This window comes from Aplidium turbinatum, chromosome 4 (genome assembly GCF_918807975.1).
Source record: "Aplidium turbinatum chromosome 4, kaAplTurb1.1, whole genome shotgun sequence".
Classification (NCBI taxonomy): Eukaryota; Metazoa; Chordata; class Ascidiacea; order Aplousobranchia; family Polyclinidae; genus Aplidium; species Aplidium turbinatum.
Genome location: NC_137475.1, coordinates 39,231,369 through 39,302,516, shown reverse-complemented (window position 1 = coordinate 39,302,516; position 71,148 = coordinate 39,231,369). Strand labels below are relative to the sequence as shown.

Here is a 71,148-nt window from a genome sequence, read left to right as displayed (position 1 = left end):
AATCTAAATTAGAATCTAAAATAAAATGTATTGAACTTATATATTATAACAATATTCAAAATAAAAATTTATAAAACCTTTGTAGCGGACGCGGTAGTTAGCACGCACGCTCATATGCAGCCGTCCGTGCTGACGGCGACATTCCTGGGCAGAACCGAGATCAGAACTGGCGAGGAATGACCAGGACACGATAGTCTTCTTCACTGCCTATTTTATTGACTAGTTGACAGAATAATACTTGACCACAAGATAGAATCCTTTAAGACTGCGTTGTTTACTAACTTGACTGCTAGTTTCAGAAGAACAGAATCCAAACGTAGCAAAAAGAGAACACCGAACTATTGACAATCCCACTACCGAAATACTAGCATGCTGGCGTACTACATTACAAACTTCATCACAACAAAAAGAACTTCAACTTTGGGGAAAAGAAACTTCGTTTACGACTGCATCTTCCAGAGAACAGAATTCTGCATACTACATTTTACCATTTAACATTCTTGATTACAAACAGAATAATAGCGAGTCTGAGTTGCAAAGGTGAGTTGCAACAGTATAGTATAGTTGAATAGCAGTCTAGTAAGTGAAGGATCATAGTTGCAGTTTCTTAAGAGGAACTCTAGTTTAAATTGGAGAGGCGCATCCACAGGCATTGCCAATTCTACATGCGATCATCTAACGCAGGGGTGACAAACCTTTTTGCATTCGTGGGCCACTTTGTCAATTACACATGAGTTATCGGGCCACACAACTTTTTAATCGCAACCTACCTGTAGCCTACTATGAAATGCTTTAGAAGCGACTCAAGATATTATTCATGAAAAGTAACAATTTTACGGCAAATGAAAGTAATAAAACCCACACAGTTGAAACTATCTTACGCAGAATCGAAACATACAACAGCAAAAATAAAACAAATCAACTTGAGCAAAAAGGATAGAGCAACAGTACTTGCACTGAAGACAGTTTAATTTTCTAAGTTTAATTTTTCAGTTAAGCGTTTGCTTTCATATGAGTATAATTTCTTCTTTTTTTGGCTCTATCCTCTTTGCTCAATTTGAGGAAATGTTTCGACCATTATGCTCCGAAACAACAAATCAGTTAATGAAATTTCTTTTTCAAACAACAAACAAAAGCCCATGCGAATCATACAGCTGAAGCTATCTACTGTAATGCAGCAATGAAGCATAAAATATTAAAAAATAACATTGAAGCATTGAATTTTTTTACTTAGTTTGATTTTTGGAAAGTTCTTTGCTTGACTAAGCGTTCGATATTAGGTCGAACAGACGATGTGGCAACTCTCAACTGCATAGCCTACTAAGATTTTCATCTGTCAGCCTCGACCTGTAGCAAAGGAAGGTGTACCAGTGAAGGCATAAAACAGCTTTGAGATGTCTTTTGTCTTAATGCATGAGCGATTGTCAAATTGTTTTGTGGGCCGCACAAAATTCTTTGATGGGCCGCATGCGGCCTGCGGGCCGCAAGTTTGTCACCTCTGATCTAACGTAATACAACGGTGGATTCACTAGTCGATGAAATACAGTGGTACTGCGATTCAGGCACAATGCAAAGATTGATTAATTACAAGACTGCATTCCGAAAGTACGCGGTATTTGTTGATTGGAAAGGAAGATTCTAGAATTCAACATGACGTCACAGTGACGCACGTTGCGTCAGAGAAAATTAGCTCTCTGGCGCCACACTTTACACATACCTGTACAGTGTACACTGTACAGTAATTATTAATTGAAATATAACATGTTATGTTATAGCAGAGTTTGTTAGCCTGGTGTTTGCAAACCCTCAGGGTTCACAAGAAGGTTTTCAGGGGGCATTTAATGTGAAGCATGATTTACTCATGTGCCTGTTTATTACCAATCCTGGAATTGAGAAACTTATTTGCTACAAACTGGCACAATCTTTACACTAAATTTTAGTATATTACAGCTAGAATACTGTAACTGTTGTTATAAAGTGCAGATTATAGACTAGTTGTCATCCTGTTATAATGTGAAGTCATTGAGCTTTTAAATCACATGTTCATATCCTTTGCAATATCACTTTTATCGAGTCAATGTACTACCACTTTATTTGATGTCAGGTTAGTTACTGGGGGTTTGCCGATGGTTTTGTAACTCAGAGGTACTTAACAGTAGTGAGGTTGACAAGCCCTATGTTAGATTCTGTTAGAAGTACTGATTACTGACTTAATTCTAAATTATGTGAGCAGTACAGTTAATCAACCTTGCTTGTAACTTTAAGTTTCATGTTATAAATTTATTGCAGTTTTGCGGTAAAACTAATTTTTCTTGTTACAGAAAAAGTGAAGCCCAAAAGTAAAAAAAGAAAACATGCACACAAAGCTTCGAGCAAAGAAATTCCACGAAGAAAATTCCTCGACCTAACTTTTTTATTGGTGTTCGAATCAATGTATCAGCTATCTTAGGTGAGATAATTTGTGATGCATTGAAAGTTATATATGTTGATTTTAGAAATTCCTTATGCTGCTAGAAATTGACTGATTGAAAAATGTTTTATAACGTTAATGTTACACTGAAAAATGGTTAATAATGATAATGTTACACTAGGAAAAATTCATGCTTTGCAAGAATACATCAAGGAGAATGATACACGATTGAGCAAGGCTGTTGTTCCAATAACAACAACCCATGTGACACTCGCTGTTATGCATTTAAATGAAGGTGAAGGGGATATTGAAAAGTAAGAGTCTTAGCTTCAGCTTATTGGTGATGTTACTTTTTGAAGACAGCATTTGGTCAATATGTGTTTACGATTGTATTTGATGTATTGTATACATATGGTTTCTATCAGATTTCGCAGCACGCAGGCAAGAATGTCTGGAAGAAAAAATACAGTGGTAGGTTAAGCCTAGCTGAGGATTGTCTTTCATCTCACACTACTTCCCTCAATTTAGAGCTCTAACGTGGTCAATGGTCATGCTGATTTTTTATTGGCCTTTGTTGGAACCAATAAGCGGATAATTTGGGCCCGGTACCAATGAGATTCTAGGGCTCCAAATCGAGACACTTCTATCAAAAATGTACTACAATGACTATGCAGTATGCAGTGGTTTCTTCAAGTTTGCTTAGAAAAGTCACCGGTCCTTAATTTCATCCCGGGTCAAAAAGTAACCCCTGGACTCTCCAGTCAACAGTACGGCCAATAAAACATTGTTGAACATGAAGCTCTCTACTTTTTTGTTCACTAACTACGTCAAGCGTATGGATAAGAATTACTATAACTGGTCACTCACTTTTCACTGGTGTGTGTATTTGATAAGAATTTCTATGCATGGATTTAAATTGTATTTTTATGGAAATTTTTCTAATACAACAAAGAAATGTTGACTTTTATTTGTACTCTGCAGAATGTGCAATATATTGAAAGAGCAAAATTCTGCAATTGAAGAAATTATTGGAAACTCTGGCTTTGAAATTTTGTTGAAAGGAATTGGAAATTTTCGACAAGAAGTTGTGTTTGTAGAAATTTCTTCTGGGAAAGATCTTAATAAGTTATCTGACTTGTCTGGTAATCTATAACTTGGATAATTTAGTTTCATTTCTACAAAGCTATTTTTGCTAAGAATACATACTTTGCGCATTACAGTTTCCGACACTAAATGGGAAGGTTTTTGTTCAATGTTAATGTCTTTTTTTGTCGTATTGAGGCTTACGCCTGGTTATTAAAGATTTAGTTAAAGTGGACGGAAAGTCAAGGAAGCCAATCTTCGTGACCACCTTCAGGCACGCCTTTAAGTGTTTTACCAAAGACACAGCCACGTGCTCTTGAGCGGTGTCGAACCGGCCCTTTTTCGAACGTCGTTTCAGTGCTCTCACCACTTAACAATGCAGCTGACAATGCCTTAGTGATTCTTGTTAAGAAGAACATTTTTGTGCAAAAACTGCAATCTTTATGAACTAATGTCCTTAATTTATTATTTCTTTTAATTTAGAATTACTTGTGAAGTCTTGCGGCGATTTCTGCGATACAGAACAAAGGACATTCAAGCCTCACGTTACAGTAATGAAGTTGTCAAAAATGCACGGGCCCCGAAAAAATAAAGTAGGCTATATCTTGTAGTAAGTTTAATTAGTTCATGTTAGCTGCTATTTTCAATTTTCTCTGCATTATTTTCATCAACTTCCAACGCAATGTTAGACCTAAATGGTCATGTGATAATAGACCTGTAGGCCTATAGATAATAGACCGGTAAATAAACTTGTGATAGGTCAATAGCTGAGACACCTTTTTTTCTAAAGTATTCTTGAATGCTTTTTGTCTTTATTGAAAACTACGGTTTTTAGCGTATTTATGAGTAGGCCTACTGTAATTTGGCTTAGTTCAAGCTAATCTCACATAGCTTTGACCAGGCTTACCGACGCTCATGTCAACTTGAACATTTGCTTAAGAATTTCAATGAGTTTGCAACAGATATTTTCGAATACCACCATAGATTTATATTATAAATTACTATTGTTTTGGTAATCATTGTTTTTTGCATAATTAAACCATGTTTGTTTCTGCAGTTAAAAAAAATCCCAGGCTATCTTTATAAACCGTTTGTGAACATGTCGTTTGGGAAGCAAAAGGTTACCTGCTTTGAACTTCTTTCCATGCTAAAGAAGAAGCAAGCCAACGGCTATTATCACAGCGAATATCGGTTGCCTTTGGGTAGGAAAACGGAAACCTAACACCTTTATTTAAAATTGAAGATGCCTCTTTGATTTCTGTTTGTGGTTTATTACTTGGATATTAAATGTTAAATTTCAAAGTATTTTTCATTGCAGCTTCGCAGCAGCTTGTGTTCTCTTAGCTAGTAAAAGTTGCCCTTTTTGCTGGCTGATGGAACAGTAGGCTCAACGCTCAATCATCTCGTTTTGGTAGTTTAATAGTTTTAAAAGTGAACGTTTTCTCTAGTGAGCAGATAAACATCCAATTTTGTTTGTTGGAACAATTTTCGTGGCTGGGTCTTTGGCAAGACACTTAAAGGCACGCCGTCGATTGTGGCGTGGCGCCCCTTCGACTATAGCCCTTGATTTCTCTCTTGTATGAACAGTACGCTGCTCCTGATACCTTGTTATTAGCCTATTGTTTTGGATATGTTTCAAAGGTAGTTAGTCCCGTTAGCTTAGTGGTTATGCGCCCGGCACAAGATCACGCGGTGCTGGTTCGACTCTCGGGGTGTGCGCTGGAGCAACGCATTTCAGGACTGCTCTCCATTCAGCGGCACCTAGTGAATGAAATAATTCCCCGGCAACAACACTCCAACAATCGGAAAACTTCACTCTGCCAATCTCGGTAACCGGCCCTGCGTCAAGAGCCTCTACAAGTATGCAAAACTACCAGGAATAACCTATCAAGGCTTTGTCAGTCCGAGGATAAAGATTCAAAAACCAACCAATACGAGAATGTTTGATAAGTTTGCTGACGTTAAGGCTGTGTTTAACTTTTCAATACAGAGAACGTGAAACAGCAAAATGGCAGCAACAGTGATTGGTCGTTTCGTAATCTCGCAGATTGCATGGTGGTGTCGTCTATTACCCTAGCCATGCTGACAGTTGATAAAGCTAGAGGATTCGCTGACGACTTATCCGACAACATTATGCATGATGTAATGGAACGGTTTAAAGGTATGTGATCAACCCACGTTGAGAGAAAAGAGATATGGTATCCACCGTTTTGTATTATATTGTCTTGTGCACGGCCTACTACTCTTCTAGTAGGTCGTGTCTTGTGTTTTTTTGCTTATTCATGATAAAGTTATCTTTTAACTTACGCTTGAGTACACTCCTTATGGAATATCAATTTCAGCACCAATTTCATTTAAATTGGTCGAAAAATGTGGTTAACTTGTAGAAAACCCAACACATTATACATCTTTGGATTTGGAAAGGGTATGAAAATTGCAATCAAACTGTGGCACTTAAATCGATGAAAAACGTTTCTGTGAAAAAAAATGTCAAAAAATACAAAGTTTTTCCTTTTCTTTAAATGTTTACCACCGGTAAAAAATTTAATAAGTCTCAAGGGAGAACTTTTATCATTCCTAAGTTTTTACTGGCATTGTCGCCATCTTTTACCCATGAGAGATTTTCTTCCACAGGTGTATATTAAAAAAATGAATAAACTTTGAATTTCTGTACGAGAAAAACTTGATGTTTTTGCAATTGTTTTTTAATTTTAAGTGAAACAACACAGAAATAGCAAAAAATCTTCTCATAGATTACTTCTCTAGTATATATTGATTATGCCTGCAAAGTTTCATGCCATTCTGACAAGAAATAATTAAATAAATGAATAGCTGAAAACATTAAAAAATGACTTTCGAAGAAAACAGCATTTGAAAAACACCCATTAAAACACAAGCTACATTACTCACATTTATCATGGTAAGTTTCGACACACAAAGACATTGAATAGATTCAAAACTTTACCATGTTCAGAATCCTGATGAAATTTACTGCTCTTTAGATACAAAATAAAATAATAAAAAAGTTATTTTTATCACAAGTGTCCCTCTTGTAGACTTTTATTTGTGCCATTGATGTGACTGTTTTTTAATTCTTTAATTGCAGCGGTGGGATGGCGCAGCGGGTAAGGCGCTCGCTTTCCAATCACGCAATCCTGGTTCGACTCCCAGCTTATGCTGGTTGTTGACAAACACCGCTCACCTCTACCCGTGTGGGCGTAATTGCTGAAGTAAAGGCGGCCGAGAGAAAGGAACTGGCCACCCTTGTTAGTGTCGATGGCTTAGTATAATGAGAACCTAACCTTCTCATCCCTTGATGCTTGGATTTAAGTATGGGACTCACCTTTGCCTTGAATTGCAGAAAAATCTTTTCAACATCAAAAGAGTTTTAATGAAGCGGACCAATGTATTGAAGGGCTTTGAAATGCAAACGATTCGGTAGCCTATAAGTCGAACCTCGCCTCATGCAAGTGGAAGATAGTTGGGTGCTGGATAGAGAACATGAAGAGAAGCATAGTTGGTTTAGTCTATGTAGTCCACTGTGTTGCTCTTACGTAGAACACGTTGCAGAATGAATATCAAGTGGAAATTTAGTTTACTTGTTGTGCCCCGTGGTGCTACACTATAGACAGTGCGGTGTGAGCACCATCTCAGGCCCTCTACTGGTGGGCACTATTCTTTAGGGACTGCGCCTAAACTGTTTAATTTTGGATTGTGTTCACAAACCATGGACTGTTCGATAGTGGAAAATGGAAGCATTAGGTTTGAGCCGTAAGCTCTTTCAATGCAGATTACCGCAATCGAAATAAAAAATATGCCTTCGTCATTGTAGTAAAGAATGCACTCTTTCATATTTAATGGGAAAGAGTAGTTATTATGCAGACAATGCCGTAATATGCATTAGAGTCTGCCAACCATAAACTGCTTTGCTTTAGTGCGATGCTATTTGAGCAGCCTATCGCTAGGGCAAACACTTTTTTTTTTTATTTGCCGATGCTTGATAGCCTATTTGTCACAGGAAGCAGCTGACTCGGTGACAATGGTATAAACTATCGCTGCCTTCTGTCCTGAAAATTAGTATTTCATGGTGTTAATTTTGTCGTATTGATTGTTGGCGTAGCTTACTAATTTTACCGTACCGTAGGTTGCTATTAAAACAAAGAAATAAAAGTTTTTTCTCTTGTGCTTCAATTTGTTTTAGCCTATTCATGCCTCTTAGACTATATGACTTTGCGCGTGGGATGTGAGTTCGGACCAAAAACAACCAAATTTTACCCCACAAATTTTAAAAATAGCATCGCCGAAGTTTATCTAAAAATTTAAAAGACCCAGGTGCGATAATTCTACTATGAACACGGAAAAGGTTTTTTGACTCGACAGCTGTATTAGAGGCAATACCGCGCGTTCCAAACAGAACGTTAGACAAGACCCGGGACAAGACACACACACAGTTCAGCAGGTCAATGCCCTAGGACCAGAGGTGTACGTATACGCCGCAGACTTGCGGGGTAGACTTTTTGTTTACGCTAACGCTTGCCACATTTTTTTGGATAGTTTGCGCTTGAGGCTACGCCGTAAAGTTTTTGCGGTTTTTTAGCGCATAGCGTCAACGCATACTTTTAAATGTATTTTTTTCGCTACAACACGCCAATACCTTCCAGCGCTGCAGTTGAAAGAATGTTTTTAATGGGCAAAGACATATTGGAACCAAAACACAGCAAAATGTCAGATGAACACTTTCAAATGCATGTGTTTCTTCGTGAAAATTCAAAATAAAACTTGTTTGTTTCGAGTGGTTTATACCGTGTGAATGTTTGGCACCTAGCAAACAAAATGAGTTCACGCTAGTGTATGCGCTGACGCCGCCAACTTTTTTTACAATTTACGTTGATGCATACGGGGTATGGTTTTACGAACGTTTGCGCTGACGGCGTCAATATTTTTTGTATACGCGTACATCACTGCCTAGGACTAGTCGTAGGCATCTCTCGTGCAGCGTAGGCTATTGTTATAATCATGAGAGAAATCAAGGGAGGTCTTCAAGTGTCTTGCCAAAGGCACATACTCTTGAGCCAGGGCTATCACCACTCAGTTTTGCAACCGACATGCACGATTAATAACTTAAGTACCGTACGGTATTCATTTTCATCTTTTTTATGTGCTTATAGGCTTCTGCAAGCTTCTTTGTTGTTTGCAGTACCGGTACCCTAGTTTATATTATTTAATTGTAATAAAAACACTAAAAGTGATGAAAACCCTCAAACGAAACCTGTAGGCCTAATTAACAAACCAACTATAATAGAACAAAAAAAGCCCAGTGAGATTAATTATCAACTAACTTCAACCATCTTCGCAATATTGTAACAACAATCGATGCCAAAACAAGTTTGACATGCCCAAAACTGATAGTGTGGACACTTGAGCCAGTTTTCTTTTGTAAAACTTGCAGCAAAATAACCATCACACACAACACAAACAGGCTCTTTTCTTTTGTGGTTTGATCTTTTCAAAACTGTTTATGTTTTAATAACCCACGTTAACGACAATGGAGATAGCATCACTATTGGTGGTGTTGAAAGGTTGAAATTAAAACTAACCTTGAAGTTTTTTTTTCCTTTTTTTGAAGTTTCTGGAGTTGGATGCGGTAGGTGAGTTTGCGCGTGTTTTTAGGTTAGTTTTCTTTCGAGGTAGGGATGGTAGAAGTAGGAGATTGCTCACTCAAAAAGAAAGTGGACAACTGGAGGGTCATAGTGTTATTTGGCGCAAACTACAGCTTGGCGCAAACTACAAAATTTGGCGCAACTACAGCTTGAGGTCTACCGCCATATGTCGCATACCCACGTGCAGCGTATGTGACCTGGCTGCGTGTGCACAAAGTGTGTAGCCTATTGCCAAAATAAATGCATGAAAATATGTGATATCATGCTTAGGATGTACTGTAATGCTATGCTAGTCATAATAATGCAGCAATAGATTTCACGCTACAGTGGTAGGTAACAGTAGTTAACCTCGCACTGCTGTAGCAAGGTTCTGTCGATATTCTAGCATCCTAAACCTCGCGCAAAATATAGCATTTCGTTTGTTAAAAATGTATTTACGTAAATGCAAACAAAACTTTTTGCAGTTTTGCTAATTTCTAAATTTCGCAGTGACCCTCGAGCTGTCAATTTCGCACGAAAAATCAATAAAGCGAGTCGTCCCGGTATTCCACTGCCCCTATTTCGAGAAAAACAGTCAGTATGATCGTGTTTGTTTGGACTGAATGAGTGAGATATGCCAAATTTTTTGTTGAAAATGCTCTCAGAAGGCACCAAATTCAAAATAACCCAGACTCCCACCGCTGGGTGTCGCTTTTTTCCGCCGGCCGTCAACTTCTCTTTCAAAATTCTTCGTTACGCTACTGGGTGTTACACAGCGCAACAACAGCAGCAACTTACTAAAAGTTGCTAGGTGGTACGCAATCAATAAAAGGATGAGAAACACGTCTTGACTAGAATGATACCGATGATACCAAACCATCAAGAACTAAACCAGTGTTTCCCAAACTTTTTTTTAATAGCGTTTTCCTGGACAATGAACAGAGTATCAAACGCCCCCTCGACAAAAAAAAGTAAAACCAAAGTTGTTTTCCATTCATTACAACTTAAAGTCCAACTCCAATGAGACAGATAAAGTTGGTGCAATGCCATCAGCCTCTTGATATCGGGTTCCAGTTTGGATAGGAACAATTTTAAGTCTCCACGTCTAACTTTGTCAAGACGGTTTATTTTGTTATCCAGAAGCATTGTCATGGCACTGCAAGCACGCTCCACCAAGTATAGGTTGAGAAAGGCTATGATAAAAACTTTTACCCGATTCCACTCCACACGTGAGAGTATTTCTCTTTGATTTGATTCTGCAGCCATAACGATTGATGCGAGATATTGAACTTCGGTTTGAGTGCAAAATCGCTTTGCAGTGTTATCAGTTCCTTCTCAAAAATTCCATGTTTGGAAATATTACAGAATGGGTCGATTATCCAGTCAGGGATTTCTAACTGGAATACATCCTGAAATCGAACTCCCATGTCTTTGTGTACTTCTTGAAGATGATTGCTGTAGCCTACGTATCAAGTTAATTGATGCAAGCTTGGGATTTGAAAAAAGTCTCGTCTATCTAAATTTCGCTGATACAACACGAGCTAATTACTGAAACCAGACAGTGCCGATTTCACTTTAATTAGATTTATTTCGTTACCCTGAAGGGATGCATTTAATTCATTAAATTTGGAAAATATGTAGCCTAGCTCGAAACAGGTTAATCCGCTTTCAGGATTTTGCTCTATTTCGGTACTACCACAAACCTAAGGTGTTTCTGGTAGAACACAAGGGTCGACTTGCCTTCGCTGAGCAACCAAACATCGGGAGCTCCCACTCTCGCACAGGCAACGCCGACCAAAAGGTGTGAGCCTGTAAGGACTAGTCACCCTCCCCCGCACTGGTAACCCCCGATGTTCAGAACAACGCAAGGCACTCTACCTTTGTGTGTCTCGGGCAAACCCAACTCTCAGACACTAGTGGGGTGTTATGTGGCATGAAACAGCTTAATCCGATTTCGGGATTTTGCTCTATTTTGTTACCACAAACCTAAGTTGTTTCTGGTAGAACACAACGGTCGACTTGCCTTCGCTGAGAAACCCAACATAGGGAGCTCCCACTTTCGCACGTAAGGCAACGTCGACTAAAAGGCGTGATGACTAGTCACCCTCTCCAGGAAATATGTCTGACAAGCAGGCGATTATCATTTCTCACAACCAGAAGGTCATTAGCAAGATCAGCTCTCCATTCAGCGGCATCTAATGGATGGAATAGTTCCCCGGCAACAAGACTTCAACAATCGGAAACTTCACTCTGTCAATCTCGGTGACCGGGCCTGCATCAGTGATTCAAAGCCTCTACAAGTATGCGAAACTGCCAGGATCAAGCTCTGCAAGAAGCTTTCCCAGTCCGAGGATAAAGATTCAATCAATCAATCAGGGTGACAACTCTGTAGAAATTCCACATACAGTTTCAAACAGCGAATAAAATCGTTCAAGGCAATTTCCCTTGAAAAGCCATCGTATTGATAGCCATTGCATGATAACAAAATGCTTTGCAATCCTCTTGTAAATGCCACGATTTACTCTCAGCGCCCCCCAATCGCCCACTTTATAGCCAGCGTCCCCTTCATGGTTGCAAACGCCCCCAGGGGAGCGCTGGCGCCCACTTTGGGAACCACTGAACTAAACTAATCAGTAACCATGTGAAAACTCCAACCATTGCTGAAATTGAGCTAACTGACTCGATAGATGATGTAGGCCTATTCTTTCACTGCTTCCTGTCTGTTGTGGAATCTAAATTGTTATTGTGCTATTTTATTCGTATTGTTTATAATTGTACCGTGTCCGTATTATTCTCGCAACAAACAAAATAAAAGTTTTTCTCAAGTTTTGACAAGGTTCGTGATAGTTTTCTGTTTACAAAAAAGGCAACACTGATGCCCAATCCTAGTTACAGTTTTGCACCAAACAATGTACGGTAAGTAGGATCTGCGTTTAAGTTAAGTTTTAACATTAAATCTGTTTAGGTGGGGGTTGCATAATTCGCCGATATGTGTCTGCGGAGCGGTAGAACAAACAATGCAACACATACTCCACGAATGTTCCATCTTACGACCCCCAAGTGGAATCACTGGTATTCGACAACTGGACCCAACTACCGTATCTTGGCTGCACGAGGAGGCATTGCCAATCTAAGCTGCTACAAGTCAAACGAGAGAAGAAGAAGAAGAATTAAAAACTTATAAAAGTAGTACTTATGTGTAATATACGTATTTCATTTTTCATTGGTAACTGCAAATGCTTCAGTTGGTTAAGTGCTCTTCTCAGTGAAGAAATTGCAAGATCAGTAAAGTATAGTTACGGTATACCTACTTGAGATGTGTGCTTGAGTACCGGTATCACACTTCAACTTTTATGCAAGGCTCTCGATTCAGCTGCACCAAATGGATGAAACAGTTTGCTCATAAATAAATAACGTTTCAACTAGAGCAGGGGTGGACAAACTATGGCCTGCAGTACAGGTCAAGCCCTTGAGGTTTATGATATCTACCTAGCCTAGGGTAATAATGAGCTTGTGTCATTAATATGATCCAAACAGAAAAAAGTGCAGCATATAAACTATATTATTGGTATTGTAGAATTTTGACGCGAATTCTACGTTAAAGAATATCTTTCTCACTGGCGCCAAACAGTGGATTGGATTATTATATGCATCGCTCAGTTAATACGGTTATGCGCCTACAACAGACAGAAAAACAAGTCAATTAGATTGAATCTGAACACGGTCTTGAGTTCTGTTAGTTTATTGTGGCAGATAGGTTGCAAGATCACAAGTCAGAAGATCACAAGGTCACAAGATCACAAGTTGCAGGTCGAAGGTTCAGCCACAAGGTTGCAGGTCGCAAGGTTGTTTAACAAACTTAGTGGGCAGATATAGGCTACTTCAATTCTAGATAGAGCTGGTGATTACAGTTCAGACTCACCGAGACAGCAATCAGGGCTTGAAGTGATAATCCGTACAAATAATAATCCAAATAATAATAGTCGTAACAGTCATACAGCAATTGATTCTACTAGTGCATCTTATTCAAATAGAATACAAAATGTACAATTAGTAAATGGTCAAGAAATATTTCACATAAAGTTTCTCAATTTATGCTTAAGAGTTAAGATTTAAACATCTCGTTTTACCAAATGCAGCTAATACAAAACTCAACGGAATTTCTGGTCTATGCTCTCAAACATTCGCTTTGCTAAGCCTTTTATGCTGATATTGCAAAACACAAAGAAGATGCGCTATATAAAGACAACGATAAGAAAAAATAGCTTCAGTAATATGCCTTGGTTGAAGAAAGCAAGCGGATAACAATCGTTCGCTAACGTTCATACAACATCTTTCAAGATGCGGCAAAAGCTTCGAAGAAATATTGTGCTACACCAAGTATTTACATTCACATACAGACAAACGACATTTAGACGTTGAATTACCGTTGGCCGTGCTATGCCAACATTTAAATGGATGATGAAAAACAACGATTAATTTTCAGCCCACAAGATGACATAAAATTGTTTTTTAGAGCATTAGAGTTAAAAATAGCATTTTAAAACAACACACTAAAGATACTCTGGTGCCGTTTTATGAGTCACAATCCCTTGCAAGCCCAGTCTCTTGTCTAGAAACTGACAGCAATTATTTAAACTTGTGTTTCGGGAAGAATAAGGAATTGCTAAAAATGTAAATTGTTTTTGTACAATTCGATAGACTACTAACTCCGTGGAGAGAGATATATGGATTTAAGTAAACACAAGCTTTATGTCTGTAAAAGTAACGTAATAATTCTATCAGCACAAAGACGCGATTGACGTTTCAGAGGTTATCTTAAAACAACAAAGAATGGCTTGTTCGGCTGATATACATAGACTGCTTCATAGAGTGGCTGCTACTTGACATGTTATTCAAGTCGATTATAAAATTAACAGGTATTACTAACACGGAAGCATCTGATCACAGGTATGCTGCTCATGCATGATCTACAACACAACTGTTATGACAAAATGAAAAAAATGACTGATTACAGCTCAGCGAAAGCGAGTAGGCTATCTGTGGTTTAAGATTGTTGAAAACTTCTTAATATCTAATAAAAATGTTTCCTGGCAAGCTAAGGGTGTTTAAGATAAATAGATAACAAATTTTATGAAAAATATTAAAGTAAGCATCTGTGGTTTAAGAATGTTTAAGGTTTTTCTTAAATTTTGTAACCTATTTAATTTAGACACCCTTAGCATATGAAATGGACGACTGGACGTGGTTACTATTTAGAGCTAGATTATGATATAATTACTCTCTGTTTTTTTTAAGAATTTTTATTTTAATAGTTAAACCTATAGAAAGCAATTCGGTTGAAAAATAACTTGTTTTCTTGTAGGTGTGTTGCAGGTAAACCAACTTTGTAAGAATGCTGACTTTTAATCAGTGTATGATTTTTGTAAACAACTTTTAAGTCTGTCAGTCTAAAGTCTGTCAGTCTAATTTTTAGTATAATACATTAGTTAAAACATCAACAATTAATTCTGAAAAACATACCATAGAACTATTGTTGAAATATGCTGCCACTATAAAGAATGAGACCACTGTGGTTTAACATTGTCTTTATATTTGTTTACAGAGCCAGGTCTTTATCAAACGAGTATATATGCCTTATTGGCTTTTTAATGCTAGAAATAATCATGAATAATGAAATACCTGCTCATCATGTGAAACAAGAGTATTGTGAGACAAGGCCAAAATATCGACGTGGGAAAAAAAAAACTGCTGTTCGTGTTTTCACTGTCAATGCAGAATCCAAATACTTGATTGTGTCTGGTATTCCATCAACAGGATTAGAAAAAGAACTGATTAAATTATTTGTTGTTTATGGGACAATTCTTCAGTGTAAAGAATTAACAGGTTATCCATCTGAAGAATTTACTCAAGTGTTTTTGATTGTATTTAAGGATATTCAGCCTGCTAAAGTTGCCAAAAAAAATCTTGATGAACGATACTTCTTTGGTGGGATGTTGCACATTTGTTATGCACCTGAACTGGAAACTTTATCTGACACGCGTGAAAAAATTACCAATCGTCGACATTCTGTTGTATCTCGTGTTAAATATCTTGTAAAAGAAGACAAGCAGAAGGTAAAAAAAAACAATAAAAAAATTCCAAAATTCCAACCCAAGTTAAAAGCTGGTGAAACGTCAAAAGGCCAAATGCACCAAGAAAATGCTAAGGTAGAAATCGTGCAAAAATCTGTTCAACTTTCAGTGTCTCCCAGTGATGTTAGATTAAATACTCCTTGTTCTGAACAACCTCATTCATTAATTTGCAGTTATCATACCCCTTGCAATATTTTGGGCATGCCGGTTATGCTACCTCCACCCTTGTCTATGAATGTTCGACCTTTCTTGTATCCAAGCCAACAGAACGTTTATGATGCGGTTGGATTGCCAAGTGCATCCTGCAACAAAATAGAAATGTCTTCAAAAAAGGAAGGTATGGCTGCTAAACCGATCGAAAAGAAAGTATCTAAAAAACCTAAATTCACACAAAAAAGTGGGTACTTTTATGAAAAGGTTTTGCACACTTTGAAAACAAGTCAGTTACATCTAGGTCAAGAAACAAATGAACAAGATTTGACCTCTGGTAAGGATGGAGTCTTAAAATCAAACGCATGTGTATCAACATCATCAGCAATTTCATCACCAATATTCTTGCCACGCCACGTAGAGTTAAAAAGACTTGATATGATTAATGAAGTAGAGACTGATGAGGATGGTAATGTTTATATGTTTGGTGCTCATATTCATAAAAAACATTTGGAAAAAGATTAATAAAGTGTTGGAATGTAAGCCTGTGTTTCAAAATCTCAGTATTCCTTCTTGGATATGATGCAAACTTGCTGAATGTATACACAGTTACACACTACAACAAAAACATAAATAAGGAAACAGTGAAATGATCTTGATCGAGCTAACAAAATTGGTCATTTTTACATTGATTCAACGTCATCAAATGTCAGTGAATCATTGTTAAAGTACCAATTCTGCTGGCTGGGATATCAATGAAACCAATTAAATTGAAAATTAAATGATTTGTTCATGCATTTCTGTTCATTATCTTACTAATGGTAATTGTTTGGAATAGCTAAAAATATACGGTAATTGTATTTGTCTTGATGTTTAAACCACATTATATGCATGCTTATCAATTTAAGGGTGCATTAAAAGTGGAGGTCATTGTTCAAGTTATACGATATAGGTATATATATACTGTAGCTTTTCATCCACTTTGTAATGTGTTGCCATTTGTAGAACGTCTGAAGTGACTGATCATAGTTAAGATGTTCTTGCTAAAACACAATCATTATATTTTTAAACCAATGACGATGATGCTTTTGTTTTTCTCTTGAGCAAATGCTGTCACTGTATCTCCTTTCACTGTTTTCATTTTTTGTTTTTCTAACTACTACAGCAAAAACAACGCATAGCAGAGGTTTAAGAAAGATGGAAGTAACTAAACACTAAGATTAAGATGCATGCCTAAAACTTAGATAAGACTAAAAAACGATTTGATACAGTTGTAACACTTTTTCCTGGACTTGTCATATTTCCTATTGATCACAAATAAGTATTGAACAAGCTGGGTACTTTTTGTGCTGCATTTCTTTATTTTAATGCTTGACAAACACACAATATTTTCATGGATGTTTTGACCATGTTATGATTTAATTATTGATGTTGTTTGGAGTTGGACTTACCTCCGATAAGTGTGGTTATTTTTAATCTTTTAATGCCAAACCTTTTACAAGATTCTAGGTGGTATGTAACAAAATGGCTAAGAAAGGTGGAAAAAAGAAAGGAAAAGGTGGAAAGGGAAAAAAGAAAGGTGGTAAAGGGGAAGATGAAATGACATTGAAGGAAGCAATGCTGGCGTTTCAGTAAGAATAATTATAAGTTTTGCAGCAGTGGATATAATATAAACATTAAACAATAAAATAAAAAACGATATAATTTTAATTATTTGATGTGTTTTTACTGACACTTTTAGTTAATGCTTTGCATCAAGCGTCAAAAATTGTTCTGTAGTTGTGTTTCCTAGAAGAAAGCGAAAAAATGTTTTATGTTTTGCAAGCAATCTACGGCTGTTTGTTTCAATGCTTATATAATTTTAACTAATTTGGTGTATTTCGTGAAGATGTAATACTGAATGATACCGATCTTAAGACATCTCAACATAATTTATTTTTCCTTTTAAAGCACTTTTTTCTATCATTTTTATAATATATTTTGCAAGAAAATTAATTTTGAAATATTTTTAGAATCCAAGTCAAGGAGAAAACTGTGGGAGAACTTCGGTATGAAATTGAGGGCCTGACAGAGAAAAACAGAAGATGCAGAAAGAGGGTAAACTTGTATATTCAAACTTCTTATACATTTTGAGCCGTTTTTAGCTCATCATACACCTACTGTAGGACACAGTAGAACCGTGTTTGCCACATGTGAGATCAAATGTTTTTCATTTGTGTATGACTGTATGTCAACATAAAACTTTGGCCTATTAAAGCTCAAATACCCATGTTCAAATAAAATGTAAAAATATCTTTATTAATACTATGAAAAGTGCTCAATGCCAAGCAAAAATGCCGAACAGAGCAAAGTACATCAAATTATATATATATAGTTATTACTTTCTGAAACCTCCACACTCTGTTTCACCCTAAAAGAAAGATCATCAGAAGGTCCTTATTCAAATAAAAATTTATGTTGGTAAGGTTAATTTAGACATCAGCTTAATTCACTTGTGTGTCACTGGGCTATTAGTATTAATAAGTAATTGTGAGGAAGTTTGCGTGTAGAGATTCTACACAGAAATACCATTGTTTCTCTGTATTTCTGTTCTTTCCAATTTCAACTTTAATTATCTTTTTTCAGAATGAAAGGTTAAAGGATGAGCAGCTGATCCACATCAAAACTCTACTGAGGCAAGCCAAGGACCAAGAACAAGAGTTGGCCCAACATGAAGTTTACAACAGCGAGCATGTTGAACAGGCCTTAAAAGAAAAGTGGAACTTAGCTCGGGATGAAGAGAAACAACTTGATGGTTAGTGTTGAAATCATTTTTCTTAAAATATTTGTGCACAGGGCATAGGATGGAGGGCGTTTTATTCATCTTTCATTCCTAGATTTTATTTCATTTCATCTCAAAAATTTCTTCCATTTCCTCTTCCATCTGCAAACTCTGACTTTTTTTGAAATTCTCGACTTCTCGAACAACCGTCTGGCCAGCGTTTTTATAATACGTAGGTCGTTGCAGCAGATGGAGTGTTACATGCACGTGATGAAGTGAGCGTTCTTCTCGAAACATTTCTGATAAAAAGTAAACTAAGTTAATGTTTCGCCGTCGGCAGCGTGGCGCAGCGATTTGAGAGTTAGGGTTAGAAAAGTAGTCATTTCGATGATGAGGGTTCGATTCTCACCCCTGCTATTACTCATTTTTCTTCAATTAACAAACAAAGTTCAAAGCAAGAATCAACTTTGTGGCTGATTGCTAAAAAGGTCGCAAGGACTGCAGTCAGCTGGTTTATAGGGAAAATTGTCCTATGTTAAAGTGTTTAACGGTTAAAACACTCTATCTGCTGCAGCGACCTACAAATTACAAATATATGCTCGTCTGGGAAACAATCGCGTTGGTTCAATACGAACGGAGTTATTTCAATATAAGAAACGTAATCAAACGGAAACTTGTACTCTTTACAAGTTTTGTATATATGTCCTTATACGGTGTTAGAAAGCTCATTATGGGAGACTGTCTTCAATCCCTTTCCATCCTTAACATACGAAGTAGTGTTTTTTTGTATTCAACAAAACTATGTAAAAGCACCGGAGCTTGCAGTAATACCAATGTTGGTGCAGCTTGAAATTCAACCGAACTGCCTAACTTTTACGAATTCTGTTTGTGCATTTATTTTTATATAGAGCTTCGGTAGAGAGTTTGTTTTGTTGAACAATAGGCATACGAAGCCGAGTAACGTGATCAAGTTTAACATCTTAAAGTTTATTACATATTATTTTTATATGTCACGACAGTACTCATACACTCCTCGATTTTCCCAATTGGCGTTAAATATTTCCATATGTGTTCGCTACGTTTCTGAATCGTATTTGAATGTTTTCTTAAGTATGGTGGCCACTTTGCACTTAGGCTACACTCTTACAGTATGAAGGTTTTCACTCTAAAATTTTGAACTGTACCTAGAAAATAACGAAGTGTTTCTTTTTGCAGACCTTGGATTGATAATAGAAGAAAAAGACAATAAATACGCGAAGGCAAAGAGCCAGGTTGATTTTTGGACAACTTATCGTGATAAGGGGGCACAAGAACACAAGATGCAGGTTAGTTTTATTGAATGTACAACAGTTATAGCACTGAATATGAAGACTATATAGTTTCCGAAACGTTTGTTTGCTGAACATGAGTGAGTATCTACATTTTGAGTTCTTTATTTTTTGATTAATGTACATCATTATTGTTGAAAATAAAACATTATATCAGTGAAGAATATCCATTGTCTATGCTGAATATACCGCTGATTAGCCGCACTTGCTGTACCCAGAATGCCTTTTTCCTAGATCTAGACCTTGAAAATCTTTTCTAATGTTTCCAGTGTTGCCCAAGGTTTATCGTTTATTTCAGATTCATCTGCTAGAGACTGAACTGGAAGACATGCAGAACAACTTTGATGACATGTGTTGTACGTACAAATGGTTATGCAGTATTACATGCTTTAAGAATGGCTATATGTAGGCTACATATGTAGGATCTGATTTAGAGGTTTCTATATAATAGTGCATTTGGACGAATAAGAGTTGCCCTTCTCTTTGACCCAACCAACAAACACAGTTGGTTATAAAAAAAAAAAAAAAAAAACTGCAACAAAAGTCTAATGAGCGATCCTCAACCAATTTTTTAGGTTATTTCGCGCTGTTTTCTTTTAATGATCAAACTTTTTGCATGAATGTTCAATCATGACTTGTACAAGTAGTTTACAGTGGATAGTCACTGGATACTTACAATTATTATACACGGTTTTAGCTCACCTCAAACGACAGCTGGATGCCGCGAAGTTTGAAGTGAAGGCGCGGATGGATGACTGCATGGCTGAACAGAAGCATCTTGCCTCCGAGAAAGCCATGGAGCGTCTTGACCCAGCAAGTGTGCAGGAGGTTCACGAAAACGAATGGCTGAAAAAGGAAGCTGAAGTTCACAGGTTACAATGTTTGCTTAGAGCTTGCTGCATGTACCAATAGCAAACCATCCACAAATGAAGCAAATTAGACGATTAAGGAGCTTAATGCGCGGATTAACTTTTTTTATTTGCACCATCTTGCGCTAAGTCATATAAATTTCTTTTGAAATGAAATCCAAACAGTTTTTCATGCTAGAAGAGGCTTTGAATTACAAATACAAGGGTACCCTCTAAAGTGAAAAGATTAGTTTCCGATTGTTGTAGTGTGCCTGAGAAACTACATCTTCGTAACGGTTAAATATAGAGTATGTTTGAGTCAAGCCTAAAGCATGTTTTTACTAGCAGATTTTCTATACTTTTGTTTTATTTTTATTTCTGCAGAGCTGAAATAAAAGCATTATTGGTGGCTTTGGAATCGCTAGAGCGAGAAAATTTGGAGGTTATCAGTGGTTTGCTTGATTGCCGGCAAGAGGATCTGAAGATTTCGAGGTTACGACCTAATTATTGCACCATTCACGTTTGCCATCATTACCAATTGTAATTATTACAATTGGTAATGTAATAATTACAGTCGAAGAAACATTACCACAGTCGAAGAAACGGAAGTCTCCATCTTCCAGCAATCTAAGTAGTCATACTTGGAATTTCTCAATGTAGAGAGAAAAAAGTTTTCTCTGCCTATAAAACGTTGAATGGTAGTTTTATTAAATATTACCAATTGTTGTTGTGGATTTTTCACTTAGTTCAGTCGCTGGAAGGGCGTAATCCACGCGCACGGCCGAAGAAGATCCAGACAGCAAAGAGGAACAAAAGACGGATAACCGTGTACTAAGTACCTAACTTTCATTGCGTCAAATATCGAAAACATTAAACTATGTCTTTATTCAGAAACTTCTACTTGACTCAATTCACAGAAGAAGATGTTCTGAATGAATCCACAATGCATGAGATGGATTTGAAGGAAATGTCGGTGTACAAGAAAGGTTATGACAGCCCTTCTGTATCATCCACGCCTGTCATGGGTATCGTTTGCTCTCTTATTCGCATTGATTTTAAAATCTTTTGTTTCATAGGATATGCTACAGTATTAGGTCTACGTTAAGCAGTTAATTTCTGATCCACAAGCAAATGTTGGGTTCGTGGCTGATTTATTTGCGCGGGCAATCGAGCACAATTTAGCACCCCGAGCAAGCAACTGTGCGCAGTATATTTTAGGGCAGACCCGACTAATTCATGGCAGCTGCATGGACAAACAACAAAACATGAAACGAAAAAGGCGATTTGGAAAGGTGTAACCAAATAGCTAAGTTTAAATAGACTGTAAGTTCTGTTTCTAATGTGATTAAGTCGCTGGAAAATTTTTGTTCAATCATTGAACCTCAAGAGCTCATAGCACAATCAATTTACTTTGCGCAAACGAGAAGTCATCATTAACAGCAAAAGTTGTTTGAAAAAATGCTTGTAATATAATTTTTAGCGATAGAAGATCGACCGCGCAGCTCAATGCAGAAAGCTGTAGAAGACAAAGTCTTTTCCATCATGAAAGTTGATGAGGAAGGATCCGATGTTGAATCCAGCGATGGAAGAGAGCTAGAAGGAGATGTAGAAGCGGATATGATTGCCCACCAGGATGAATACATCAACATCCACGAAGATGCGGTATGTGGAGGACATTTTTTGTGTCTTCGTTAGAAAACTCTTCTGATAAAAGTGTAGTTAGTTTTTAGTTAAATAAATTACAACGTTTGCTTCATAAATTGTTTTCTTTTTGCGAAAAAACAACTTCCTGTTTTTTGTACGTTTTTTAAAGACATTGCTTTTGAGTTTATGAGCAATAGAGGCCAGTTCTTTTGCTTTACTTAGTAATTTAGATTAAACTCGCTATATAAAATCTAAGTAGAAAGAGTCTTACGTATAAACAGTTGAACTCTAGGCCGAGCAGTAAGCATATTGCGGCCGTAACACCGCTATTGCAGCTACTATTCACAGTTGATTGTTGGACACATATATCTCTAACGTTGCACGATTATAGGACTTCCTTCACCTTGGTCCTCTTGAGATCAAACTGCTCTGCGTCACTGGAGAAAGGAAGCCAATCCACCCCATGGATGCAAGCCTTCAGATAGTCGATGGTTCGAGACCCGACCTCACCGTAACCCGGCCAAAGTGGCCTATCCAACCAACTATGATAAAAGCAGCTTTGCAGAACCGCCATCCAGAATTAGTTGCCACTTCTTCGCATCATAACTCTGGAAGCACAAGAGCTTCGACTCCACAATGACGTCATCTCTGTGTTGATGTTTTCCTCTATCACTGTTTTTTCATCCATTTTTTTTAATTTTTGTTATTAGCATTTATTCCGATAGCTTATTTTTATAATCTTTTTTTGATGTGTATATATAATTTTGTGGTTTTGTGATAGATGTGAAGTCTATGCCAACAGAAGAGTGCATTTGCCAACTAAAGTGATTGATGCATCCTAACCTTTGCCCCATCCTTTTGTTGATAAAATTAGAAAATATAGCATCTTTGTACAAATGTTTAAAATAAAACATGTTTCAGTGTAAAAAAGATGAATTTTGCTGTCTGGGTTGCAATCTACCGGCATCATATTTGAAAGCTATTTCTTTGTTTTCCCGCCTCAACTTTTTTGTTTTTTTGTTATATGACAACGCATAAGCTAACGTTGGTTTACCATTGTCAGACGTTGAATCGCTAAATTAGCCTACGTTTCTTTGTTGGTTGTTCCATATTTTGTGCTATCCACGTTTGTCACTGTGCCAATGGTAAGCCTACGTTGTGTAAGGTCACTATAACTTCTCTATCCATTCGTGAAAACCATGAAATAGGCTATAATATTTTCACTTTAATAAATTAGCAACAAAGGAAACATGTGTATTAACAGAGCACAGGATGTTTATTGTTTATACTGTATTTTGTTATAAGGCAGCAGTGGCCGAGTGGTTAGCGCGTTGGGCTCGCAGTCGAGAGCCTGCATGTTCGACTCCAGCCACCCACACTTGCTGTTGTTTCTCTGGGCAAGAAACTTTACGATAATTGCCTCTACTCAGTGATCGATTTCGAGTAATGGGTAGTACCAAATTTCAGTCATAAGTAGAGTAGACAACCGGAAACAAGACATTGCAGTCGGCTGCAGCGTGGGTCAGGTGTACGTCGGAAGGCGTACACCGATGCATAGCGCTCAAGTCCGCTTTCCCGCAATGCAGGATAAAGATAATAAAACAAAACAAAAAAAACAAAGTACCGTAGCCTACTTGCAGATAGTAGCCTAAGTGAGGTTTGTTGGTTGAACCATGGCTACCTAAAGATAGGCTACGGCCTGATTTGTCACATTTTGCAGAAATTTCCAGATTTTGCTAACTTTGGGCGAATGTTTAAATACATCTTTCTAAAATTTATATTTTTACGCTTTCTTTACTGTTTTCTCCAGATGACACAATAGGTTTTAACATCCTCAGATGTTGCAAACCAAAGAAAATTTGATTTCGAAGATTTTAGTCAGACTATTAATTTTTCAATAACAGTCTGACTCAGCGTTTTTCAACTTACTTTTTCTCATTTGCTACTGCTTCCGCAAGACAACAAAAAAGCTTTTATATCATTAGGAGACAGCAAAAAGTAAAAAAAATCTCAAAAAATGTCAGTCAAACACTAGCAGTAGCTGTAATCAAAATGTGACCAACCAGGCCGCATCTCCAGGTGGCCATGGTTGAACGTATTTTGTATTCATGAAGGAATGGTTTGTTCGCATGTCGCTTAGTTTGTTGGGTAGGCTGGAGAAGTAATTAGGCCTACTTTAAATTTTCATACGAATTTCACGGATGCCGGTGTTGGTTGAAAGGGTAGGCTAAATACATAGTTTCCTCGCGCTGCAGAAGACTCGATTGAATTCATCATCAACAAAAACGTTGTCACAGGGGGTTTGAGCTACGGGCTCCTTGTTGCTGCAATATGTGGTTTCCAACTCGACTTCACGCAAAGGTGCTGCAAAAAGTTAGGGGGTGTTTGGCGGTATGGGGTAGCCTACTTATGGTCGGATAGGATTTTCTAAGCACTACTAATATGCGACTCCTAGCTTAGAAGGGGCGATGTTCTAACCGTATATCTTCTAGAGTGCACTGCCTAATAATAAGTTACCACACAATATTAATTTGTAGAATATAATTTAAGCCAGGGTAGATCACACACACAATAGCCTGCATCAATTTACATAAGAACTGTTGAATGTTCAGATTAATGAGTCCTTGTGTTCCGATTTCCTTCCTTTGAGTGAATGCCTTTGTTATTCCTTGCCGTCGGGTCGCCGTTGTCTAAAATGGTGCTGTTTCAAATCTTTTGCACAGTAGGCCTACATTGTGGATTTGGCAACATCTAGCGAATCAATCAAAGAGTTTCTGAAAAAGTTGAATTCTTGTTTGTAGAGTGTTAAAGCTTTGAACTGCAGAAGAAAGTCCGGTCAACAAAATTAATAGAGTGAACTCCTCGTTGGTTGTTGTAGAAGCATTGTTGTTCGTAACTGGCTCCAACCACTAGCCTACATGTTGTTGAATGCCTTGACAGTTGTCTATGAACCACGTTGCTTGCGCACACCACAAGATTTGAGTTGTCAAGCATAGATTTTATATAGCGAAAGTAAAAGTATTTTTCAAATATAACTATAGGTTCAACTATAGGCTATACAACTCTAACCATCTTTGCCTTTTATTGCAAATTGTAACACATTTCCAGTTCCAGTTTGTTTTTATTTTTGACCATTAGTCACAGCGAGAACAATAGCCTACAAGCAAGAGAGCTTTAGAAAATAATCCATTCAGATTTCACAACCTAATAAAATCAGGTAGAATCGGCAGTTTATTTTAATACAGTACGCTATAATTGCAGGCCAACAGCTTTTTAATGCGCAATAGTAAAGCTAATAGGCTATTGTAAATATAAGCCACATTCTAAGGTTAGTTGTGCTTTTGTTTGTCGTATCCGGGCTTACACCCGGTAGTTGAAGATTTAGATTAAGTGGACGGGAACGCAAGGAAGCCAATCTTCGTGTCCACCTTCAGGTATGCCTTTAAGTGTCCTGCCAAAGACACAGCTGCATGCTCATGAGCAGTGTCGAAGTGGCGCCCTTTCGATTGCGCTCTCACCACTAGGCTATGCAGCTGACAGTTGTGCTGACTACGTAATTTGCCGGATTAATCCAATAAGGCACAGGGATTAATCTTTTTTACCAAATTACTGTCAATGTCACAATCTAGCTTCAATGCTGTACAGCAACTTTACTGACGTAAATGCCTGTAGATTGATTGATTATTTTACCGTTATTGATTTATTTACTACTTTAGCTGCCTATAGTCGTAGCAAAATCGTGCATAGCCTTGCACTTATCTTTTTATTGAAAAATATCAAAGGCTTTGTTGCTATACGTTTGATTGCCGTTCGCTACGCGGACAGTTTATGTTGGAACTGTTTTCAACAAAATAGCCTGTGTTTGAAATAGTGGGTTTACAAATTACAGTAGGCTACAGCTGGGCAAAATGTTTTTCACCATAATAAAATTTTCGAACACATTTAGATAGTCAAACAGGCTACATTATTCGAAAGACCTCAACGACTTTTGAAAAACACAAGCTCAAATTTTCAATGCTGTAAAAGTAAAACTTATTATTAACCTAATTAGCTATTTAGGGTTGCAACTTCCAAAGGTTAACACTGATCTTCGAAAACTTAACATCTGGTTTGGTAAGTTTTTGGAATGTTAAGACTGGATTATCGTGAGTAGATGAGATTACCCACCTGCCACCTTCGTTTATTTTCATTTTCAAAATGATCAGTGTGAGCTACACGGCGATCTACAGTATTTTAGTAGGCCTATGCCAGGGGTGTCCAAAGTCCGGCCAGTGATACGTATTTGTATGACCCGCGCCTGTTTTTGCACAATATCTTAATTTTGGCCCGCAGCTAATCGTGCTTCACTACGACGCCGAGTGCCGAGGTCAACAGCAACATCTTTCTTCGTGATTTTTTACCAGCAACTGGATAAAAACAAATTTCCAGAAGTAGGAATTTTTTGAAAAGAAAACATTGAGTTTGTTTGGCTCAACATTTTTGTGTGAGCAGACGTTCTCACTTATAATGGTCACGGTTATATAATATTATATAAAGCTTCCTTTCAACCCATATGCGACACAATCTCTCTTCAACGCAGTCAGTGGAGAAACGGCCTTGATGTTCTGTGAAAAACACAACCTCAAGGGCCAAAGAAACCAAAGTATCTCAAAGTAATGAACAATGACCTAGAGATTAAGCAACCAAAACAAACGTGCCTTCCAATCCAAAGTGAATCTCACTTCCTCGAAGACATTTTGAAGTCTTCTTCTTGGATCGAGCTGAAAAGAATCGTTGCTTGGCTTTTCCGTTGCAAGATGAAATTTAGGAGTTTGTGTGTCACAAGTCACAAGGTATTTTTGATCACATCAATACAAATAGCTTTAACATGTTCTTTTGTGTTCAATAAATACGTCATTTGTTTTTCCAATTTTCGGCTTAGTTTTCATCCGTACTTCATTTGTATGGCGTAATAACAGGTTGTTCCAATTATTTTACAATACTTGTTGTTTTATTACGTCATCTGTTTTGCAATGGTTTGCTATCGTAGATTGATTTTGATTCATTTTAAAAATTGCTGTTTTCAAAAACAGTCAAAAATAAAAGCGCGAAGTTAGAGCAACAGAGATTGGCTGAACGCACATTAAAAATACGAAAACAAGTTCAAATGGTGTGTGTCACTCATAAAAAGCTGGTCGGACAGTTCAACTTCGCAAAAATCAACACCGAGAAACACCATCCAATGTAATGTAGCAACTAACCCAGGGGTTCTTAACCAAGGGTGCACGCACCACTAAGGGGTGCTAGACTTGTGCCTAGGTGGTGCGGGGATGCTGAATTATCAAGGTTTGTTATACTAGGATGTAAAAAGCAAAGTTGTTTTACCACGTTTCTATAACAATTTCGAACTGTAGGCGACTATTACTTTTCAGCCAATCCTAAAGGAGGGGTGGGAGAATTGGTTGGTAGTTTCAAGGTGGGGCCGACAAGGCGATAGGTTAAGAACCGCTGAACTAAACAAAACAAAGCGGACGTTACACTGTTCAAATGACATTTATTTTGCCTTAAAGTTTCAGCTTACTGCACATAAGGATGTCACAGTGGACAAGGCGCTTGCTTTTCATTCATTCGATCCTGGTTCCACTCCCGATCGAATCCGGTTGTTAAAAATACCGCTCATCTCTCTCCAATATGTAATAAATTGGGTGGGCTTAGATACTGAAGGACAAATGATAGCCTATTCAATTTTGAAGACAAAGAAACAATAGTATACTAACACTTGGGCTACTTTCAAAGAGTCCATAAACAGACAGACAATGCCGTTAATGTAGGCTAGACCTAGAGCCCTACATTGGACACCTCTTCCAGAAAATCATTATTTAGCAAGCTGGGCAGCAAGAATTTTGTAGCCAATGATTAAGCTGCAGACAAACAATCGCTCGTAATAAAATATGTAGACTATTATGTTTATGGTGTGGACACATTCTTATCTCAGCATATTTCAGGCTTCCTTCTCAATGCTTTGAGCAAGGACAAACACAATTAGTAGAGTTTTAAAAAAATCATTGATGTCCTCCGATCTGGAACCAAACAAAACTTTATCAGAAACAGCTGCAGGAACACTATAACCAGTCGGTGATATAGAGCTGCAGTGGTCTGTCAGAGAAGAATATGAAGAGTTTTGTTTACTCCTTTGTGACATTTTTCTTCAAAGGATCATTGATGGTATGCAGATTATTAGATCTGCTCTTTGCCAAGTTGACCGAGGAATTATTCATGAAACCTCCTGTTGCTTTTCCAAAAAGCAATTTGAGAAGACGGATGTATTCTTTCCGGAATCTTGGATTCATTACGACGTAAATGACAGGATTGAGGGCACTGTTGAACCAGGCGAGATTAGATGCCGTCATGTGAACGCGAACGTCGAAATCTTTACTGAAAATAAAAATACTTTTTTAGTAAATTTCAAATTGTTCATTTGTTCCACGGTAGCCTCTAAAGCATCTAGCTAGATCTATCGTTTGTGAGTGGTACGCGGCGGCGTACGAAGGTAAGAGTTTATACAGTAGCCTACAATAAGGAGTAGAAAACAGCAACCTACGATGACTTGTAAAATGTAGATATAAGCTTATAAAGATTTAGAATTAAAACAATATCTATGACCTGAGAATGCTTATGCATGATGACGTATAGCCCTTTGCTAAAAAAACAAGCCACCAGACACACATGGTTTATACTGTGGCATGGGCAAAAAAACTGTGCAAATATAATGATGTTTTTGAGAGTCGGTAATGCAAACAATAGGATACCTTAAGCCTATCGGAAAAAGCTCGGTCACTAAAATCGTGCTAAGGTAAGCTCTTCAGTTATATTGTTACCACGGCGGATTGCATTCAGATAATGGATCATAATGCGATGTGTCATACCTGCCAGGAAGCAGATTAACGATAAGACTGGGTAAGAACGTTACCATATACCCGATGCATATGACCACGCTCACTAACAGTATCCGACGATTGTTGTCCGATCTCCTGTTGAAACAAATAACTTTTATGGCACGATTTTCAAAATTGATTTTTAATTTGATGATTTTCAAAACTTTACTGTGTGTTAAATTATGCTGACTCGACCCGTGAACATTTTAAAACTGTTTAATCAGAGATGTAGATAATTTTATCTTGCTCTCTCATAAAATATGTTTTAATACCATTGTAATTTATGTTGAATGACGTTTACCCTCCAACAATTGCTTTTATACCCTCTAAAATTTTCTTTTTAGTTACGTCACTGATTTTAATCTCGGATAGTCTGTGTTTTTGTAAATGTTATCTCAGTTCAAATGTGTTTGCGCCATATATTGGTTGCGAATATCGCCATCATTAAAACTTGCTATAAGTGCAACAAAAAGTTTGTTTCCATAGCTTCTTTAATAAAGTGATTGTGCTGAAAATAATAGAGGTCAACCAAGAAAAACAGATTTTCTTGAAAACGTACCCGAAAATCTAAAATCAATATCTATATTTGAAACAATTAAAAAAAAAACTCGTGATTTCATTTATATATCAATGTGGCGTTTCGTTGTTCCAAGAATACACGATCATCAGTGAGTACAATTTTATTGCAGGTTGCATCTTGATCTAATTCTAAGACAAGTTATCGTAAAGAGTTGTGCTAAATTGACTATTGTTTGATCTAATAAATAGGCCTTAGGCAGTTTAAACTTCAAGAATTGGTTTGTAAATCGTTTTTTACGTTGTCAATTTCAATAGCCGAATAGGCTAGACCTTGCAATGTCAATTTAGTAGCCAATTGTCCTAAAGCAAATCATTATGGCAATGCAGACATAAATGTAGTCTGATAGCATGTAAATTGGTGGAACACAGTTAATGTCACAATCAATAGGCATAGCATAGCCCACACGGTAGGCTGCATTATGTGTCTGGACCAAGCGTGCTGTTTTAATTATATAATTTTTACTAGATGTTATTATCGGTTACTGTCCTATAGTGACCTTTGATTGTGAAATCCTTATTATATCGAGCAATTTGCAGGTAGTAGTTTGTTATGACGTCACAAAGATGTTCACGTGTAATAAAACTTGACCAGAACAATGTGTTCTTATGACGTAACATTATAGTACTTTCTCGAAGTTACTGGTCAAAACAAACACGTTATAAATAGTGGCGTAATTTGCGTCATTGATTATTGAGATTATTGAGGTTGAGAATTGAATTGAAGTTGAAATTATTGAATACGAGTAGATCAGAATTGGTGCTATTAAAAGTTGTGATCAAGATTTTAGAGTTGTACGAGAAGTTGTGAGTGAGAGAGAAACCTTGTATTTCGTCTGTTGCGAGAATACTACAGTTACTACACGGTACAAATATAAACCGGTACAAATATATTTCACAACAGACAGTTGAAAGTCCTTCAAGAATTTTCATCTATCATTTCACAAGTAAAACTATTTGACCATCGATTTGACTGTTTTACGTATGACGCTAGTGTTGCCACTCTCTTGTCATGGAAAAGTACTAGATTTGACTGGAAAAAAAACACTAGATTCACAAAAAAACACTAGTATCATAAAAACACGATCATTTACACGCATAATGTACAAAAATGACGGCCAATGGCGTTAGTGAGTGTTAAAAGTCCTTAAAATTGCAAAATAGAAGTGAATTTCCTTGAAAGTGAGAGACCTGAAGTCAGTTCAGTTCAGTTTATTTTTTGTTTTGTTGGCGAAAAAGAAAGACACAAAAAGCAAAAACACAATAAACACAAATAATTTGCGCAACAAGGATGGCAGCGAAAGACCAAAAGGTCACCAAAGTCAGCTGCCACCCAAACATTTAAACAAAACCGTAGGAGCCGTAAAACACTTTGGGGGGGCGAACAAAATTTGCCCCAAATTTGGCCTTTGCAAATATATTGTCAAAAACGCAATATTACGCACAATCTCTGAGGTAGTGTAGTCTAAGAACTCCACACTCATCAAATGTAAGACGACGAAACGTTAGCCAACGAAATGTAAACCTGCCATAAGGTAGGCTACGGCTACGCTACCTACTTTAGTCTAACTTTAGTCTAACACTTTTCACATTCATTTGAGTGTATTAAAGTATTTATGCTAAATATCTCAAATTTGGTCATCATTGGGTGTAACCAGACAAAAAACTCGCTGTGCACTTTGAAAAGCACTACAAACACATTGATGCAGCCAAACAAAAAATAGGTCGGGCTACTTTGAACACTGTTCAAACTCATGCACACCAACATAGCACTAAATCGCTAAAAAAACACTAGATAGCAAAAAAAACACTAGAACACTAGATGCAATCCAAAAACACTAGATCTAGTGGAAAAACACTAGGAGTGGCACCACTGTCTGACACCCCAATAAACTACGTCATCAATCTTTTGCAGTCTCTTTTAAAGAATCGTGACAGTCTGATAGCGACAAATATGAAACAACAAAATTTTGTGATATAGGCTTTCTATTAGTCTACTTAGCCTACCTTTGCTCCAAATTGCTCGCGTTTCTTTGAAAAAGTGGCCTTTTTGCATGTTCCTGCAATATAAACTTGAAAGTTATGAAACTGTACTTTGAATTGTTTTGTTATTAACCATGTAGCGCATCTTGCGCATAATACACAGTCATTATCCTATTTTTCTTCACTTTTAGTTTAAAACCTATACGAACATACAACCATTGAAGCTACACTTACGTTTTTGGTTAAGTGTTTCGCTTGACCAAAAGAGGAAGTCGATCCAGTGGACAAAGCTTTGGTTTTCCGTGGTGATTTCAGGCTTGAGCGTATTGATTTACTCATTTTCATGGCCTTCTTGTGCAACTTTACAAATATGGCGGAATACACCACAACCATTATGCCCAAGGGAATGAATTGAAAGGTGACTCGTATCCACTGAAATATATAACGTCACATTTTTATGTTAATTTTTTTTTTTTTCTTTATTCAAACAGCAGAATCCCCCCAACACGCGATTTTTAAATTATCCTTTGTTTCTGTTGGTAAATAGCCTGTTTACAAGTGAAAAAAATAAACCATTACAATGGGCTATACACAATATTGCTTACACTGTATCATAAAAAGCATCGGTTAAATTCTAAAACAAACAAATTTACTTGCATATACGTTTTCCAACCATTTCGTATACAAATAGGTCTAAAAGTACAGAGAAATTGAGACTCTGAAAATCCAGTTACAGCTTTATATTCACTGGGGCACGAGGGGACTGTTCCGATCAAAGAAGGAAGAAGGCACAGGGGAGCAAACGTCCAGCAAACGATCAACGCGATAGTCATTCTGTGGAAATAAAAACAATAATTTAAAAATAACATTCTTGCTTTATAAGATAGTGTACTTGGTTGTTTTATTCACGCTGCAGTCCAAAATAATCGCAGGTGAGTTTTTACATTGATTAGATTTGCCAAAACAACACCAAAAGACTTTAAATCGATCAGCTCAAAACTGAGAACTTAACAATATTATTTAGCTAGAAAGAAAATTTTAGAATGACAAAAGTAACTGTTGGGAGAGGGCAAATATTTTAAGATTTAAAATAAAGAATTTGTTTGAAAATAAAGCTACTGAATGCAGCCAAAAATTTATAAACTTTATTCAACATGTTATTAAATGTCATTAAAACGCTGTAATAGTATTGAAAACTTTGTTTTTGGGGGGGGAAACAAGATAAAATGTTCGGGGAGTGATTGTTCCTCCAAGCTTTGTGGCGACGTCATTGGCTGACACTGAATGTTGTTCCAAACTAATTTTTCAATTTAAAAAAGTATCAAGTAACGGGTGGTAATTGAAATGGATTCTATTAAGCTCTGATTATTTTTAAAACGAAGTTCTTTTGAAAGATGCAGTTTACATTTGACCAAGAACTATCAGCCCAATAAAAGTTCAGTACCGAAAAAAACTTTTGAAAATGTGGTATTTTGAAACACGCTGGGTTGTTTCCTGCAAGATGAAAGTGCTTTGGTATAATAAATAGAAACCGTGTAGCCTAGTTTTACTGCAGGGGCGGATCCAGGTATTAACGTTAGGGGGGGCGATGTCATTGACATTCAGACAAGTGATCAGCCTGGCACGAACAACGACGGGAGGTCTCCCCTAGAAAATTTAGGTTGAATTTGGTGCGTTCTGAGAGCACTTCGAACACTAATTATGAGAAATTCTATAACTTAAAAAAAAAACTCAACAATGCTGTTGTTAAACAAAAAGGAAGGGATAAAGGGCTGATGTGCCCTTGCCATGTCAAGTTGAACTTAAAGCCTGAACAACCTAGCCGTATTTAGGCCTATAGTTGAGATGATGGTTTCACTCTTGATTGTTCCACAGCAATTTAAAAATTGGCCACCGAAAGATAATAACAGGTAATTAATTCTATCTTCGCAATGTCACAGCATAATATTGATAGGCTATAGACATTGAGGTTGTTATAACTGGTTCGCAATGTGTTGTCTTGGTGTGTGGAAGGTCTTCAGAAAATCTTTACCCCCTTCCACTGCATCTCTATGGTACTGCTGTTTCTCGTGAGTTGTTAGATCGCCATCTTTTTCAAGAAGCTTTGCAAAAACAGTCAAAGGCTTTGTAACAAGTTTTTGAAGGGGTAGGCCTACGTGCTTGTGAGATCCTTCAACACGCGGCCAATAACAAATAAGCTGCAATATTTACAAAATAGTCCTTTTTTGGCATCAGAATAAACCAACCATGGAAATTTATCCAAGTGGGACTAGTTCCAGTATCTTTTTTCTTCCTTTCCTTTTTTATGACGAGTAGAAAATGGCAGATTAAAATCATGTGAAGGTCTCCAGGGTTTCTTTAGAAACTCGCATTTTGTTAAGTCATCAATATTAGAAATCGAATCAATGTGGCATCCTACGTCATTCTGTCGAATAATGGAAGTCTTATTGGTAGGCCTATCACTGACATTAGCGACGGCAGCAGAACATTCCCCAGTCAGTTCAGTTTCAGTGCTAACAAAACTGGCATCACAACCATGCTCTAACGGTTCTTTCGAAACACAACCTGTCACTCTTTTATATAAAAATCCAAGGTTTCTTGCGATCTGCGTCGTTTAATGTTGCTGACAACTTTTAAAGCATGTAATAGCCTACTGCAATATAGTTTCATTATGGTGTCGCTCCTCAATCCTCAGCTCCTTTAAGACTAAAAGAGAGATATCATATTAAATGCTCTACAAAAATAAGCTTACAAATTAACCTCGCATAATTACACTTCTTCAACTCAAAACATATGTAAGAATTCCAATGGCTTTAGTTCCACGTATGACCGCCAAAGTTGCGGCTATGCTCTAGTGCCGGCAAAAAGTTTGGAAACTTTTTTAAATTTTAGTAATTTCGTTCGGTAATTAGACTAATGTGACGAAATAATAGCCTTATACTCAGTGCTGTATTCGAGGGTATACTCTCTGCTTTTTCGAATAGTATACCCTCTGGATTTCTAAAAATAAACAATTTTGTACCTCTCGTCCAATTTTGATAATTCATGTTATGGTAGAACAAAGCTTAGTAGCCTATTTTGCGAGTTGTGTATTATTTTTCATTTTGGCAAATCTGACAGTGTGCCCTGTGCTTTTTTTTACGAAAATAGCACTGCTTATAGGCTACTATGTTAGTGACAGATCGCTCTGGAGAAAAAGAACCAGGGAAGGCAAAATGTCCAAGAACCAGGGAATACAAAATGGCCAAGAAAAACGAAAGATTAGAAAAGAAAAACTAAAACTACCACGCCCTCCATACAATGTGCCTTTTGCCCACGTCTTTTCCATCATAGACTGGGCCTCCAAAGCCACATACGACATCACCATCCAAAGCCAAATTCGATTTGAAGACAAACCAATGCTCGGACACGAGTTGGAGCCCTCAATACTATGTTATTATTATAGCCTACCTTAGCCTAACTAACCTAATCTTTGAACATGGCGAAAGACTTATTCAACATTGCTTTCGATATGTCGTTTTCCAAATCGTAGCCTATAGCCTACATATAAATGAAAAATAAAGCTACTTTCTTAGGTTTTAGGGGGGGCGATCGCCCCAATCGCCCCCCTCTGGATCCGCCCCTGAGTTTTAGTGTCTATTGCACAAACGAACCCTTTCCGACGGAACAGATCGTAATATCTTGTTGGCCAAAACACTCCAATGAACCTATTTATGGTTATAGCAACCAGAAAGACCACAGATGTATAACCGCAACAAAAATATGCATAAGCTTGAAGTCTGGCTGTAAAAGAATAGTTTCCAAATGGCCTGTGAAAAAAAATTATGTTAAACCAGCGGTTCTTAACCTTTTGCCTTGTCGGCACCACCTTGAAATTACCAACCAGTTCTCGCCTCCCCCTCTCCCTCCTAGGATTGGCTGAAAAGTAATAGTCGCCTACAGTTCGAAAGTTTTGTTGTAAAAACAACTTTGCTTCTTACGTCATATCATAACAAACCTTGATAATTCAGCATCTCCGTACCACCCAGGCACAGGTCTTGCACCCCTTAGTGGTGCGTGCACCCCTGGTTAAGAACCTGTGTGTTAAACACTTTTTTACTGTTAATTTGTTTGAATGTAGTGAATGTGGAAAAATTTATCCTTGGACTGAGAAATTCTCCGAAAGTTCACATGTACTTGAGCGTAAGTCTTAAAAAGCTTAATTCTGACAATTTTGAATACTTGTAAAGGCAAGCTTGTCACCAAGCTTGACAAATAAAGTTTTGTCATCTCGAATGCAAAAGTATACGCTGGATAATCTCTGTCAACGCTTCTGGGTGCCATTATTGAATATCTTCATCGTTTCATGAGCATTTAAGTTTGGACAAGTCTTATGCTATCAACTGTTGAAAGACACTTTCCAAGAAAGCAAGAGCTTAATATTATTTCTTCTGTTAATTCCAACAAATTAGCGTATATTTACAGGTTTTCCTTGTATTTAAAATAGTCATTGCAAATGACGATCAACAATACAAAACCGATGGACATAGCCTAAGTTATAAAATGTCGAGTTTTTGGAGCAGGATTGTCACATTTTTTATTGAAAATTGCCGATAAACGATGGAGCACCAATTAAATAATGATATGGGTGGGCTCTTAAACAGAGATGTGGGCCGGGGTCTTGAAAGCGGTAAATAGGGCTTTGCTTGATTTAAGCTATCAAATATCGAGCTTATTTAGCAATATTTTTTTTGATGTCAAATAAACCAAAAAACATAAAAAAATGAGAAACAGCCGTGACCCCCCTCCCTGGACGCTACGAGGGGCGGTCAATACGGCCCTGCTACACCAGACCACTCTTGAAAAATAACATGTTTGCACTACAAAATCACAACAACGCCAAAAATCAACATTGTTTAAGAGAGAGCATAGCCCAATGGCTCCCTCTGCGTAAGCCAGTACCTACGCCCACATGGGAACCACAACAATAACTTATAGCCTTTAGCAGAAAAAAAAAACTTGTTTCTGCAGTTATCCCAGTGATTTCATAATGAGTATCAGGAATGAAGAATCTTCACGTGTGCTTAATTTGATAACAAATTGGATAACATCAAATCAAAGTAAGCAAACAAAAACAACTCATTTGTTATATTTGGGTAGTAGCCAAGCCAACTGATCACAAGTTTGTGAAATTATAAAATTATTTTTTTTCAAACATTGGAGTTCAGCACTGAAAAGATGACATTAAATTACGTTATTAAATTGAAGTCTTTGAAAGTGCTGATCACTTTGAAATGTTCAGCAGACATTTCAAGGTCTCAATCAACAACTCGTCTGTGGCCGTCTAGTGACGCGTGAAAATCAATTAAACGTTTGATTTTAAAATAAATTGAAATTAATGTTTGAATACAGTCCGTTCTTTTTGTCACCAAGCAATTAAACAATATTCAATTGAATTATGTTTATAACTTTTACTTCCCTTCCCAAACAGCAAAGCAGTCGTTTTTTACATTTATTCAACATCTTCAGATGTTGAATCAATGTAAAAAATGACTGATTTGCTATCTGGGTTATTTTTCTACCATCAATATAACGTAAAATTTACGCAAATTAGCTTATTGATACTTCCATACGATATTTCGTGGAACTTGGAAGTAGCAGATTAAATTTGGTTCAATTTAATTTGATTACAGCCAGGAGAGGGTTTCACGGCTTCTAATGTTTGTAGATCCTCAGTTCGTAATTTATTAAATTTGGCAAGGTATTGTGCGACTATAAATAACAACCTTTAACCGAAATAACACTTTATAGACAAGCTTAGCGTTGTTACTGTGTGATATTGCTAAACTTTTCACTGGGCCAAATACTGTAGCTGCTCAGATACAAAGCACTTCAAGCATACCAGTTTGTTTATATGTCATAGTATAAATCGTTATGATTTCAACTTGCAATAATTGCAGTTTTCCTGGGTTTCACTCAGCTTTTCATAGTCAAGTTGATCTACCAGCTTTTTGTCGTATCCAGGCTTACGCCCAGTGGTCGAAGATTTAGATTAAGCGGACGGGAAGGCAAGGAAGCCAATCTTCGTGTCTACCTTCAGGCATGCCTTTAAGTGTCTCGCCAAAGATAGAACCTCATGCTCTTGAGCTGTGTCGAACCAGCGACCTTTCGAACGCCGAGCCAGGGCTCTTTATGGATAACGGTTTAAAATGAACCAAACATTAAAACAAGCGGAAGTTTCTTATGAGATAATAAATCAATGGTTCTTGACCTTTTTCTTTGTTGCCACTACTTTAAAATCACCAACTAGATCTTGCATCCCCTCCTAGAATGGTTGAAAAGTAACAGTCAATTACGATTTGGAATCTTGGTTGAAAGCCCAGTAAACAAACATAGCTTTTACGTCACAATTTTAGTATCCCCCCCCCTGAGAATAGGTCTTGCTTCCTTGGTATAAATGGTCGCTTTAATAATTTTTGTGTTGACAACACTTATGTTTTTTTTCGTGTCTATATTTGTTCATAGTATTGTTGCAACAATATATCGGAATTGGCGTTCAAAAAATTGTCGGTAGAAGTGAGACTGAGTACAAGCTAAAAAAGATTGAGAACTTGGGAAGTACTTTGCTTTGCAAGAGAAGCGGCTGTGTTCTACCAAATGTTTAATTTACCGATAGTATCGATTTAGCATTTAACAACATTATAAAATTTAAAAGTGGTGTGTATTTAAAATCAGAAAGTATCTATGCACTTTACTGTGCGTTGCAACAATGTAAATTGATCAATATCTAACAAAACAGACACATTGCAGAAACGTTGATTTTGTTTAGTCCAAAAAATAATATCAAAAATTTTTTCGTGTATTGAAAAGACAATTGAATGGGCAATCGCACAACAAAGGTAACAGCAAAGGGAATTTTCAAAATCCAATAAATTTAAATATTTCTGTTATAAAAACAATGTGTGGGCTCTTCAGTGAACTGTAATGGCGTGCAAGGTAAACAAAAGATATTAGGCTGCAGAGAACAAACAACTTTACGACTCAGTTACGTTAACTTGTTGCTTCATTACATTTACACAACCACAATTGACCTATTTAGCAGCTGACGTTCGATTGATCGTTGCTGCAGTGCTGCGAAGTGCTTAACTATACCTTACATTTGTTATTGGCAGTTAATCGATGCGTTGGTTACACCCGCCGGCCGCCACATCGCTTGAGTGGTATCATCCGTCTCCGCACAGATGTGGAACTTTTTTACACAACTACATAGCCTTAGCAAGGGAAGGGACATTTTTCTCTTCTAGTGTAGTGCCGAGAAACAGACCACAAACCACATAATCAACGGCTATGCAACAGCTGCATATGCTGATCAATATAAAAACGACCAATTGTGTCAGCTGGGGAAATATCTCAGCCATAAACGATCCCATTTTTGCCAATAAGGAATCTAAATTGTAGCCTATATTTTTTTAAGACGTATAATAGGTTGTTTTTTTATGGTTTAACGTGCCTTTTCAGAATTATAAATTATTGTTCAAAAAGCAATAGGGTAATTTAACCACTTTTATATGACTAATCCCCTTTTGATTGTAACGCTTCATCTAAACTCTTATAAAAACAACGCATTTGTTATGAAAGTGACTATGAAAAATAGTTTCTCTCAACATTCTTTCAGCACTTTTTAATATTGTTTATTACTGTGCGCTCCAGACAGCAAAATACGCCATTTTTGCATTGATTCAACGTTTGCAGACAAATCAGTGTAAAAGTGACAGATTTTGCTGTCTGGGGCGTGAAATGGTTTTCAAGTGAAAGACATCAGAAAGTCGTTTGCTACAAAAGAGAAATAAATCATTATTATTAAACTTGCAAATTCTACACATAAAACAATTATAAAGTTGTTTTACTGTAAGCATAACTTATTTAATTAGCACAAATCAGCAATTTTCAAACATAAAATAAAAACACTATTCAAGTACTCCAATTTTGTGCTTTTTTACTGAAGTTGTAAACTTGGAAGAGTTTTTCAGCATGCACTTTGGTGACTATTGGCGTCTAATAGAGCTAAATGACGCAAGTCGCAAGTGGTAATAAAGTGAGGATTTGGCGGACAAAAGAAATTAAAAATTTATGGATTGTTGTTACTTGATTAATAAAACATTAAATTTGTAAAGGTTTGTGAATTGTTCAGGCAGTTATCAATCTAAAATAAAACAAAACTTCCATTCAAGATTAACTGGAATCATTTGCAATGATTGGGCAGTCAAAAATAAGACAACTTTGTTTTAAAGAGTCTCTGCTCTGACGTTTGACAAGTTTTTCGTCATTTCATTGTTTACATCAGGGGTACCCAAAGTTTTATAGCCACGGGCCGTGTAGGCTGTAGAAGCAATTTAAAATTTAACTAAGCGTAAATGAAAGCATACAAGGTTCCTTTGTTAATTTTTCTCCGATTTCTGATTTTCTTATACGGTGATTCTACACATATGTTACTTGGTGTTTAATATTTCTACAAAAATTTTCTTACGAAATTTGCCATAACAACTATAGTGCACTCTGCAGTAACATTTTTGAATTATAGGCCGTATTTCGCAATTTAAAACATCCCAAGATGTTTTTGTTGAACCGGAAAACGTGAAACAGGAAAATTTACTAAATTCGAGAAATCTCTTTCTACTGGGATTTTGGAATTCAAACTCTAATTAACTCGTTTTAGACAAAAGGCTTACCACCGCATTTGTACGTATCCAGCCAAGTGAAATGGCAACATCAAAGCTGACGTCATGAAGTCAATAATACTGAGGTTCACAACGAAAATATTGAAGGTAGTTTGTAGTTTTTTATTTGCCACAAAAGCCAGAATCGTCAGAAGATTCCCAATACATCCGACAACTATCGCAAATATTAAAACGCAAATCCCAAAATACCTGCAATAAAGGGAAGATATTAGCCTACTAGCAATTATGATAAATCATTCAAAAACAGACAAAAGGTCAGAGTGGTCCACAACCACAGAGTGATCCACGGGCAGCAGCTTTCATAAATTTTTACCAATCAACGAGGATTTAGAGATTTAGGCCCATGTTGAATGGCTGCAGAGTTTGCATTTTTTAGTTTTTTATGTGAACTTTTAAAAAACCACAAACGAAGGAAAACAGACAATGTCAACATAGTAGCTTACTTTTCTGAACACATTAATCGATATACAAATATCAACTGTGGTTGAACAATAATGTTTATTTAAATATTAAACAATTTTTTGGCACTGCATTCAAAGTGGTACAAGTTGGAATGAGAAATATTGTGGTCGAGAACTCTTGAGAATAAGCGCAGAGCGTGGAAGAAGAAATTATGTGGATATCATCTCTACGCTGCTGATAAAGAGAATCAACTGAGCTGTTTTTAAATTGTAAAAAATATCAGAAACATTTTAAATAACAATTTCGCAAACCATAGCTAGGCTATGTCGTTTGTGATCTGAGTTATCTTGTGTAACTACTATAGAAATAGCTGCATTTATTGGGGAAAATGGTAGGTATACCAGCTTAATAAGAATATAAGCTTAAGTAAAACCCTTATGAAAATACGGATTTGAAACAGAAGATACATTTACTTGATATCACTCCCTGCATTCTACTCACTATAAGATTATTTAGTCAACCGTTTTGTTGGATGCAATGACTGTATCAGTTTTATTGCCAATAAACCTATCTTTTAACATACCTGAACGAGATTGCGTTGGGATCGACGTGGGTTTTATTGACTTCCGGAGTTAGTTGTACGTACGTAACTGCAAACTCAGTGCTTACTTCCATCTCTGTAATACTTTTACTTTAAACTGAAAAGTAGAAAATGCACATACTAGGCTACTTGATTCTAATATATAAATAGCCTCAATACAACAAGTAATTGTGTGAATGCCTTTCACATGCAATGTGAAGTAGGCTAAATTGTAACTTATTTGGTAAACAATATATTCCCATGACTTATAGTTTTATTTACTTAGAAAATATATAAGTTTATCAAAATAGTTCTACGTTTTTTTCAAATTTGATGCAAGTCTTCTTTCAATTTATAATGTTTTGTTGTCGGCAGCAAATTTTGTAGCCAGAATTCTATAAACTACTCATTGTTGTCATCAAAACAAGCATATAGTCAATAGAAGGAATAATGAATAACACTGACGTAATTGTTCAAGTCTCTGACTCGTTGGACCATTTAAATCTACTTTCTCACTGTGACTGCCTTATCTCTTTTGCCAATAGCACTTAACCTTTCATAAAACCGGTAGAAATAGTAAACGAAACCATTCCAACCTCTTTTTTCCTTGTCAAATTGACGTCAGTGATGTCTAAAGTAACATGTTTGATAAAAATACCTACAATAATTATAGCTAGAAAACCGAAGCTAACATACGAAGTTGACTCAACAGCAGCTTGCAAGTAATATTCGCAAAGTAATATCTAATCTTCAAGCCTACTTATAGGCTACAAACTTATTTTAATTTCAGGAAAGCCTCGCCTACTTCTGAATATAGCTTTACATTATAATTTTCGAAACATTTTTGTGGATTTCAATTGCGTCTGAATTGCCAATTGAATACTAAGTTGTATGCCGCAAATCTGAATAGTGAGAGATTTGCTACAATCTTCAAAAGAGCAGCGGTTCGACACGGCCCAAGAGCATCTCACAGTGTCTGCGGATAGGCTCAAAAAGTTGCTTGAAAAAAAAAACGCAAAGGTTGACTGCGTTACTTTTTCTGCCCACGTAATTTAATGTTTAATACACCGAGAAACAACAACCACTTTTTAAAAAAGTTTTAAGTAAGTTATAGCTTTCCTTATGTAAAAGTGGCAGGATGAGCTACCTGCTCTTTTCATGGGTTGCAGATAAAGACTTGGAAACCGAACATCTGAAAAAAGGAACCTATGGATTTTGCAAAAGTTTCTTGCTCTCTATGCCTACCTTAAGTAAGCCCAAGACATAGCTTATTATTGTTACTTTGCTCAGAGCAAGTTGCAAGTACATTTCAGGTGAAATAAAAACAATGCAAGACAACAACAGCTTAAATCACTTAGGCCAGAATTTAATTTCTCACTGGTGCAAGTCGGACTGTAGCTGAAATTTATAAACTTATGGCAAAAGACTTAATTCGACCCGATAATTACCATAAGTGTTTTGACTGTAAGGAAACATTTCATCTATAGCAGTAGCTATAACTTTAATACTTTTGGCTATTTGTTTTTGGATAGGCCTAAGTAATATTTTCTTGGAAAGTTAGGTATGTGACTAGCCACTGCTTCAATACCTGCCTATGCATTTAGAAACCATTGGCTAACCATAGCTTTTCTTTGTGAGATCCTTTTTATTTTGATTTGACTCAGCATATGCCTACCTTTTTTATTATGGTGAATCGGCATGTGATCTAATTCTTGTTTTCCGTTCTGCCTTTGAGTCAGCTCAAGTCATAACATGTAGCTTCTGAAGTGCTGTTCCAACTGAACCGTTGTATATGTGAACAAATACACAAACTGTTTTGCAAAAATCTTGTGTTGCGTTACATTTCTTTCCTAAAGGGGCAGTTGTCCACTTCAACTTAGCCTAAGTTACCACAAAAAGTAGGCTTACCTATCTTTTGACTGATTTAATTGTAAAAAAATGTGCTAACTAGTGAAATTTCTATCTATAATTCTCACTGACAAAGGTGGTTTCGTAAAATGAGCTTGCTGCTGAACTTGAATCGAACAAAGCAACTTTCAGAATACAAATTATTATTGTTCGTGGGATTTTTTCGCTCAGGTAAGTAAACAAAACAATGAAAACAATTCTACTCACAACAATACAAAGAAATTCCAGACGTCATGGCAAAGCAAGAAAAGCAGTTCGAAATAACATGACATCAGAAATGTCTGTAAGCGCTCTGTAGGCTATGCCTTTTATGAGCTATGTACTGTTTATGTGAAGAAACCTGATACTGATGGCAATCAATCAAGTAAAAAACATCACAACAGCTCTATTTGACAGTTACAGGCTAATGAAGGGCCTGATTATCGCGTTTCCAAATCTTTTGCCATTTGACATCCCTTGTAAAACAACTTGGCTTGTAGGCTATAAATAAAAATTTGTGCCAGAAAAAAGTTAAAAGGGCTGACATAGGCAAAATTAGTTGAGCCAATAAGGGACTTAGCATATCTCCAAATTTTGAAAAATATATTTATAAAAATTCTAAGAGAAGGAAGTGGTGTAGCCCAGCAGTCCCCAACCATTTTTTTTTTATTACGGACCGGTTTTAAAACGAAAATAGCATCTCGGATCGGCAATAGGAAAAATTAAGTTTGACATCTACTTATAGGTCTAATTTTTATAGCGGTTTAAATATACTATTATTAGTATCAGTAGCGTAGCCAGGAATTTTGAAAAGGGGTTTTTGACGACCCAACGGCGGGGGGTCCGGGGGGCCTCCCCCAGAAAATTTTTAAAAATTACTTTGAATTCGGTGCATTCTGAGAGCATTTTCAACAAAAATATGGGTATGAATATTTCTGTAAAATGATGCTGTCCGGTGGCATAGCAAAAGGATAAGATCTTGTTTTCTTCGGCATTTTTCGGAAATAAAGCTAAGTCTCTATGTTTTCTTGTTGCTAATTCCTGGCTGAGATGTGTTGAATGTTTGGTATTGGCAAAACTAGCTCTTTTAATGCAATTTTGTTTAAAATTAGGCAATTTTTTTTGACTGAAAGCATCATTCTCAATATCGTGACGTCACACGCGTGCCAAAGGGGGGGGGGGAGTTGTAACCCCCAACCTCCCCCCTCCTTGGCTACGCCAATGATTAGTCTCGTATCTTTCTTTTTGAGGGACTCTTTAAAACTTGCCATTAAGCTGCTACTGCATTCCTTGAATCCATTGCTGAAATTATGCGTTTCCAATGACACCCGTTAGGTCAATAGGATGGGGCGAGGAAGCAAATATTGTAAAAATGTAGAAAATTCAAGTATTATTTTCGATTTTTTGGGGGAGAACGTGATTAAGTGTTTCTTCCCTGGACCCGCTGGCCTAGATTTAGCCAATTAACCTATATTGTTTAGGCTATTATATTTTCCGCGTGGCTGCTTTGAGAGGACACAGCTAGTTTTAATCTTTCGTACACTTACAGTTAATTCAAAAATTGACTATCATGTGGGCATACGTTTTGGTTGTGCTTTCAAATTGTAGATTACATTTTTTCGAGTAGGCTATCGTGCACTGTTGCCTTTAGTTCAATTTTGGTTCTTGGAAAGAGCTGGGTTGAATGTTCAAAAATTTGCAAGGTAGGCTTAAAGTGCGATTTTGAGGTGTGGTTTTTGCGATCCCTTTTTAATTTCAATGTTTTTGTTTTATTGTCACGCTTCAGTGACTTCCAACTGCATGAGTTTTAATCTCTGTTTTTCATTTATCGAAATCGTGCTTTTGCGTTCTGACAAGAGCGGTGGACGGCAGGTATGGAGGAACCACGTGGGCCTGGGCCCATCTACTTTATTTTCTGGGTGGGTCTGGCCCACTCACTTTTGAAAGCCAAATTCCTTTGAAAAGGTAGCGAAAACGGCAAATCAGAGAATTTAAATTGACTTTAACAGCTGCGCCTCTGGGCCCACCTAATATACTTTTAAAATGATTCCTCCATGCCTGGTGGATGGTTATATTTTCAAAAGTTTCATACTTATGAGGGTTAACTATTTGTTCGTGGATTGCAAGTAAGTGTCTTTGTGTGTATATGAATAAACTTTTAGACAGCTTGAGTCAGTTTGTGATAATTTGAGGCCTAATCTTGGAGCCGTTCCTGTCAGGCGAAAAGCACAGCTGTTAAATGCAAGGTCAGCTTATGATCTTGCAGAATTCGGTTGTTACACACATTACTCTGTCGGTGGCATTTTCTTCCTTCACTCCCACTGTTTCCATATTTTTCGTCAAACAGTGTCTCCGTTAGTAGAATTTTAAAAAATTTATAAGAAAAAAACACAAAGAGAGAAAGAAAAGGCAAGTGAAATTGTTTTAACAATTTATATGACGAAAAAATTCCCGACGCCGACGCCCGTTCCACCGGCCTGACACTGCAAAAACATACGTGGGTGCAAGGGCGCGGGAAGTAGGGGTGCTCAAGGGGCTTCAGCCCCCCCTAGAGCTAATTTAGCCCCCTGAAATTTTCTAAAATTGCTTCAGCCCCCCCTAGAAAATTCTGAAAATTTAAGGTACATAACATATTTTCAGAATATTATTCGAGCAATAGTTGCTGCGATGAATCGAGTTTCTGCTACGTGTGGTCGCGCTCATCATTCGCAATAAGAGTCGTCAATCACAGGGAGCTATAATACCTCGCAGTAGCGGTACTAGCCATCCTCCTTACTAACACGGCGGTCTATCGTTTATTGGACATCATTCTGCAATATCCACTTTGCAGCATAAAACAGCAAGAGATCTGGTTGTTATAACGGCCTGCGGGCCAAACTTAAAGCATTATGCCCTGGATCGTTATACATTCACTGCAGTAATCATGCTCTCGATTTGATTTTACAGGACGTTGTAAAGGAGGTGAGGCTTATTGCAGATGCCTTAAACTTCGTTCACGGTGTTGCAGTTGTAATTCGTGAATCGATCGTCTAAACGTAAATCTTTATTCAAGTCGCTTTTTGATTCCGGTGAAGTTGCCTGCAATTTGCTGGATTTGTTTCCTACTCGTTGGTGCGTTCGTGCTTCTGCCCTCGCTCATGCTGTTAAGTGCTACTCTACCCTGTTTGGCTGTTGCAATGTCTGACTTACATCATCTACATGACAGAAAATAGGGCAATGAAAGGAGACGCAGGTGCAAAGATATTTATTTTGCGATTACCTGCAGCGGTGAAGTTTTTCAGTTTGCAGAAGCTGTCGCAAGACTGCTCCAAAACAAGAAGATCTCTGCTTCTTCATCTTTGGATCATCACCATTTTCCGCGAACGAATCAAAAATCTCAGAAAACATTAATCCGTTTCCATGCTTGTGGAAGCAGCGAACGTCTTTGCGTCTGCCAATAACCTAAAGACGCCAAAGAATCCCCAAGTGAGCAAAACTCTAGCAAGATTTCGAAACACAGAGGAATCGGATGCTTTGTCGTCTGCGGGAGAAGGAGCGTGGAAACGGCAATACATCGAAGTCCTTGATTTGGTTCAAGCTGAGCTTGATCGAAGATTCAACCAGGCTGATTTGCTTACAGCAGCCAACAGAGAGAAGGCCCTTCTGAGCTGTGCAAACGGTGAGGAAGGATCTGATATTGAGATCAGCTTACCCGATGCCATCAGAAAAGATTACCCAAACCCGGAACTTACCTTGCTCAGCGATGTTGTAAGTGGAAAAACCGCAATGAGATAGCCTACTACCGCAACTCAACTCTAGAAGACTAGATCTTTTCAAAGAAACGTGAAAAGTTGTGGAACCCTGCCTTTGCCTCCCGGTTTCAGCTGCATCATCAGAACGTTCTTTTTCTGCTCTATGGCGCCTGAAAACGTGGTTGAGAAGCTCAATGACACAAAAAAGACTTACTCGTCTTGCGTTGATGCATGTCCACCAAAACATTTTAAACACTGTGGATGTCAAAAAACTCATGACACAGCAGGTCATAGAGAAAAACCTGAGCGAAAAGCAATCTTCGGAAGCGTGTGAGAACTCATTTCCACAAACTGTTTTTTCATATCACTTTCTAATTTGTTTGTTTTCATTTTAATTTCCTGAACAGCTGCTTTTGTTGTTGCCGTTCTTCGTTTCTTACAACTTACAATGTGTGTGTTTTTGGCGTCTTATTACACACAGGAAGGGACCAATAATACCTACCACCAGTTTTAAATGTTCTCCCAAATAAGGGGAGTCTGGGGGGCGAAGCCCCCCAGAAGCTCACAGCACTACGGCAGCTTCAGCCCCCCCTAGAGAAGAATAGTTCCCGCGCCACTGCGTGGGTGCGTCTCAAACGTTTCCGAACGGCCGTCGGGTTTTTTCCGCTCAACCATGCACGGTGCGCCAATGGGGAATGGCTTCTTTCTCTACTTGTGAATGTGGTGCTAAGCAACAGACCGCAAACCACACCATTAACAATTATACCATCTTCAAACCACCTGATGACATCTGCATGTTAAAGTGCCTACCAAACAAAAGACTGGTTATTCTCTGGTAGCCTACCGGTCCAGTTCAGTCCGGGAACACCGTGAATCTGTTGTGGTAAAAGGATAGACCGTCGGCCCCAGAGGCTCACGCGACGACGACTTGTTTTATTGGTCAAAAAAGTTGGTTTTCTGTTTAAAATTTGAAACATGTACACTTATACATTGAGATAATATGAAACCAAGGAACTTTCAGAAATAATTAATTATACTACCATTCAACGTTTTATAGGTAGAGAAAACTTTTTCTCGAACCGTAGAAAATTTCATTATCAGATCTCTGCAATGCCTGATTCAGTTTTATCTGTAGATTTCCATCACGCATTGAAGCGGTGATCTGATAATGAAATTTTCTACGGTTTGAGAAAAAGTTTTCTCTGCCTATAAAACGTTGAATGGTAGTTTAATTAATTACTTATACATTGAAACAAGAACAACAATAAACATTCTTGATTGGTTACTGAATCCCTTTTTTCTATCACGATTACTTTTTATCGCCACCTAGAAAAATGGTTGCCATAGTTATTTTGTCTGAAGGGAAGTTGTGATTGCCAAAGCCAGACAGCAGGTTTTTCAGAAGTTTCAAATCTTTTCATAAATTACGATAATAATAATTCATTCATTCATTTTATTTTTCGTCATTAACGCGTCCGAGACGAAAAAGTTACTTTTAGCTACAATAGTCGATATAGTCCTACCAGCACGTTAATAAACGGAAAAAGGTGGCTAAACCTCGAAAGGTTTACAAGTACAACGTGCCTGAATAGTAAATCATGTAGTAGGCTATATGTCTGTAGTTAGCACGGCCACAAAATCCAAAAAACAAACAGCAAAAAATAAAATAAAAACAAAGAGATGCATACATGTAGTAATAAATGACAGCCTAATGAAAAGTGTCAGTATATTTACCATCCAATAGAAAAAATCCATGAAATCGATCACGAATAACAAACTGTTTCACGTGAAGTGACAACTATGCAAGGAATACAGTTAGTGGTTGTTGTGTTTGCTGTAACTTCAGTTAAAAATACTGTATGAAAGTCAGTGGGTATAGGCCTTGTAGTAAGCTACCGTCAAATAGTAAACGTACAAATCACCTCGCTTAGTTTTACTCTATAGGCCAAGCCTTTATTAAGCTCTTGGTGGTTATCACGGCCTTAGCCACTGAGAAGTTGTTAAATGACCTTCAAAACTACCACGCTGGTAGGGCATGTTTGGTCGTTGCCTTCCACAAGCCAACATTTCTCCATTCCGTTGGTAATTGAAACGTTTTTGTCTTCACTTGCATTCTTAATTTTTTAGTCAGCAAAGCACTTAATAACATATCAAAAAGATTGAAAGCTACTAACCCAGTGACTGCATATCCTTTGCTGCTTTCTTCTCTGTCTGTTGTGTTGTAAATGTGATTTGCAAGCTGTATTGTTTATTGTTGTAATGGGTGCAAAGTAAACAACAATTATGCTACTACAGACAAAACCAGATAATCACATAGTCAATTTGCCAATCTTTTTTTGTGTGTTTAATCGATATACTATCTATACATATGCGATTATCCAAATTAGATTATCTGATTATCTTATGGCAATGGTGGGCAAACTCCTCATCGGCATGTCTTTTGTGGCTTTTCCATTTGAATAGAAATATCCCAAATTGAGAAAGTGTTGTTACCTTATAGCTTAAAAATTTATATCAGACACAGCTAAAATGGTTTTAAGTTTCCAAAACAAAATCAAAGATTTTTAAAGAGAAATAATGTTGAAAAAATTCTGTCATTTCTCCTGTGTCAGAATCAGACCAAAATGCTTTTCTGAAGAGGCAAGCTCAGATCACAAATCAGAAGAATACAAAGATAAATTGCAAGGACTATATACTGGAGAAGTTCCAAGCCAGATTTGCAGGAACTAAATCATATTTTGATGTCTTTTTGAATCTATTCAATGTGTGGTCAGTAATATGGTTGTCCAGTTTGCCAAGCGTTTGTTACAAACACATCTGCTGTGAAAATGAAACTGATTGAATTGCAAGAAGGCATGGTTTTAAAAAATGTCAGTTAATGCCACTCTACAGTTAAGTTTTGGAGAAAGGATTCTTTGCTGGGTTCCAGAGAGAGAGAAGACTAGTGTACAACATTTTTGTATATAGCAGGACATAATGTTATGAATCTTTATTTTCTGAAATTAAGTTTTTAATAGGCAGTGGCTATTTGACCGGCGCCGATCTTTGAATCTGAAACACTATTTAACCGGTCATGACGTCACTACATAGGCACCTTTTTTCTTTTTCTCTTTCAAAGCAAAAGACGGGAAGCGCCTTTATAAGTTCTAAATTTGACAACTTTATTCAACTCAATCCGTGGGGCGTAAGATATTTCTCCGGTTGCTATTCCAGAGGGAATGAGTTCGATACTACCCGGAAGCGTTCCTTTTTTTTATTTTTTTTTTAACTAAATTTTGACCCGAAGTGCATATTTTTAGTCAATTTTTAATTTGAGTTGCCTACAGCCCTATTTTTTATGTCTTTTCAAATGTGAGTAATAAAGTTAGAGTTTTTTTAATCATTACCATTTTTTTAAAAGAAGCATTGTATATAACTAAATTGGTGAGAGCAAAAATGTAATGCGTTGTTCGGCAAACACGGTCAAGGTCACATCCTCTTATGACAAACGGAAAATTGCCGTACCCAGAGAAAATCTCAAATTCCAGCAAATTAAAAAAACTCTAACTTTATTACTCACATTTGAAAAGACATAAAAATAGGGCTGTAGGCAACTCAAATTAAAAATTGACTAAAAATATGCACTTTGGGTCAAAATTTAGTTGAAAAAAAAGTAATAAAAACAAAAAAAAAGGAACGCTTCCGGGTATTATCGAACTCATTCCCTCTGGAATAGCAACCGGAGAAATATCATACGCACCACGAATCGAGTTAAATAAAGTTGTCGAATTTAGAACTTATACAGTATATGCGCTTCTCGTCTTTTGTTTTGAAAGAGAGAAAGAAAAAAGTGCCTATATAGTGACGTCATGACCGGTTAAATAGTGTTTCAGATTCAAAAACCGGCGCCGGTCAAATAGCCACTGCCTTTTTAATATCAAACCATTCTTCAATCCTAAAGAATTGGGAGAATTAATACATCTACAGTTTGAACAGCATATCATCCAAATTTTCAGAGGTTAGCATTTAACCAAACAAAAACCTAATATTGTGTTTGTTTTTTTCATTTATGTTTGGTTATTTTACGTAAAGCTACTGACATTATATATTTTGCGGCTCACAGGGGTGTGTAGCTTTCAGTAAATGACTCATTTATTGAGTAAGTTTGCCCACCCCTGTCTTACGATTTGGGGTTTTGAAATGTTATGGGATGCCGTTGGTTTATGCATCGGCATGCCATTAACTTATTTCATCTGTATTATCAATGTAAAACACTACTCTAAATGAGAAAAATATACGATTTAATTTTGTACCCAAGTACTGTAACAAAGAATTTCATCACTTTGTGCACATGGGTGCACAACATGTTAAATTTTCATTTTTAATTTATTAATATTCTTAACCCTGAAGCAATAAAATTTTTCATTTGTATGTTGGCATTATGCTTAGTATAATATATATATATATATACAAACTTTTTAACATCAAGTATTATCCACTTAGGAGCTAATTAATGGGGTTTATTTATTGACAAATATTTATATATACAGAACAGAGATGGACAATTAGCTGTAATAATTACTAAATTTTTTCTTGATCAATGTTGTGACATATCTAATCTTTTTTTGATTTGCAGCAGCTAGTAAACAAATATGTTTGGTTACCTAAAATGTTTAATTAAAAAATAGCAATAATCCTGAGCACTAAACGATGACGACTATTGGATCATCACAAGGCCCGACTGAGGTTAGATGGTGTGACTTTTAAAATGTATAAACTGTGGCTATATTTACACTATTATAGTGCACTATATAGTATCTACACTATATAATATAGCCTTTATATAGTACACTCTAAATGTACGTAGTGTGAATATAGCCTCAATAGCGTTGCCAGATAAAGAATTCTACCCTAATTTGAGAAACGTTTAAAGCTGTTGAAAACAAATACTTGTATTTTTGGACAAATTTTTTAGTCCTGGGCAAAGATCAAAACTCTAACCTTATTCCTAACTCTAACCCTTACCTTAACTTCCTAACTTTAATCCTAACTCACCTGATTGTAACCATGGCAACAAATGCCACTTCAAAAATTATAAGGTTTTGTTTATGGTGCATCTGAGCAAAAGCTCTATGTTTGTTGTAGAAACTTAAAATCTACATCTACACTATTGCTAAGAGGATAACTCGCCTGTCTCAATAGCTCAGTTGATCGACTTGTTTTTCTGAAGAAACCGAAACATCTGAAAGTAAACATGAATAAAATTGTAGTACAGTAGAACTCGGTTAATCCGGATCTTCGGCAAATCCGAATGAAACTGGAAGTGCAAATGAGTCAGGCTTGATGGAACCGTCATCGGTTAATCCGGATCTTTGCCTAATCCGGATGGAACCGCCGGTCAAATCGAATCCGGATTAACCGAGTTCTACTGTATATGCATAAATTTGTGAAACACAGCACCAAGGGTAACTTTTTATTTAGCGATGCTTGGTGGATGAAGTAATTTATACAAACAACATTGTAACAAGACTTCAAAAACAAGTTGAAGTTTTTAACTTTGCACCTTGGTGAACGTGTTTGAAACTCAGATCATCTACAAACATACAAAAGCGTAATTATTAAGCTTTCAAAAAGACTTTCTTGGTTAGATGAAGATTCTTGCAATTAATCAAGTTTTACTATTAATTTCACCTTATCCGGATTATTAGTACAGTATTGGAAATTTGTTTGACTTATTAGGTTTAATTTTAAGCATGTTTGGCATCTGTTGGCACAGTTCAAAGTCAAAACAAAGTCCCTTCGCAGAGCATGCTTTTCTCAATAATTAGTAAATTGAATGCCATATATTTAAGTTTGTGTTTAAAGCAGGAGTGTGCAACGTACGGCCCGCGGGCCAAATGTGGCCCGCGAAGAAAAATTGTGCGGCCCGCGAAGATGTGGCAATTTTGAATTGTGTGCGGCCGCGAAACGTGTTTATAATTTAGTTTAGTCTGGTACGAGCGAACAATTCATTATAGAGTGGATTATTGTACATTTCGCACCTTCTGTTAACTATTTTAGAAATCTCCCACCAGCCACCGCTAATCCGATTGTATTTAATTATTTGGAACGTCAGTAGATCAGAGGCACAGAATTGCACAGGAAACAGCTCAAACTATGAAACCGTATTCTGACGGTAATTTTGTGAAGCAGTGTCTTATCGATGTCGCAGAAGAAATGTGCTCTAAAATGAAGAGTGCGTTTGAGAAAATGGTGGACGATAGCGAGGCGTAGGCTATCGATGATCTTGCTTGTGATATTAGTGACACTCTCACTCTCAATAAGGATAAGGTGAAGAACTTTGTTTCATGGAGCTTTGCGATCGATGAAAGTAGGCTACGGACCAGAAGGACACAGCACAGTTGGCCATATTTGAAAAGGAGTGGACAAAGACTTGAACGAAACGGAAGAGCTTCTGTCATTACAGTCAATGAAGGGTACGACAGCTTACTGGTGCTGACATTTTTACTGAATTGATGCTTTTGACAACTTCGAACTGGACTTGTCCAGCTTATGCGGAATCGCAACTGATGGTGCTCGATCCATGTCCGGAACTGGCATTGGATTCATAGGTCTCTTGAAGTCTACCTTGAGGAAGAGAAAAATCGATGATGACATAGCAATTTTTCATTGTATCATTCACCAGCAAAACCTGTGCGCAAAATCCTTGAAGTTCAAACACGTCTTAAGTCCGGTTGTCAAGGCAGTAATTTCATTCGAGCACGAGGGCTCAACCATCGTCAGTTTCAAAAGTTTCTGGATAATCTCAACACGACACATAAAGATCTACTTTACTTTTCCGAGGTGCGTTGGTTAAGCAAGGGCTGCATGTTGCAACGATTTTACGAACTGCGGAAAGAAGTCGTAAATTTTTTGATTTTACCGAAAACATCTCAACCAAGATGACTTTCCACATTTGAAAAAAACATGACTTCAAAAATGGCTCTTTTTGGCTAAACGTATTTGTGCGAACAGATTTTTTCTAAAATGGGCGTCATAAAATATCCCCATCGATCCGTTCTGACAGGCGAACACCTGGAAAATGGACTTCGAATTGCGAGCACTTCCATTAAAGTAAATTTGGAAAAAGTCGTCCGGAAAAGAAACCAGCTGCAAATTTCTCACTAAACTCGTAGTCGGTGTGACAATAAATTTGAATAACAGTTTTCTTTAGAAATTTATGTGTCTTAACTTATTATTTCTGCAAGGAGATCACCTCTAATAATGCCATAAGATTAACATGAATAACAAAAAAACTACTTTTTTGTGCCTGCAACTACTAGAAAACATATGTTACATAAACGTGTGGCCCGCGGTTTCACCCAGATATTTATATATGGCCCTCCTGTAATAAAGGTTGCACACCCCTGGTTTAAAGCATAAAACAATACCATTTCATTCACAGTGTTGACTGTAGATTTTACGATCTGGTAATGAGATTGTTTATAAATAATTAAAATACAGTTTTTTTGAATGCTTTTAATCTTGTTTGGATTTGGTTTGATATTTTTTATTTTTAGGTGATTAACGCCCGGAGAACTGAATCGATCGATGCTCCAGCAATACATGATTTAATTGCCCACCGTACGCTAAGCCAATTTGGAAAAGTGAATATTGTACAATTGATTGAGAAGTCAAACCTTTCTGTCACATTAAACAATGAAGAAAATGAAGTACGTTTAACATTAAAACTTAGATATGTCATAACGTCACATTATCATGATATCTGCAGATAAATTTCTGTAGATATGAAACGTTGATTAGAATACTTGTGCATTCGGTTTGTGGAAGCATTTAAGACAAAAATTCATAAATTTATTCAGACCAATGATATAAATAATGGAGTTTCATATAACCCTGACCTACACAGAAGCATGTTGTTCTCAGCACCTTAAAAAGCAGACAGCATCTCCACAGCCATGTAAAGGTTCAGCCAAGTAGATTATTATCCTAAATTTATTCTTATCTGAGACTAGAGGGGTAAACAAGAATAAGATTGAATATTATTATTAAAACATAATTGGTATGGAGAGTTTATTAATCCCATGCCTACCAATTAGAGGCAGACACAGTGACGACTCAGCCATCAAGTCAGATGCTTTTCAAATTAAATTTAAAACTTTACAATTAACTAAACTTTGTTTTAAAATGTAGGGGGTGACTCGACTAAATATTATTCTCCTTACTACGCTTTGATTATTCATATTGTCATGGGGCTTGTATGGTCCTTTCAAAGCTCAAAGTGGTGGTCGACCTCACTAAAAAAACTCTGATACAGGGTATAGGGTGTAGTGTGAAAGATAAAATTTGTATGATGAAATGAATCGTTTTTGTAGCTTTGTACTGAAACGTTTTTTGTTTGTATTTTATCTTTCAGATGGAATTTTGTTTTTGTTTTGTTTTATTATCTTTATCCTGCATTGCGGGAAAGCGGACTTGAGCGCTATGCATCGGTGTACGCCTTCCGACGTACACCTGACCCACGCTGCAGCCGACTGCAATGTCTGTTTCCGGTTGTCTACTCTACTTATGACTTAAATTTGGTACGACCCATTACTCGAAATCGATCACTGGGTAGAGGCAATTATCGTAAAGTTTCTTGCCCAGAGAAACAACAGCAAGTGCGGGTGGCTGGAGTCGAACATGCAGGCTATCGACTGCGAGCTCAACGTGCTAACCACTCGGCCACTATTTATGCATTATTACAGTTGCACAGTTGTATTAACCGTTGCACAGTATTTTTTTTTTCTTTGTCATTGCTGTCTACTTTGCGTGTTTTTAGGTGTTGGGATTTGCTGGATTTTTAGATCACCCCCATGTTGAAGTTTGTGATCAGGACAACTGGGAATCATGGATGACAGCCATGAAATATGATCTGTCCGATTTCACCACACCACTTAACAGGTTGGTTTCAGGCAATACCTGTGTACTCTTCACTCAGATATGTGCTAATTTTGGTTAGAATTGTTTGTTACCAATACATCTGCTTAGATATTTAGTGGGTTTCCCCACGTGTGACGTTGTAACAAGTAACATACAGAAGTTTGACAGGTTTATAAAAACCATTAAGGATCAAACTTTAACATGCATACATGGTAAGAACATGCAGTACTGAAAAATTGTCATGGTCATCGCTTCTCGTAATTTTTGAAATGGAATTATGATGTGCACTGAAGCATGATATGACGTACGTTTTTAATGAATCATTTTATTTATCACTCTTACTCCTTACGTTTACTTGCTCAGTCTTTTCTTGCACTACTTTGTGGCAAAGGACGACTACACTATTGGATGCGCCAGTGAAATAGTGCGAACCGTCTTCAACGCTGTTCCTGAACTTCGGTTTATTCTGCTCACTGTGCGGTCCGACGCTGAACTAGAACCGGCACTCGCAGAAATATTTTCCCCAGTAGAGCGAAAATCGGCAGGTGGTAAGTCCTTTAGTGTAGAAGTAACGTAACGGCAACGCTGTCTGTTTGGTATAATATCGTTTATCTTGTTTCATTTTCCCAAATTTAAAATGCTTACACACGGTTGTCATCAATATTTGGATTGACATTACTATATTCATTATTTTAACTACATGACAATAGTGCAATAAAGTTAACCTGATTGCAAATGTTTCTTCCATGTCATGTTTTTAAGCATGCATTCCATTTAAGTATGATTTACATCAATTGCAGTTACTTGTCCTTACCTTACAGGCGGTTTCACCTTATTTGAGATCATCAGAAGGTCCTTATTCAAATAGAATACGCCCTGCTTGGCGTTGAGCACCTGTTTGTAGTAGCCTATTAATAGTATCAAGAAATGAAATATATTCATTCCTTCGCACTTTCATCATTTGATTTTTGTGCTGTTTGCTTTCAGCTTAACTGAAGATGATCTAGCTTCTAGCTCATCGAAATCGATTTTTAGCTATATTATGATTGAACTGACTCGTGTGAAAATAAATTCCTTTGCCTATTAATATTATTTATTGTTTAAGTATAATTCACTGCAATGTCAGTGCAATACGAAAAGAATCATCTTTTATTTTGTAGCATTGTGATCAAATTAACGGCTTACCGCCTACATTATCCACAGAAAAAAAGACATAGTTAGATAAAATTACTTTAATAATTGAAATTACTTCATCGAGAAGGAGCTCTGTCGGAACTAATTTGAATTTTTAAAACTGTAGGGAGTCCCTTCACGCTACACGTATGCCAGCGTCACAGCCACGTACCGATCCTCCACATCAGGAAGGCTGTAGTGGAAGACCATGATGACTTGACTCCAATCTTCAAGCGGCTTAACAACAACTTAACAGAAGTAATTCACTTAGAGAAGTTATAGTAATAATAATGCTTGTTTTTATACAGCGCTGTATCCATCGCAGAATGCGTTGCTCCTCAGCGCTTTATAAAGCAGACAGTCCCAATACTGTCAATGCAGCGGTATAGAGGCGCAACTGAGTACTTTATCACCCGAATCCATTCCATTGCTCAGTGCCAAGCAAGAGTTAGGTTCAGTACCATTTTTAAAAAGTCTTTGGTATGACCCGAAAGGGTATCGAACCCATGACTACCGATACAGAGGCGGGCGCACTAACTACTCAGTCAAAAGCCACCGAGTGGTATTTGACACCAGTAACATTTTGTTGTGGTTACATGTGTTGCAAACAACCGTTCAAACTAACGAGCTTCCACTATTTAGAAAACAACTTTGTTTTTGTAGAAGTATGGAAACTACTTTCTGGCAGAAATGATTGAAGCTCAAGATGCCAATAACAAAGCTATGGTTGCTGAAGTCGGTGGAAAAGCAATTGGCTTTATGAGTGTCTGTTCACATGTCAACATAGATCTTTTACAAGTATTTCTATAGGCTGTTATGGATTCTGTCATTTTTTTATTAACTATTTTCCTACACTGACTAAATTACTTTTTCTCTTTGCCTTACCTATTAGGCTATATGCATTATGCATTATTGCAAAAATAATTTCCTTCAATCGCAGCGATCTTAAAATAATCAAGAAACTCCAGCACAAAAAACGTTGGCAGTAACATACACAGGTAAGGCAAAGAAGAATTATTTTTGTTCTAAAAATAGAACACCAACATAGCCTATCATTTGTCACTAAAAGCAGTAAAATTTTCATCATAAAACTGTATGTAGTTGGTATTCTTACCATCAAGCATTTTCAGCATCCTCCTAATTCTCTTTTCTTCCAGACTAGCTTCGAGTTGGATCCATTTCATGGCTTGTGCAAACCGCATCCTAATGATCTTTTGGAGGAAGAGAAACCGGAGATACCTGAACCTGTAGCTCCTCCTCAAGAGCGAACGTCTTTGGCATCCACCTCGGCATCATTTACCGAACAGTCCATCGAAATGTCACAACAAACGGAAGCGGAACAAGCCGAGCAGCTCTTGCAAGGCAGTGAGCTTTTGATTCCTTTGCTTCTTGTAGTTTGGTCACATTCATAGTGACTCAAGTGGCTTATTCAGTGTCTTTGAAATATCTGTCGACTGTTTGATTATACAAAAATTATCTGTTTGCTGATTATAGTGATTTTCATTTCAAATGACGTTTCGAAAAGTCTTAAATACCTTTTTTGTTGTCGTATCTAAGCTTATGGTTTGTAGATGAAATTTTTGATTATTTGAACACGAAACAAGAAAGACAGGACACTAAAGGCATGCCTGAAGGAGGTCAAGAAGATTTGCTCCCATTTGTCTTCCCGTCTGCATAATCTAAATCTTTAATCACCAAGCCTAAGCCTGGACACAACAAAAAAATAAGGTTTTGTATCAGCTCTTCCCGTTATCAACATCATTTACCGCCTTTTTATACACAGCATCTCAAGAACATGTCCAGGATCAAGCCACAGATGGTCCAGATCGGGCTGTTACCCCTACTGCATCACAGATCTCGGGCGAAAGCGGTTCTGTTGCCTTCGTGCCCAAGCTCAGTGAAGCTCATATGATGAGGAGCTACAGCGTGTCACCAGGGTTGGAAGAGCCTAATGACCCTTTGGGTGATGAAGACGTGTTTTTATGTGACTCCCAGCCATCGTACCAGGAGTCAGCCAGAAAGTTTATGGTGGGTTTCATTGTTTTGTAAAGTAAGCGGTATTCAGGTTTGCTCTGTTTTTTTGTTTTTTTCCCTTGACCTTACAATGACTTAATATGTTACTGAATTACTATAAAACAGTGCAAAACGAGAAGCAGATATAATTAATCGCTAGTTTTGTCGATTTTACTTGATGTTTCCTAGCTTGTTCAGAAAAATGATTTTATTTTGCCAGTAATACTTTCGCAATAATGGTTTCAAAAAGATTTCAACTTAGGCACAACCTACATTAGTTTAATGTAGTTTTTTCCGTCTCCGGTTTTGTCGTGAAAAAAAAAACTGTATGTGATACACGTCGCTATATCATTATCTTGTGTTATATTTAACTCAATATAGTGTTGTTCTACGAAATGCTTTTGAGTAATTGAAAAGCGTATGGTTAGGAGCTAGGTTAGTAGCATACTGTAATAGGTTAGTAGCCCATAAATATTCCCTATAAAATTACATGGTACCCATTTGGTTTGTATCATTTTAAAACATACTGATGCTATAAATGCAAAAGCTATTCTTATTTTAAGTTGTTGGAAATATATTTTATACGTTCAATGCACGTTCTGCAATGTTGTATTTACCTTCCAGCCAACGTACTTTGGAGAGTCGAACGTGTTTTCAATTCAGCTCTTTTGCATCAACGAGCAATACGAGATGAGATCAATTGATTTCTTGCCGGAAATATTCAAGTAATGCTTCTAATGATAACAGTGATATAACCAAGACATGTTTACATTTTCATCTAAAAACCTCTGAAGACGGATTCACTTAAAGACGGATTCACTTAAACATCGTCTTCAAGGTTTCTTATTCAAACAGAACCTTTTTGGATAGAAACATATGAAATAAAATTCTATTTGACAAAAATCGTTTCATGTTACTGTACTTTATATTGTGGAAGCATAAAACTAAGAATAAAGCAAAAGACACGTCTCGTGTTCTTGTAATATGTCTAACCTGCGACTTTACGCAGCCGCCAGTATATGTTATGTATTATTATACTATAAAGCACTATCTGCAGTTATTAATAACATATTAATAATTACTTAATTATTGATTGATTGATCTACGAAGTAGATATATTCTTAATACTTTAGTGATTGATTGAAACTTTGTCCTCTGACTGGGAAAGCTTCTTTGAGAGCTTAATCCTGGCAGTTTCGCATACTTGTAGAGGCTTTGAACTACTGATGCAGACCCGATCACCGAGATTGACAAAGTGAAGTTTCCGATTGTTTAAGTGATATTGTTATTATGTCATATCGCTAGACTCTTCTACAATGCTCTCGTTCTACGTTTACAGGTTATTTCCTGACAAAGACATGGTTGCCCTGACAACACCTCACATGGTTCCAGAATTTCCACTAATCCAGCAGTTTGTTCGAGTCACTCCAAGACCAACCGCCAATGTCCCTCATGAACTATACGTGTTCCACCGACACGGTCTGATATCATCAAAGTTCAAAATTCGCCCAGCTTGCACTGTGGACTATCCCCAGGTGAAAGATTAAACTGCGATGTCAAACCTTTAGGTCTAAAAGCGCTGGGTCTACATCAGAATATTGACCTAAAAGATGTAATGTTTTATTTCTTTCAGAAGTCCTTTGAATAGCTTACACCTCTATGACTAGTTCTTGAAGAATTTTTCTGATCCAGTAATCCAAATTTTGTTCAATGTTATCTTTCACTTTGTGACAAGAAATTTGGTTAAAAAACAAAACCTTTTTGAAAAAAAAAACAATCTTTGCATTTTAGGTCGAAAAATTGGTGGAAAACATCGAACAGAAAGACGTTCTCCTTAAGGACCTTCAGCTTTTTAACTCGGCTCGTAGAGATGATGATGGGACGACCATCCAGGCTTTTGTGGCCGATTGCCTCGACCAGGTAGAAGACAAGTTAATTCTCGCACTAGACAAGTGCTATTCAATGCAAGCCAACATTGATATGCTAGATAATAAAATGTTATTTTTGCATCACTTAACGTATTATTTCATCTCTTGGCAGGTTGTGGGAATTTGTATCATCAGAAGAGAAGAAGAAATCGAGTACATCAGATCTCATTACAATGTTGAGGACTTCATTTATTTTAACCACCATCGCAGAGACGAACATGCCCACTTGCACCACTTCGTTCTCAACCCAATCTTCCAGGTGATTCTAGATCTTTATCCAGATGGGATGAATCAGTTTGCCTAATGGAATGGTTTGCTCCCGCTGCAATCATTGTCATTTCCTTTTCAGCGCCACAATTAAAAAGAAACCTTTATCATTTATCTATTCATCGGTTGCAAGATACTTTTTGTATTTCCCACAACTCATTGTTTATTCTTTTTATTTTCAACAAGAACAGTTGGTCTATATTGGTATTAAATATTTTTTTTTACAAATTAAACGCAATGGTCGACAAACTGATTCCGGAAGAGTGGCACATGACCTTGTTTCATTGTTTAGCATCATGCAAAGCATTTTATGAAAGAGGTTCTTAGACAAGGCAAGAAGTCCTGTATCTATTATCCAATCTATACCGATCAGACAGAACAAGGTATCACCAAGCAACACTCCTTGATCACAGGTTGGGATACTTTGTACCAATTTGAACTTATTTTGCTGTAAAACTTGCAAGACAAGGTTCAAAGCTCATACCATACTACTACACTATTAGGTTGCGTTGTATAGCAGGCCTATGTAGTATGTACTCGTACTGTATAAGACCCATTTACAGTCTCTTAGGCCTACATGTTATTACAACACACGCAAAATACAGTAGGCTACAATCGATTATTATAACATTATGAAGCCTGAAGCCATGGCCAGCAAGCAATTGCGCTTCTCTGAGAATGGAACCTTGAAATTAAGTTATCAGCTTTGATGGTTTTTTAGAAAGAGGGATCTTCCTGGTACCAGGCTGATTACTCACTATAGAACACTTGCGTTTCGCTAACCATACCGGTGTAGCCTCCATGCTAGCCATCAAGACTTTTCCAAAAATAAATGTTTCTCGGCAGTCTAGTGTTGCAAGAATTGGCTTATCGCTGTCAATTCTTGCTACACTCGACTGTCAAGAAGCGTAAGGTTTAATGATCATGGGTTTTTCAGTAGTTCGGCTCCCGCTCCACAGATATGTCGTAAAAAGTCGCTATTTTACTCTGAAAACTAACGTTTTTTGTAATAAATTGTTTTCATTGTCCCGCTGCTGATCAACTTCATATAAATAAAAATTGTTTTAGGTCTCAACTTCATGGTCCCTGTGCGGGCTCGTCAGCAAATTGAATACCCTGTGGATGAGCTTGGTGTAAACGCGCCTTCGCAACGCGTCATTGGCCATGCGGAACCGTACGCACTCAACCACATCAACAGAAAACTTACTCTCGAACCAAAAGTAAGCAGCATATTCCGTACAAAATGGAATTTTGAGAAATAAAGAGGTCGCATTGATTGATTGAATAAATTTTTTTTGGACTGAGAAAGCTTCTTTGATAGTAATCCTGGCAGTTTCGCATACTTGTAGAGACTTTGAATCACTGATGCAGGCCCGATCACCGAGATTGGCAAAGTGAAGTTTCCCACTTGTTTTTGAAGTGTTGTCTGTGAATTATTTCATTTACTAAGTGCCGCTGAATGAAGATCACTCTTTGGAATGCGTTGCTCAAGCGCACACCCTGCTCATTGTACCACGATCGTATAAAACTTAGTGACGTCATGGGTTAAACATATATTTTTTGTTTACACGAAACACATAAAAACACTTAAAAACACTTAAAAACTTTTGAACGGTGTCAACTAATCGTTGTGTTCTCATCAAGAATAGCCTGATAATGATATAACATTTGCAATAAAAAAACAACATTTAGAGGTTCAATTTGACAATGCACCAACTACTAACGATAAGAAAAAGCTGAAAAATTCGGTCGAAAAGCTGATTGTTGTTGATGTCCGTTTATTTATCGATTGCTTATGTCGCAATTTTGCGCTTTTATCATCACTTATGAAAATGAAAATAAGTTTTAGCTATGAATTTTTGAAAGTTTATGCGATGTGGTATTTTTTTTTCGGGATAAAATCCGCTGAATTACGGTATTTAAAATTTATTGTGTCTTTACGCAGCCTAACTTTATCTGGATCGCCCAATATATAAAAAGGGTGATCCTCCTAATTCCACCAGTTATCGACCAATATCGCTGCTGTCTCCTTTTAGTATAATATTTGAAAAACATCTGCACACTAGAATATACACTTATCTAGAAAAATTTAACCTTTTGAGTGCTCAATAATTTGGATTTTTGATTGATGATTGTGAACTGTAGGTATGTATTATTATTACTATTTAATTATGCTCGTGCTGTTTATTCCTCCAGCTATAACCTAAAATTGAAAATGCTTGACGTAACGTAATAAGCCTGATGTCAGGCTGCATCTTGACCGGTAAACCGCAAGGCTGTTCGGCGCTGCCAGACCTTTCTACTGATGTATTATTATTTTTGTGTATACGTATTTTTTCCGACTCCTATTTGAAAGGCAAATAAACAATCATTTCTCTCTGTCCCTCTCTAACGCTTTATAAAATTGTCTTTTTCTCGACTACGGGTTTCTTTCTGATTGTGTCTCTTTGCTGTTGTTCATCTCCAAGCAAAACATTTTCCTCGTCTCAGGTTACGATCAACGCTCGAATAGTGGTGGTGGGGGCGTCTGATGTTGGAATCGCTTTCCTTGAGAACATTTGCTTTTGTCCGCATTTGCGTTTCAACAACCTCACCTTGGTATCGAAACGTGGACTCCCTGACACGCTGAGTTCCACTGCAAACTCCTACACCCCCGATGACTTGGCTAGGATGTCCCTTCGCTCGTGGGTAAACATTGTCCAAGGTAAAAAAGCTGATTTTATAGCATTAAGTTGAAGCAGTTTACCATCTTTTTTGTTATTTTTTCGTATGACCATTGACTATAACATGGTAGCTGTGTTTGTTTAAATTACACCAGGTCAAGATTTCAAAATATGGACCCACTTCTTGTAGTGCTGCATCTCTTCTTGTAGCCTTAGTGTTCAATTTTTTCAAAATCAGCTTTATCAAAATCTTAAAAAAATGCTCCGCTTGCACAACATTGTCTTTAAAATAGCTTTGCAGCTTTCTTGACAGATCGTAATATCTGGACATTCTCGCTGGATGTTATTTAGTAGAAAAATCAAAATCCAATTTTAATTCTGATCAGTTGCAGGTTATAGCAGCCTAATGTTAGTAGTGGTGGTCCTCTTTGGAGGAAATATGGACATTTCTTGTTTTACGATGGTTAGCCTCACATTTATAGTTTTTTCATTTTTGCTTTGATTCGATTGTCTCGGTCGAGAACGTTGCGTTTGTTTTCAAATAGCAGCGAGGATCCCTTGGAAGTTTTGGGTGTTTTCATTCAAAATTACCATGTTTTAGTTTCGGCCGTGCAGGATCAAGACTGAAAATTCTGATTTTGGTTTAAGTTGTTACTGAAGAAAAGACAGCCCAGAGAGAGGAACTGACCACTTAGCTCTCATAAGCGCATAAGACATATAATGAGAACTCTACCTTCTCGTCCCCGATGTTTAGATTCATGTAGGCTATGGGACTATGTTTACCTAGATTTAAGCACTTAAGCAGTTCTGCAGGCATAAAAAAGTTAATACAACATCTACAAGCATTGAATCAATGTAGCCTAACATGTCTGATTTTTTGGCTGGGTTACAGGGAACATGGCAGCCATCGATAGACCTCGAAAGCAAGTTGTGATGGAAGATGGCACCAGAGTGAACTATGATCACGTGATACTTTGCACTGGACAGCAGTTCCAGGTAACATTTCAAGTTTCTTGAAATATAAACGCAGATTTGACAAGCATTTTACACGTTTTTAAGCTAAACAGCCTACTATTGTCAAGTACATTTAACCCTATCTAACCTTGATTCCCGAGACTCTCGAAAAGCAATGGTCTGACCATGTACCCAAATGACGGGCAACAGATGGGCAAAGTGGGCGATATGAACTAGGGGAACCTAAGAAAAGATGGGCGGATAATGATGAAAAAATATTTATAGTTTATCAATGGATGGGAACAGCAAAATGTAGGCTTTTTGTAGAATGCTTTAAGAGCATGCGAATCCCATTTGCGAGCAGCTGCATATGGCAGGTTGATTGTGATGATCTGTCTGGTGCTGAGCGCGCTGTTAAAAAAAAAAACTTTTCTGCTCAATAAACAGGCAATAAGTATCCATTGACTGCATATTTGCTTCTCACAAAATTTCCTTTTGCCCTTCGAAAATTTGGTTTCCAGGACGGCACTGCAATAAGGCGTTTAGTTCATGTCAGACGACAGTTTTTTTTAGACCTCATGTGTTTACCTCAACTTTACCCGACCTCAACTTTAGCTCACTTGTTTTTTTTTGTATCTATAACAGACAATAGACGTAATGATGAAAAGTCCGTTGTCAATCTTTAGATTCCAGCATTGAGTGGAGCTGACGTCGAAGACGACGCAACGAACCATGACCTACCCAAGGGCATCACCATACGGCCTTACGATTTAAATCTTCCTGTCCCCGAAAACGTTTTGGCGCTCAATGATAATACGGATCAACAAAGATTTATGCGTTGGGCCACAAAAATATCTGGAAAGCTGCAAGGGACTGGAGAAAATGTAAGATGACCTTTTACCTAAACTTTGTTACAACCTTTGTGCGCTTGAGCTACGCATTTCAAGACCGCAGCTCTCCATTCAGCGGCAACTAGTGAATGGAATAATTGCCCAGCAACAACACTTCAACAATCGGAAAATTTCACTCTGCCAATCTCGGTAATCGGCCCTGCGTCAAATGCCTCTACAAGTATGCGAAACTACCAGAAATAACTTATCAAGGCTTTGTTAGTCCGAGGATAAAGATTCAAAACCAACCAACCTTTGTAAGGCGAGTTTAGTCAAGAGACTGCACAGAAGCAGCAGTTTAGCTTCCATTTCCATGCTTAACTGCAGTGCTTCACCATGCATTCAGACGATAAATAATATTGCCTTCAATACTACACTGGTCACAATGTTCAGTGTTGCCGGAGTCACCAGATTATCAAAGGCACCGGTATGGCGTTAAGGAGTTAGTTATGAGACCGAGTAGTGAGAGCGCCTGATCGACTCTCGAAAGGACGTCGGCTCGATGCCGCTTTGGAGCACACGGTTTGGCAAGGCACATAATGACATGCCAAAATATTTAGGAGCAACTGACTTGGTGACAACTTGACCATTTGCTGCTTGCTGTAGTCTGTTGTGTTGCACTTGTAATCGTAATGTACCGTGTGTGGTCGCAATGGACACAAAATAATAAAGATTATTATAGTTAATATTGTTTTAGACTAGATTGTGCCTCAAATGGATACATTTCTGTTAGTTACTTTTGAAACTTTTTCGTAGCTTCCTTTCATTGTCGTGTATGGGCGTCCAATAAACGCGTTCGCGGCAATCGAGGACCTTCTTTCCTGCGGAATACCGGGATCTCGACTGACCTTAGTGCGGCCACCGGCAGAATATTCATCGTTGTCTGTGTGCAACGACGGTTGCAATGGAGATCCTTTTAACGAGCCTACAGTGACAGACGCCGTGGCAGCTGCTCTTGCTGAAGCTAACGTCCGCGTCCTGGAAGACCATGCACTTGCGCAATGGGAAATTGAAGAAACGCTTACAGGTAATTGCTGTATTTTTAATGAATTGTTTAAGGTGTGCTTGCCGCGACTCTTAAGTCTAGATTCTAGAGTCTGGTGGCTCCGCGTGGTTGCTGAATGCGATGTCAACGCTGTCTGGAGACAAGCGGTGTGAAACATCAGGGTTGTCACAAGGTTACTATACTAAGATTTTGGTGACTGATAATTAGGAATAAATAGCTATATCGCTAATAGTTGTATGGATAATGGATATCCATACAGCTGGTGAAGCAAAATCAATCATTGTTTTAATATTTTAATCTCAGGTGGAAAAATTACTTCCTTGTCCTTCACTACCCCCAGAAAACCATTAGTGGGTCTTCCTTGTGCTGGCTTGGTATCTTTGCACCCCCGCAGAATTGATCATCGGACATTTTTGGCTTGCAATGACTCCTGCTTGGTCTTCGACGGCCGCTTAGCGATTGATGCCAACTTTAAAACCAACGACCCTTACGTCCGTGCAGCCGGGCCACTGACCAAGTATACCAGGCGGTATTATGCCGACGGCTTTGACTACAGGCACGAGAACTACAGGTAGGAGAGTTGCTTGTCTCAAGATTTTTTTTTCGGTTTATTGAAGCAAGTTTGCTTTTGTTTGTTAAAGGTTTTCAGAAAATATGCTTACCGATCGAAAGTACGTTTTCGGTATTGCGGACTAGGCTACTCTGCATTTAAACCATATAGGAATAGGCTACTCAACCTATTTTCGTGTAGTGACAGGATTTGATTAATGCCTTGACGTTTACTCCACCGCAGCTGTCCGAAGGGTGATAAAAAAAGGTGCACATCGGTTTTAGGGCTAGCAAAGTTGGTTCGAACGAAGAAAGTTGATTTTTATTTTCAAAATTATTTATAGTACCCGTCGGCAATTATTCAGCGTTTAGGATTTAGAATAGGTTTACTTCTGCCAGGTTTATGTGGTATCTTGGTTATGGACTAGTGGCCTTGGGTCATTGGGTGTGCCTCCACCATGATAGCTCAATTGTTTAAGCGCCAGACTTTGTGCACAAACCACAATCAGCGCTGGTTCGACTCTCTAGGTGTGCACTTGAGTAACACATTTTAAGAACAGCTCTCCATCAGCGGTACCTAATGCATGGATTAGTTCATAAACAACATTTCAGCAATCGGAAACTTCACTCTGCCAATCTCGGTAACTAGGCTTACGTCAGTGATTCAACACCTTTCCAAGTGTGCGGAATTGCCAGACACAACCTTTCACAGGCTTCCTCAGTCCGAGGATTAAGGTTCAAACCGGAAGCAAACCTTTGGTGAAGTTCATCCTATGGGCTTTATGCACAAAGTAAGCAACTATCATCACCAATGATTTATTGTGCTACAACGTTAAATCTTGTTTCAGCTCACGTGAGATTGGCTTCCGGCTGGCGATGAACATTCTCCCATTGTTTGATCCAACACTAGATGGTAGTGATGATTTGGCTGGAAGTCCTGCAACTCCAGCCCCCAGTATGAAGCCTGATACCCCCGCCGCGATCATGGCTGAAAACCCCCAAGACAAACTCCTGCCTGTCTATATCGAGCCCAAAGTAGGTTGCGTCATTTTGTTGATGCTGTTACCTATTTACTTGCAATTTGCTTTCTATCATGTTTTCACACTAAGGAAGACTCGTTTAAAGTAGGCTAACTTACTGGACGTCAGTTTGGTGTAAGCCACTAGTAGTTCCACGGTGGTAGGATGGCGTAGAAAATAAAGCGTTCGCTTTCCAACCATGCTAATCTGATTCGACTGCGACCTTGTTGAAAAACACACCGCTCACCTCTACCCAGGGTGTAATAAATTGGCTGGGCGTAGTTGCTGAAGAAAAGGCGGCTAAGAGAAAGGGACTGGCCACCCTGCTCTCGTTAGTGCCATAGTGTTCTGTGAGTGTCAATGCCAAGCAGTTTTTATGCTTATACAATAATGCCGGTAAAGACTGTTCACATAGCGTAGGGCGCCCTTGCGAGGGGTCAAAGCTGTCATTTTGACATAAAGCTATGTGGATTGACGTTAACTGCCACAGTGTGAATGGAGAATGTAAGAATTGCGTCATAATTAAACAGTTTCAGGGGATAAATTTGTTTTGATAATTTGTAATTATTTAACAGATCACCTTCAGCACTGTACCTGGAGGTTTTGTCTACTTGCACATGCGCAGGCCTGGTGAACGCCCTACTTTCGCGGTGCAGTTGAGTGAAGGAGCTCACGGGAGAGAATTCATCACTGGGACACCTGCGAAAGGGAACTACTTCCGCTTGCACATCAACCAGTACAGGCGTGTGGAAACCATCACTTGCCTGGTGAAACCAGATGTGATAGATCTTCCCTTCAAGAACATTATACGACTGTACGGGATGCATGAGAGATACCTAAACAACCTGGAAGACAGATACGATGAAGGACTGATCAGTGATTTGTTCAGCTACTTCCGCGAACCTTGGGTGATGGCTATCTTCCATGACCGATTCCGTGATTTCAGACAAGAGGTAAGCTTGTCGCATAATGTATGTGATTGTCAATAGCAGCTTTCAAGTTGGCGTTGAATTCTTCCTTGATTGAAAATCTTTATCCTCGGACTGGGAAAGCTTGTTGCAGAGCTTAATCAGGACTGCCAGTTCCGCATACTTGTAGAGGCTTTAAATCACTGATGCAGGCCCGGTCACTGAGATTGAGAGAGTGAAGTTTCCGATTGTTGAAGTCTTGTTGCCGGGGAATTATTCTATCCATTAGATGCCGCTGAATGGAGAGCAGTCCTTAACGTGCGTTGCTCAAGCGGACACCCCGAGAATCGAACCAGCGTCACTTGATATTGAAGCTTCTTCGTTCCAGAAGTCACGCGAATCAATATCAAAAGAGACTGATTTTGTGACTGGATTTGCTTTAAACTAGCTAATCATGTTTTGAATTGGGGTTTAACTTTTAGGTAACACTTATTCACTGTCGCTTCAATTTTCTCTTTTAGATCCGAGATTTGCTCTGTTCTGCGCTTCCTGGAGCTAGTAATGTGCCATCAGTGGATGCTTACGTGCGCCAACTGGCGGAAGACGACCTAACCCTTAGTGCTCAGCAAAGAGAAGCTGTGATGCATCACTACAATGCAACTGGTCAGCGACGAGCCATTGAAACTCGACTGCTCAGCTACATCAGTTACAACTATTACCACCTTCCGATGTATGCCAAGCCTGGCATGGTTTAATACACCACACGCTTTTTATCGACTTATTTTCAGTTTTATTAGAGCTAAATTAGTTTTTACTGTGAGATGAAATAAATAACTTTTGCCAATTGCTGTGAATGTCAAATTTATCGAAATAGGATTTTCTCGTCTATAATTACCCAACAACTACGTTGTTCAACTGCACATGGAGTGAAAATGCAGACGTGCATCGTTTTAACTTCCAGATGGTTGAAGTAGGCATTCGTAGTGCCATCTTTCAATGCGTAATGAGCTAAAACCCCGAATTGGAGTTGATAGGGTAAACAATTCTAGTCGTTTTTAATACTTTTTCAAAACTCGTGAAGATTCTCGCAAACTTTTACAAGGGGTCTAACTAAGAAGGAGGATATCAGTAAAAATGATTATGACAATAGAAATAACTCTATTATTTAGCAACAATAAAACACTAAAATTTGCACATTATGGCACGGAAGTTAAAATAAGAAAACAGCAGCGAAATGATATAACTCCTATTAAAACGTACTGTACAAGGTCACTACGGCAGAGTTGGTAAACTTATGTTAATGTTTTGAAACGATAATTAATAGGCTGTAATGTTCACGTCTTGATTTTGACAACAATTAATTGAAAACTTTTGCTACCACTTAAACAAACAATTTTACGTACCCTACATAAGCAATTGTACAACACAAAAAATGATGAAACAAACTAGATATAATATATATATACATAGAATAAAGTAAAAAGCATTTGAGTCACAGAAATCAAGAACTTGATTAGGGGATTGCCCCTAGAACATCACTGAACTTTTGCATAGCGCTAACCCTATGTATAGATATTAGATATGCCTATAAAATTTTAGAATGAGTTCAAAGTGTTACCAAAAAACTGTCATGTTGAAATATAGTCTTCAGTCTTCTGAAAGGGCTTGAGGGATAAACTTTCCTGCTGGACCACAGAAGTGATATTTAAAGTTCATTGTGGCTGGAGTATCTTCTAAATTAAACTCAGCGACAGTGACACCACGAGCTGCCACCTGAGGAGCAAACATGGCTGCAGGATAGACTACAGATGATGTTCCCACAACGAGACATAAATCACATTTCTCAATTTCATTATCCGCAGCTTGTAACACCTTAACATCTAAACTCTCACCAAACCATACGACATGTGGCCGCAATAAACCACCGCATTTGGTGCAAGTGGGAAGATCTTTAATGGGAATTTTTGCTTCTCCACTTCCAGGATCAGGTGCTCCTTTTCCTCTCAAGGCCTCGCAGATTGGGCTGTCTCTATTCACTTTTATTTCTCCACAGGATGTGCACCTAGTTTTAAACAAATTGCCGTGCAGTT

General features: G+C 37.6%; 6 protein-coding genes across 9 annotated transcripts in view; 4 read left to right on the top strand and 2 right to left on the bottom strand.

Moving 5' to 3' along the window:
• Nucleotides 1–7,672, top strand: part of LOC145769470 (A-kinase anchor protein 7-like) — an 11,593-nt gene extending 3,921 nt beyond the window's left edge. The window contains exons 2-9 of one of the 3 annotated variants that reach the window (XM_082581114.1): nt 294–540; nt 2,322–2,449; nt 2,592–2,724; nt 3,392–3,552; nt 3,977–4,086; nt 4,551–4,695; nt 5,484–5,654; nt 6,855–7,672. In XM_082581114.1, coding sequence (XP_082437240.1) covers nt 2,690–2,724; nt 3,392–3,552; nt 3,977–4,086; nt 4,551–4,695; nt 5,484–5,654; nt 6,855–6,916 — 684 coding nt within the window. In that variant the 5' untranslated portion in view covers nt 294–540; nt 2,322–2,449; nt 2,592–2,689 and the 3' untranslated portion in view covers nt 6,917–7,672. Of the gene's footprint in view, nt 1–293; nt 541–2,321; nt 2,450–2,591; nt 2,725–3,391; nt 3,553–3,976; nt 4,087–4,550; nt 4,696–5,483; nt 5,655–6,599; nt 6,739–6,854 lie in introns of those variants that run through there. The other 2 variants (XM_082581116.1, XM_082581115.1) reach the window with 2 other exon arrangements.
• Nucleotides 7,673–14,783: 7,111 nt separating this feature from the next.
• On the top strand, nt 14,784–16,112 carry LOC145769373 (RNA-binding protein 48-like). Of its 2 annotated transcripts, XM_082580991.1 has the most exons (2): nt 14,784–15,341; nt 15,440–15,650. In XM_082580991.1, exons 1-2 carry the CDS (start codon nt 14,784–14,786, stop codon nt 15,542–15,544), a joined length of 663 nt encoding a protein of 220 aa, XP_082437117.1. In that variant the 3' UTR covers nt 15,545–15,650. The 2 variants fall into 2 exon arrangements, with proteins under 2 accessions (XP_082437117.1, XP_082437116.1); XM_082580990.1 differs by having other exon boundaries at nt 14,784–16,112.
• A 729-nt stretch (nt 16,113–16,841) lies between these two features.
• LOC145769372 (coiled-coil domain-containing protein 83-like) lies at nt 16,842–23,240 on the top strand. Its single transcript, XM_082580989.1, has 10 exons — nt 16,842–17,047; nt 17,429–17,513; nt 18,042–18,210; nt 19,393–19,502; nt 19,804–19,861; nt 20,203–20,377; nt 20,738–20,845; nt 21,245–21,378; nt 21,834–22,015; nt 22,389–23,240. The coding sequence occupies exons 1-10, from the start codon at nt 16,941–16,943 to the stop codon at nt 22,635–22,637; spliced, it is 1,377 nt and encodes a 458-aa protein (XP_082437115.1). The 5' UTR covers nt 16,842–16,940; the 3' UTR covers nt 22,638–23,240.
• Nucleotides 23,241–26,789: 3,549 nt separating this feature from the next.
• LOC145768742 (protein trapped in endoderm-1-like) lies at nt 26,790–41,273 on the bottom strand. The gene is made up of 8 exons (XM_082580323.1): nt 41,173–41,273; nt 40,179–40,376; nt 35,124–35,279; nt 32,124–32,304; nt 31,705–31,902; nt 31,495–31,547; nt 28,903–29,007; nt 26,790–28,411 (listed from the first exon to the last, which is right to left on the bottom strand). Exons 1-8 carry the CDS (start codon nt 41,262–41,264, stop codon nt 28,162–28,164), a joined length of 1,233 nt encoding a protein of 410 aa, XP_082436449.1. The 5' UTR covers nt 41,265–41,273; the 3' UTR covers nt 26,790–28,161.
• A 10,112-nt stretch (nt 41,274–51,385) lies between these two features.
• Nucleotides 51,386–69,904, top strand: LOC145768396 (cilia- and flagella-associated protein 61-like). Its single transcript, XM_082579879.1, has 22 exons — nt 51,386–51,512; nt 54,326–54,478; nt 55,588–55,709; nt 56,052–56,236; nt 56,989–57,119; nt 57,525–57,659; nt 58,019–58,226; nt 58,645–58,889; nt 59,499–59,599; nt 60,214–60,409; nt 60,666–60,794; nt 60,915–61,061; nt 61,362–61,482; nt 62,138–62,289; nt 63,560–63,773; nt 64,625–64,728; nt 65,373–65,570; nt 66,333–66,603; nt 66,886–67,153; nt 67,980–68,166; nt 68,726–69,103; nt 69,580–69,904. Exons 1-22 carry the CDS (start codon nt 51,477–51,479, stop codon nt 69,811–69,813), a joined length of 3,915 nt encoding a protein of 1,304 aa, XP_082436005.1. The 5' UTR covers nt 51,386–51,476; the 3' UTR covers nt 69,814–69,904.
• Nucleotides 69,873–71,148, bottom strand: part of LOC145768397 (NAD-dependent protein deacylase-like) — a 1,836-nt gene continuing 560 nt past the window's right edge. Inside the window, exon 1 of the mRNA XM_082579880.1 lies at nt 69,873–71,148. This exon is cut by the window's right edge and continues 560 nt beyond it. Within this exon, the coding sequence (XP_082436006.1) occupies nt 70,706–71,148 (443 nt within the window). The 3' untranslated portion in view covers nt 69,873–70,705.

Excerpts from the sequence above, each read along its gene's own strand:
- LOC145769373 (XM_082580990.1), top strand. The coding sequence starts at position 14,784 with ATGCTAGAAATAATCATGAATAATGAAATACCTGCTCATCATGTGAAA.
- LOC145768742 (XM_082580323.1), bottom strand. The coding sequence starts at position 41,264 with ATGGAAGTAAGCACTGAGTTTGCAGTTACGTACGTACAACTAACTCCG. Across the intron at positions 40,377-41,172 it reads CCCAACGCAATCTCGTTCAG|GTATTTTGGGATTTGCGTTT; the intron begins GTATGTTAAAAG and ends CCTTTATTGCAG. Across the intron at positions 35,280-40,178 it reads GGATACGTACAAATGCGGTG|GCCATTTGGAAACTATTCTT; the intron begins GTAAGCCTTTTG and ends TTTTTTTCACAG.
- LOC145769372 (XM_082580989.1), top strand. The coding sequence starts at position 16,941 with ATGGCTAAGAAAGGTGGAAAAAAGAAAGGAAAAGGTGGAAAGGGAAAA. Across the intron at positions 17,514-18,041 it reads ACAGAAGATGCAGAAAGAGG|AATGAAAGGTTAAAGGATGA; the intron begins GTAAACTTGTAT and ends ATCTTTTTTCAG. Across the intron at positions 19,862-20,202 it reads CAACTTTGATGACATGTGTT|CTCACCTCAAACGACAGCTG; the intron begins GTACGTACAAAT and ends ACACGGTTTTAG.
- LOC145768396 (XM_082579879.1), top strand. The coding sequence starts at position 51,477 with ATGACGACTATTGGATCATCACAAGGCCCGACTGAG. Across the intron at positions 66,604-66,885 it reads AATTGAAGAAACGCTTACAG|GTGGAAAAATTACTTCCTTG; the intron begins GTAATTGCTGTA and ends TTTTAATCTCAG. Across the intron at positions 69,104-69,579 it reads TCCGTGATTTCAGACAAGAG|ATCCGAGATTTGCTCTGTTC; the intron begins GTAAGCTTGTCG and ends TTTCTCTTTTAG.